Genomic DNA, 64,564 nt, shown 5'->3' on the forward strand with positions numbered 1-64,564 from the left:
CTGGAACTGAGTGTCTGCTGCCACATTGAGTTAAGCGAGGATTCCTGTGCAGAGGCAGAAGCATGACGATAACATTCCTTCAAAGCAGGATGGACAGATCGCTGTCTATTTAACCCATGTCATGAAGGAAACCCTGATTATTTATCATTATTAACAGAACAGCATGGCCATTACTTAGACGGACAGTTCTTTTTTCATACTAGAAAATTGAACTTTTAAAATGGCTTATTAATAAATTTTTAACAAAAAAAAGAAGAAAAAAAAGAAAGAACAGTTATAAAAACAACAGCAGTGGCATAGCTAAGGAGCCCTTCTGACTGCAGCTTGGCGTGATGATAAAACAAGTTAACTGCACTGGCCATGAGTAATGTGGCAGCTTAATACACTTGCTGCCAGCACAGGCCTTGTGCCATACGTAATGACTTGTCACACCGCTGCGATGTAAAACAGTTATGCTACCACTGATAATAGCAATAATAGAAATAATTATAATCACATGTGAAGCACATTTAGTGACACTTCATTAACAAACACAAAATATCACAACTCTAAATTTAACATGTCACAGTGGTATGTTAGTGAGCTTCCCCAAAGGGCCGCAATATGAAGTGAGTTCTCATTTTGTGGAGGGTTTTTCTTTCTGTGTGTTATGTTTTTATTTTGTTTTTTTGGACGATGTGGGAAGTTGGGTGTGAATGAAGGTGAAAATTGGCCTCCTCATCAGGAGGAAACCAGCATGATGCACAGCAAATGTTTGTAATGCACACTTGAATGTGTAAGTGGATCTGTTTTTTCGTACTCTCTCGGGCTTATTTGAATCACTTAAAATGTCGAGGTCAGGCAAAAGCTTGGAATGAAGTGACTGAGCCATTACTGTCAAAAAGGAAAGGCTGCTAATGGTGACAGGGTTTTAGGGGCATGCGCTCATTTCAGAATCAATCACAGGCTGAGTGGTGTACCGAAATGAAAATCATTTTGGAATACAGTTTTGCTGCAGCAATAATGGCAGGCAGAGAGTGGATATTTCCCTCTTTTCTTTCATTAAGTACACGGTCAAATGAAACAGACCTCGCTGCCCACTGCAAACAACATGATTTTCTCCTCTTTTATGTGACTGATGAGTAGCGTGGTCTGGACAGTATAGGGGTCGGGGGTGTGGGGTGTGGGGTGTGGGGGGGGCACCTCCACTCAAGACAAGTAGCGGCATGTGTTAACCATTTTCATGATTAATGACGCATCAGAATGAGAGATGATCGATGCCCTGAAATATAATTACATTCATAACCTAAAGCATGTTTGTTGAAATACCACATGAGCTTATGTTAGTTGTATCGTTTTACATGACACAGATGAGATACCTGTGCCAAGGTTGCAGCATGCCGTACTGTATGCACTACCTTTTTGTATAAGTCCTGCTTGGAAACGCTGAAACATAATTAATGGATGTATCGATATGTGGTTGCGAGGGGGCCTGTGTACGGAGGTGTTACAGACACAGAAATGCTGTAAAACGCCTTGACAAAGGAGCGAGTGAACAACTTTGCAATGGAAAGTCGCAGCTGCCAAGTCTCGGACTCTTATTTGCCAGAGCAGTAATGTTTAGGGTCAAGATTGTGGGGTTTGCTTCCAATTACTGACTACCCCTCCATCTTACCTCTGTTCCAGTCCTATGATGAGCAGACCATAATTGTCCCTCCAAATGATACTTCTCCTTCTCCTTGCCTCGCAAAACTCCCGTGCTCACCCAAGTTATTCACTGCTCAGCCTGTTCTGTGTCAGACACATCGAGCTGTCTGTTAAACTTCAGGTTAATCGAGCGTCTCTCTCTCTCTCTCTCCTGCTCCCTGAAGTGTTTTACTCTCACTTGGGCCGGGCTGTAACAACCCTGGTTAGTCAGTCAGTATTTAAGCTTTCTGCACTCTTGGTTGAACGTGTGACTAGTGCTAGATGAATGGGGGAAAGGAAAAGGCAGACAATCAATCATAGAAATCTGCTGCACAGAAGCCTCACTGTGGTTCCTGTGTCTTCTGACAGGCCTTAATAAGCTTCCAGTTGTGCGGAGCCCAGTGTTTGCAGTAGGAGCCGCTTCAGGCAGCTTCGTGTAACGCTACTCCTGCCATCACGTAATTACTTGAGTTGGGACTGGCTTAACAAAAATAGACATGACTTACCATTCATTTATCAAAAGTTATGTCTGTTATTACAAGATAATTCTACTGTAGTCAACTGCAGATGACACTTCAGTGATGGCATAGGAAAACCATTGTTTTTCTTTATGGTGAATTTCACTGAAGTTAACTTTGGCAGCTTCTCTGTTCATTAGCAGTGTTTTCACTTGCAAGAATAGGCTGTCTGTCGGTGGACCCTGACCAAAACCAAATGACCTTGGCCATCTACAATAGCTTACGGACCATGATGCCAGCAACCGTAACTGTGAATAAAAACAGTCGTAGAACTTAACTGTACATCAGAGGTTTGTTGAGGTTTTTTTCGACCGCGTTATATCCCTTTTAAATGTTTACTATAGTTTACCACTCTATAGCGCTGGCAAACAAGGCAAAATCATGGCAAAAGAGGGAGGGAGAGCTTCCAAACCACAGCAAAGCTTCAGTTGTGCACAAGTACGTACAAGGGACAACTGTGAGCAGTCGTGGGAAAACTGCTCGCACCGCTGGGACACAGTGAGACATCTGTGCCCCTGAGGCTGAGAGCTCCATAACTGCTACCTGTCACTGACGCTGCTGATAGCATTAGTGCTGCGGCTCCAGCTGTGGCAGCGTTGGTCTGTCAGTCTGTTTGTCTGTCTGCAAGTGACATAAACTCTGGCACTGAGTCTGATACAGTATAGACTCTCATGGTTCCCAGGTGATGCATCCTAAAGAGTCTGGGGACTGTGGTTCTCTCTAGTGCCACCACACGGTCTGATTTATAAAATGCATTCAGTACATAAGACAGCTACATCAGCATGTTCAACCTTTTCTTGTTTACTATCATTTGATGTAATAAATTCATTAATGTGAAGTGATTAAAGAGGAACTATGCAAATCCAGTCACTTTTCAGCTGTTTTGCTAACCCTCGTCCTGGCCATGTGCATTGGTTTACAACGAAGCCGTCGAGAAATCAATCAATAGAGTGGAACATAACGTTATATATCATACACAATGTTAGAATGTGCTTATTTGTGGCTCTTTTTAGGCTCTGATCTTACAAGGTTGTTTTTTAGCCAAGAGACACTAGGTGGATGGTAGAGAGCCTCCATTCTCCCTGGAACAAGTTAAGCCATTTATTAAACCATCATAGTTACTTTACTCCAAAGCTGTTTAATTTAGGTTAAAATGTAGCAAAGTTAAGCTACAAATCCTGCATTGTTCCTCTTTAATTATTGTGACTTCTGCTTCTGTTTCTTCTCTCTCCATTCTTGGAAGGTTTCAGAAGTCCAAAGCCCTGGAGACTCTGGTCCGCCTGCTCAACGACCAGCCTGAGGAGGTGCTGGTGAATGTGGTCGGCGCCCTGGGAGAGTTCGCCCAGATACCTGAGGGCAAGTCCATCATCAACAAGTGCGGAGGCATCAAGACGCTGGTTAACCTGCTGGTCGGAACAAACGAGGCATGTTCAACCTCCTCAGCCCTGTCACATTTAAAGGGATAGTTCAATATTTTGGCAAATTCGCCCATTGCCATAATCCCTATAGTCATAGGAGTAGATTCATTGCCTTTTGATTGTTGAAGTATCCCTTTTTTATTTTCATGTCGTTTGCGCAGGCGCTGCTGGTGAATGTAACGAGGGCGGTGGGTGCCTGTGCCACAGACAAGGATAACATGGCGTAAGTTTCTGTCTCTCTCTCTCTCTCCCACTACGTCCAACCAGCCAACACACTTTGGTTTACACAAGGCAAACGGCCCCATGTGAGGTGTCTCTTAAAATGCGATTAGTGGCCTACTCACTGTCATTACTGAATTAGCTCTAAACACATATTCTTGGCCATGTCTTGATGTCATATGTTTTGACAAGGGAATGACACCAACTGCTGTACTATTAACCTGTCATGAGCTGATGCTCGGAGAAATCTATGTTCTTTTAATTTGTAATTACGCAGGTAGGCTCCTCTTTCATCCCCCGGCTTAATGGCAGATTTTAAAGGCTTTGTTTATTGTACCTGCTGTGTTAAATATGGTTGTGGTTTAATTCCCAGTGTTTTACTATAGCTTTGCGGTCACTGTCGAGACTCAGGCTGGTCAGATGAACATACCTAAAGCCCTGCCCTGTCCAAGACTACATGGCTGGGAAAACACAGTGAACCACAGTGCAGAGCAGGCTTTGTTCTGTGTTCGTTTAACCTCACCCTCGACAATACTGCACAACACTGTGCCTTCCATCTGCTTTTACAAGGCTGTTATGGAATACAAGACCATTCTTAATTAGCACTGGACACAAATACAGCTTAATGTCTGAATTCACACTGCTAGTTAGCTGTTAATGCTATCATATGAGCCCTATTACATTTGTTTGTGGGCAAGAAAACAAGGGGTTGAATAAAAAGTGAAGCATGTCAAAATAAAGCCACCAACTGTGGTAAACTTCACACAAGAGGAGAAGTGTTTCAGACTGTTTCAACATGTTCTCTGTGTTTTCTCACGGTATATTATATGTATATATATTTGGACCGGACCTTGTAATCTTTTCTCTCTTTACACTAAAGTTTAGATTTCAATGGCCGCTTGTGGTGATGGCTTATTCTGGGACATGAACAGTGTGTGTACAGAAGTTTGCTGAGCAATGAACACCACTTTCCTTTGATTGTTTCATGCTCCAACCCAATGTGGCCAGAGCTGTTTTTCAGATTCCCAGTGTTTTGACGGTGCTTGGTTAGCTGACAAATATCACGCTGATGAATTCACAATACCAAGCTACAGCTACAGCCTTCCTGTCAGTTAACATGACTTCATTTTTAACCAACAAAAACCTTTTTTTCTTCTTCTTTTTTTTCTCAAATACCACCCTCTGTTGATCAGGGCAATCATTCCCTCATCATCATTCTGATTCAGGTCATCCATAACTACTGAAAGCCCAGAAACAAGCACTGATCACTTTCAAGTTTTCCATGAAATACTCATATGTTTGTTTTTATTCTCAACCAGTAGGCAGTGTGTGGTTAATGACATAGCACTTCCCCCGATGAATCCCCGTGTATCTACAAGAGTGAACACACGTTGTCTAATGCCTCCAGGGTTTGTGGTCTCCTCCTCTAATCCATCACTGTCAGCTGCAACTTCATTGCTAATCTGTTTCATACCTGCTTCATGCTAAGATGGAGCTGTTTTGGCGGATGATATGACGCTTCACTTTTGTTTTTGGTCCGGATTTAAGAGGCCCCGCGCACTGGAATCTGATGTTATGATCCCTCTAGACTGATTTATGTGCAAACGGAAGACAGATGGCGCAGGGGACGTCCCTGATGAGTGTTCGCTCGTTGCCAGTCACGGAGATACTGTGATTAGGGAGTGTTTAAGTAATTATGACAGCATTCAATGTCGGCCTTGTTGGTGGAAGCACACATGGGGAACACGTTACATGTTATTTATACCAGACAACGGGTGCACTGTGGCGTAATTCTTTGGGTTCCCAGACCCTGACTGCAGTTTTGACTACAGTCATGTATACAGCATGAAATACAGCTCATGCTTAAGTAAACTTCACTCAGACTCTATGAAATACAGAGCGACCTGTCTCTGGCTCTGTTTGATTTGGAAAGAGGTCCTCTTTTTGGCTCTGGTTGAAAAACAAGCCACCAACATAAAGTGTAAGTTTGTCTCACTTGCTATTTATAGATCCATGTATGAAGCACTATACGCAGATGTATGCACGTTAACCTCTGGCCCGAGCATCGCCGAGCTCTTTCCCCGTGGAGAGCGATTTGAGCGAGCAGACGGTGGGTGGGTTATAGACCTGGAGAGGAAATGAGCAGGACTGAAGTTGTGATGAAAAGACATTGTTGAAATCGATCGATGCTTTGAACCTGCTTGGCTCTTGTTGTGTTGAGCTGCTGCTGCACAGACGAAGAAGAAAAAATAAATCACGCGTCCTAATCCCTCAATTTTGAAGGCTCTTAATAAAACCTCAACCTAATGTTTTTTTTTGGTTTTGTTTAATCTTTGTTTGATTGTTCCTTTCCCTCCTGTCTCACACCTGTTTTCTGTCTCTCTCCCTCTCTCTCTCTCTGCAGAATCATTGACCAGCTAGATGGCGTCCGTTTGGTTTGGTCCTTATTGAAAAACCCCAGTCCAGAGGTCCAGTCCAGTGCTGCGTGGGCTCTGTGTCCGTGCATTGAGAATGCAAAGGTACCGGTCCAGTTTGGATCATTTCCTCCCCCTATATGAATTAACATAGATGTGTCTTCCTCTTCTTCTTCAGTCCGGTATCTGTGCCAGACCAGCCATTAGCAATTATGTGGGACAGAATTTTCCAAATCGAGCCCCTCGTCCACATCACATCCTCGGTTGTTTGCCGCTGTCAATCTCACCTCGCTGGCTCTCCTGCAGCAGCATGTTGGCCGCTGCCCCGCTCCTCCTCTCCAACATCCCTCTCTTCCTCAGCTGCTCTCCCTTCCCTCCCCTGACCATCTCCTCCCTCTCTGCAGCCGCAGCACAGCTATGGCCTGGAAATATTCAAAACCAATCAGTTGGATAGATAGCACACTGGTTGGACAGTTCAGCTCTCCCCTGTGTTTTCTTAAGTTTCTATGTGCTCTCTTTTGCCAATAGCTCTGGTAGAGATTGTCTTTGTGCTTCTTCAGGACAAGCTCTTCTGAGTCTGAAAATATTTTTCAATATTCATGCGGATTGAGGGAGCAAACACTCAGCTTCTGAGTCAAAATTCATTTTTTTTTCTAAATTAAATGAATGCTATCCACTTGCACAAGCAGTTGATCTTGACCGGCAGCCATTGTAGCTGTCTGCTTCACATTCACTTTTCATATGTTATTATTTATACATGAAAATGCGTATAAATTATATTGTCAGGCATATAAGTCAGTAAGAAAATTCTCATACTTGATCCCACTGAAGGGAAAACCATAGACCTTTGCATGACCTTTGTATTTACTTGGGCAGGGGTCATGTGCACCCCCCGACTCCCCCTGATGGTGGTCCTGGTCTGTGCAAGTGAAACCCACCAAAGGCACACAGACGGTCTGGAAAATCAAAGAGTGGTGCAGAGTTCGTGTTGTTTCAGAATAAAGGGTTATCCCGCTCACAAAACAGAAGCCTTCTTATATCACCATGCTTGTCTCTTAAGCTTTTCCTCCAGCCTGCCGCTGCTGGGAGGTGAGCCGGGGCAGGCCTGTGTTAGAGGAGGCTTACATGAACCTCGGGCTAATATGAAGCAGAGAAGCCTCCTTGGCACACTGGGATCGGCGAATTGGGAAGAACGCAGAGAGAAAGACTGAGTAATATCCTGTGGCATGGCTTTTGATTTCCCAGTTGAAAATCTTCTCTCAACATGCTACTAGTTAGAGAGGCACACAATCCAGGCATGGAGCGCTGGGTAGCCCATGGTTCCTGTGATCCCACCCCTCTAATGAAAACACTGCACAAGTGGCTTCAGAAAGCCACAACATGCCTCTTATATAATTTTAGATACAACTATGCGTAGAATGAAATGGTGTCGGCCCATAAACTTGGCACATGTTTCCATTATATAAAAAAAGAAGAAAAAACTCCACTTGTTTTTGCAAATCATTATACATTGGTCACGGTCACTATTTCTGCATAAGTAAACAGTTACATAAAACTCTTTGTCTCTGCGGAGGGAGCAGTGTGAGGTCTGACGTATGTCCTCAAGCCATGTCACTTGGTGCTGAAGAAACGAGGGGGTTTGGTTTCATTTAGCAACAAGCCTGACATTGTTATAGGTGCAATGCTGAGTTAGTGGAGTCTTGTATTATGAATGTCTTCATGCCATCATCACAGGTCTCCTACTATTACCCTCCAACTCTAATTTCAGTTACACATCAGCAGATCTTTGATCTCCTGGGCGCTTGTATCATTTCCAGCTACAAACGTAATGTTGTTCTATTAGATTATCGCTGTGATTAAGGTAAACAGCTTGTCAGTGGGACAATCTGGTTAAGTTTAAACATATATTGGGTCCAGGCAGGTGTCTTGGGGGCGAGGAGTTTTTTTTTTTTTGTGCTGGCTGGAATTTCTCTGGCCCAGAAGTGTAGCAAAAATGATGCATGGCAACCATATGGAGGGAGAAGGGGGACTGCAGACCCACTAGTGAGCGCTAACAAAGTTTGACAATGTTTGTCTGGACGTCAGTGTGCCAATTTTGTGGGAAATTCATGAACATGCTTTTTGGGTGATTTTTCTGAGACAGGGGCAACGACAAGAGCTAAATAGTGCTCTTTGCCCATCGAGTGGAGGAACCCGATACAGCTGCTTCGGTGCAGTCGTTATTTAGATAAAAACCCCCATGTGGTTCCAGTTAGCAGTTCCATAGTGGATTTATGAAAGAGCTGTGGTATAAATGCATCTGGTGGATGCTCCGTACAGTTGTGCTGCCTCTCCACACAGACAGACGCTCGCAGATCGGCGACTTCGACTCGCTCAGCAGCACCAAACAAGTCGACTTAGCAGTGAATCATTCAATTATCGTTGTTCTCCAATCAAGGAAACACAACCCTCTCAGTCACACGTAATGGGGTGTATCATTAATTTGCCTGGATGCAGAGGCACATTGAGATGCTTGATTTATTTTTCCTTTACATAGTAGCCATGTATGTTATAGAAGCCTGATTGCTCCGGAGAAAAGGGTCAGGGCACGCTTCTGCCATTCAGAGCTTGGCCCTGCTCCCCTCGGCACTGAGATCACGCACACCAGATAATGTGTTTTCTATTTCATTTCATCCTGAGTAAGAGGAGGGGAGAGAGAGAGAGAGGGGATAGCGAGAAAGACCTTTCCGTGTGCAGCCTCATAATGCTGTGGTTTTCGGATCTGGGGGCCCGTCCAGGCCATGAAAGAGATTCTGGCTAGTCTATCGCAGCTGGTGGCTTGAGAGAGCTTCCTCTGTCGCAGGGACTCCCGGCCAGCCGTCATCAGTATTCCTGAGGAAGGGCTTCCTGTGTGTCGGGGGGTCAGCTCCTGGCCCCGGCACACACACACACACACACCCCAGCCCGCGCCCCCCCAAACGCCCAGCCCTGCACTGCCCGCATGGCTCATCCTCTGGCACAGCATCACAGGGCCCATACACCGCAACCCTGACCTGATCTCAGCTGTGAGCTCTCTGTTATAGAGGAGAACACAGCAGTACATCACACTCCCCCAAAGTAGCTGAACACTAAACCTGTAAATCAGATGCTCCTGCTTTTTTTTTTTTTTTTTTCCCATTCAGTGCAGCATTGATGAAATCCCATAATTTGTACATCGAAGAACAACTGTTCAGTGCACATAATAAATTCTGTGATCGCTGCGCCCACTCCACAGTACTGCGGCATTCATCAGCTCTTGACAAGTAGATTGATGTCGAAATGAACTCAAATTAAGCATGCTTTGTGATTTCCATCCAGAGATCCATAATTGTATGCTTTTTTGGGGGGGGTGCAGAATTTCTGTTCTATTTTCAAAGCACTGAACATTACAGGCTCAGCCACCTTCATGTATTCTTCTGCGGCGGCCGATACGGTGAGTTGTGATTTTAAACAGTGGCCTGTTGTGCCAAGCCATGCTAAAGCCGGTGTCTCCGCCAGCTCTTCCGCTGTGGTTCCCTGTGCGCTCCCTAACAGCCTCTCGGTTTTGGTAGGCATTGCCCCATAAGTGGCCCGGAGTCTCTGTGGTACCAGCTGGTGCCATGAATTCAAACCATGAAACGTCGAGTCTACACACTGTGTCAGCCCGGGGCGAAAGGTTTAAATGTCACTGCTAAGCTTTAAATGCTACGTTTCGTCCTCATTATGACATGGTGGGGTGAGAGCAGAGGTTGACGAACATGTCGGATTTATTGCGCGATCACGAAGAATTCAAAACACAGCTGTGAGGGTGTTTTGAGTTTGGAAAAGCTAAACATAGCTCCTCGGCTCGGTTTTCACTAATGAGACAATGATTGTTGCCTGAGCTGATGAGGATAGTTTGTTTGTACTTATTTAGAATCCTTTGTTTTGTCTCCCTCGCTTAAATGCCTCCTCTTTTTCCTCATCACCACCTCATTACACCACCTCCCTCCTCAGCAGCTAATAGGAGTCTCTTTGACTGCAGGATGCAGGGGAAATGGTGCGCTCCCTTGTCGGTGGATTGGGGCTGATTATTGATTTACTGAAGTCAACAAACATCGAGGTCCTGGCGAGCATTTGCGCCGCCATCGCCAAAATAGCCAAAGACAAGGAGAACCTGGCAGTGCTCACTGATTATGGGGTTGTCCCACTCCTGGCCAAGTTGACTAACACAGTAAGTACACCTCATCGCTGGAAACAAACAAGGTTGTACTATTCGGGAACACTGCGGTTATTGTCAATATACAAAGAAACTGTCTTTACAGTGTATTTTTAGTTGGCGTTGTCTAACTCAACGGAGCATAAATGCAACTAATGAGAAGAACGTTGGTAGATTTTGCCAGGAGTCTCTTGCTGAGCCCGTTCTCTGCATAGTAAAGACTGTTCTCCTCTCCACAGACCGATGACCGGCTCCGTCGGCACCTCGCTGAGGCCGTCAGCCAGTGCTGCATGTGGGGCAGCAACAGGGCGGCCTTCGGTGAAGCCGGTGCCGTGGCCCCTCTGGTGCGCTACCTCAGGTCCAAGGACGGCGCCGTCCACCAGAGCACGGCCATGGCCCTGTATCAGCTGTCCAAGGATCCAAACAACTGCATCACCATGCACGCCAGAGGAGTGGTCAAGGTCAGTTTTTAGAGCCTTTGTAGCAGGATATCTGACTCCTCACTCATTTTTCTTTATAGATAATTAACACAGCGGTTATTTATCTAGTTTAGTCGGCGCTTTGGAGACTAAATCCGGCATAATTACATTGAGGAAAATGTGCCTTGGCCTCCCACCACCCTTGTTTTAGCAATGTGCGAAAAACACTAAGTAATAAACTTTGAAAAGCTGTGACTATTTTCAGAGCCTTTGACCGATGGAGCAGAAACAAAGTGGGTTTTATTCGGCGGCGGAAACATGACTCCACTTTCTAGCCGTCATGGGAATTCAGAAAAGCAAACAGCTCAGTGTGTGCGAAGTGCCATTTCTCCAGTAGACCCTAGATGCCATTACAGCACAAGTCAAAGGGCTGTAGCTGGGGGTAACTGTTGCTAAGGGCTGTTCCTGGACATCAGGGCAGAATGCGGCAGCGATATGGTGCAGGCCAAGGAGTTTAGTCAGAGCTGTTCGAGGCAAAAAGAGAACAATGTTTTTTTATAGTCCATTTTTCCCCCCCCTCCTTCTCTGTAAGGCCACATCCGCCAGCGCTCTTCATCATGGCAGTTGTGCGGTGGTGCACTTACAAGAAGAAACAAGCATTGTTTTGCCTTTCCATGCTCAGCTCCAGAGACTGTTTATGTTTGTCTCTGCTGACAGTGACGTAGAGATTTTATGTTAAGATTACCCCGTAACTGATGTCTTGTCACAGATGGTAACCTGCCCATATTTCAGCATTTTTTTGGGAGGGGGTAAACATTGCTATCATGCTGTAATTCAATCAAAGTTTCACATACAAAGACTTTCACATGAGAAATCTTTTTGTGGCCGCAGTGACTTTAAACCCCTTTTTTTCCCCCTAAATAACAACTGCAATATAAATTATGAAGTGGTTATGCTATTGCAGCCAGATATTTTTTTCCCATGTTCATTAAATGGTATACTTTAGCTTGATCTGCTGTTACAGTGTATGTGGTTCAACACTAGCCATAATTGGTAGCTGGACTGAACATTGGGTGTTCCGAAAGAGTTATGTCCAATTTGCAAAAGTCGTTAAGCTGAGTGCTTTTTGTAGTTTGAGCCACGACAAAAACTGGACAAGTCCTCTTTCTTGCTCACAGTTAGTGTGTGTGTGCATATGTGTGTTTCTATATTTGAAATTCTAGTGTGAGTTTGTGTGTGACTTTGGGTGTGTGTGTGTGCGTGTGTGCACAAAACATACCACCCTTTTTAATCTGTCTCTGTGTTTGCCCTTATTAATGTACCAGTTAAGAGTTGCAACACTACTCCATAATGTATTTTTGGACTTTTAAAGAGCTTAATTGCCAAAGGCCACGTAACTGCACCAGCATTGCATTTGTTCCTAATCTCAGACATGGAAACACAACACAGGCAGCCTCATTGTTCAGTCTGGCCTCCGTCTCAGCCAGTCTGGTCGGGGGAGGCTGATACTTACCTGCATGACCCCGGAGGAAACATTTCCAGTGTGGGGAGAGCTTGCTTGTCTATCTCCAGCTCTCTCAGTCTGTGATATACAGCTTGCTGGTGGAGAGAATGTGTTAAAACAATATGTCCATTAGTTTTGAGTGGATCGGAGAGAGAGGGTTTATCGATATAGCACCCTGTGTCTAATTTATGGTCCTGTGTGAGTTTTTGAGCTCCCCTCGTATTATTACAAGCGTATTTTAAAAAGTGTTTCTGTGCCGTAGAGAAGCTCTAAAAACACGCTCACCCACGTGTAGTATACGGTTTCGAAACGAGCAAAGGTCTCTCCGACTCTAAAGCAGCTTTAAAAAACTTACCTTCCTCTCTCTAGCATACATAATGGTGTGTAGACCCCCTCCCCGAGATTCACGGGGGAAATTAAGAATCGAAAAAGAAAGTATTTCACACTGGAAAACACATTAGTGACCTGTATTAGTGTTTTTACTCCGCCTCAACCAAAACATTCAAATTGTGTCCGCTCAGTTATTTAGTTTCAATGCAACGAGCATTTAACATCTTAAAAAAAAACAAAAAAAAAGCTGTTTAAATTCATGTTTGGATAGAAACCTGTGGAATGCATTGGATCGTATCAGGCCTTGTTCAAGAAAAGTGACCCAGGTGCTCGCTCTCACAGGAAACACATACCGGGGAAAAGAGCGTTTTAGTTTTGGAGATGAATTGCTCTGGACATTTGATTTGACATCCCCTCTCGGTATCTCGCAGTTTTATACGGATGCGCTTCATTTTGTGTCATGTACAAAATCAACATTCCTTCCCCCTGCGCTTTACGTTGCTTCCAAAGGACTGGAGATTGTTTGCTGAAACCATAAATCCTTGTAGACAGCTTCAGCCAGCTATTTGTATTAAAGAGGCTCTTTCATAAGAAAAGCTTTGTGAAGTAAATTGATGAAAATTACAAAATGCGGATGGTAATTATTGGTAATTTTCAACCTCGGGTATTCCAGAGCGTGGCTTTTGCCAGGTCCTGGTATGTATTTTGGGCCTTAACTAATCTAAATGAGAAAAACGTTTGCACTTTTGTTGCCATGAGCACACTTCTCCTCCGGCACGGTTACTGTTTGTTTTAATTTTTTTTTTTTTCATTCCCCCCTTTCACTTACATGCTCAGACTGCAGGGGTGAAAGTGTGCAGCTAGGCTGTGGGGGGCAGCAATTACACAAACGTTAAAGGAGGGAGTGAAAACCAAGCAGAGCATCACAGGTTTACTTTTGAAGTTTCCTCTGGGTTTGTGTGAAACATGACTTCAGGTTGTGGGTGTGGTGAGCAGATGATACAGGCGCTGTGTGTTGCCTGCTCTGTTATGACTACCATGTTGTTGAGATCCATGTGAGCGTAATGTTTTAGAGTCTCTGACTTAAGCCTCTCAGCCTCACGCCCACACCAGAAACGCCAAGCCATATCCTTCAGGTTGAACAGGCTCAGGCTCAGGCTTCAGACGTTCAAACTTTCCCCCCACCTCTGAAAGTCACTGATTTGAGAGCTGCCCTCCCTTCTTTTCCTCTTCCTCTTCAGAGACACAGAAAAGCAGCTTAACAGTCTCTGGCTCGCTGGAGGCTGCAGGGAATGTTGTTTACCTTGACTTCCCTCACCAACTTCCCCTCGGCCCAGCTAAACACTGCTGTCTGTTTGTGCAGTTTGCCTCCACGCCGGAGTCTAAAACATGGGAATGCTGGGAAAAAAAGGGGGCAGTGGGCTGATGGAGCCGTAATGGCTGTCAGAAACTGGGCGCAGGGGGAATTTCAGGCCGAGCTCCTGCAGGCTGAAGCGGTCCAACTGAGCGCACTTAACACCATGACACCTCCGCGTGCGATAGGACGTGTGTGTGTACACATGCAACAATATGTGCAGCCCTCCCAGACTGCACGCCTTCTCTCCCCCCCCTCTCTCCTCCCTGAGCTGTGGAGAGGAGGGGATGAGGGGGGCCGGCTTGTTCCCCGGCTCCCTTCTTGGAGGTCAAGACTCACTGGAGCTCTCTGAAGTGCAAAAACCTCAAAAACTCACGATCCAGTTTTCAAACGTGGGGCAAGTGTTCATGTTACCACAGTCAGGGAATATCTAACAAGTGGCGTATTATATTCTCAGAGCTCCCAGCTGGGAGGGAAGGAGCAGGCTAGAGAAAAAAAAAAGGGCAGCAAAGAGAGACACGCTTATCTTAGCCTAGCTGTGCGCTTCGGGAGACCTTATTTGGCGACGTCTGAATAACATGCTATGAGGTTGGCAAAAATGCTGCCTCTGGCACTTCTCAGGCATCCTCTCTTTTCACAAAAGAGACTTGTCTAGTGAGCTGCATGTTTTCTGGAGCCTGTGGATGTGAGTTTGCTTTTGGAGGTGTTTTGGATGCTATTTAAAAACCATATAAAACCTGAGGGCAAATGTTTCGCATAAACTCCTCAACACTGGTGCATTGAGATGAGCTGACATCTTGGACCGCCGTTTGCCTCTCCCCACAAAATGATGTGATTATAATCAGCGGGAAGGATTTATACTGTAGGTCCGCGCTGCTTCTTGTGCCCGAACACAAGCTGGCTCACCTCATCTTTCATCTGCTTTCCTTCCACTGTTTATCTTTGTGCTTGAAAATCCTGGGAATGTCTTCTCGCTGGCTGTTTGGCTGTTTGCTAACCACACAAATGTGCAAGGCGATGTTTTAAGCTCACATGTAACACGGAGAAGGGGTCGGGGTCAACCTCAGCTCCGCTTCGCTTCCGACGTGCGTTATGAGCACGAGCGGTTGGAGGGAAAACACGATCAGCTGGACGGAGATCAGGAAATGTCTGCGCTCGAAAATATTATTGAAAATGATTACTCAAGTTGACAGTGGCATTTCACTTTTGTGAGACAGACAAAGGAATCCCATCACTTCCTATGTTGACATGTGGAACCAACACTGAACAGGATGAGAGTTTTAAATAAGGAGGCGAGACGAGACAGAAATTGAGAAAATGGACTTTAGCCAGAAGTTTCTCTGCTGCCCCAAAACTAAACCTGAATTAATGGAAAGATGTAATTTTTAAAGAGAAAAGACATGTTAGGTATTGGCATCTTGTGTTGCTCATAAAGGTTAACAGGGATGTGACACATTACTGCACCAGGGAAACTGTCCAGATGGTCAAACAGCACTTGTAAACCTCCTCATTGTTTTTTCCAAATCTCCTCTCCTTTAGTTGGCTCAGACGTCTGAGCAGTTACTGTTTCTACCAAGGCTTCATTACGTGTAGGAGCAGAGAGTCCTTGTGTGCTTAGCTGAAGGATGTAATGTTGTTGTTGCTTCATTATGGACGTAAACAAGACTCTCCGAAATAATTGAAAGTGTGGCTTGGGAAACCTCAAGTGGCACACCATTGTGATTTGAGCCCACAGCACACATTGAACAAATTTAGATTCATCCCTTGCACCAGAGTATTTATGCTTACATTTACTTTTATTTTTGATTCAGCCCCAAAACCGCCCACAAACATAATGTAGTGATTTTGCTGCAGATAAAACAGGAAAAAAAAGCTCAGTCCTAAAAAAAACACATGCCACTCAGTGGTATTCCATATAGTGTGTTCCCGTTTGCTCAGTTTTACATAATACACAACTCTTTGAACGTACGCAAATCTTAAAATGTTCAATTTTTATGTAACCAAAAAATAAACTTTCCAAAGCTAGAGATTTTTTGGAAAGCAAAAAACCTTGTTCTGCAATAAGATCTAACGAGATCCATTACACAAGCCACTAATAGTCGGATATAATCTGACCTTTGGAGCGGCGGAAAGGCTGTCGAGTGGTGTGGTTCATGCTCAGGTTTTTAATGTCGAGCCTGCCCCGCACGACTTTCATCTGAACAAACTTACAGAAGCATGTGTGCTCGCAGCTGTAACCCCTTTGCTGAGGCATGGTTTGCAAGTAGGACACACACACAATGAATACACACATGCACACACACAGAGGGACACGTGCCAGTGCAGCTTGAAATTGTCACCGCACAGCCACCGTGTGTCTTTTGCAGCCCTAACCGGTGGTAGGGTGCAGGCAGCAGCCGCCGGTGCTGACATGGCAACATGCACGGCGGCCACTGCTGAGGTGTTGAAGGTGTATCAGAATCATTTATTTTAGGAATCTGTTCCCTGCTGCTGCTGTTGCCGCCACCAATCTGTGACCTTTGTCCTGTCCTCCCACAGCCTCTCATCCTCATGATGGGCTCTGACGATGAGATGCTCCAGGAAGCTGCTGCCGGCTGCGTGCGAAACATCCAACTCCTGGCTCAGGCCAATAGGAACGCCCGATTATTTTACTGAGAATCACTCAAGAGCTTTAGGTTTGTACCACAAGTGTTTGAAATGTGTTTTTATCTATCCATATGTATCAAATTAGCTGAGAGAGTTTTTATAAAAAGGTTTTGTGTTGATTGATGAGTATTTATTTGCCTTCTTGCTTCCGTTTCAGTAGGGAACTTTTATCCGTACATCAATTACCTCATCAGAAGTTCATACAAACATTTTTGGAAGCTGTCCCCCCATCCCACCCTCCTTTCTCTGTCTGTCTCAACTCTGAAATTGTGATGGTAAAAATAAATGTGTCCCTCTCATGTTTGTTCTTTTGCCAAATGCCCCGTACATCGATCGGGGAGTGAGACGCTCTGAGGCCGTGTTCCCCACGCTGACATTCCTCAAGTAATCCACACGAGACCACAATATCTAAACAAGACCCACATCTGTTTGGGTTGCTCAGCTTCCTCTTATACAGCGTGTGTGTGCGCCACACTTATATGAATATCTGTCACACATCCAAAGTGCAGTGATAGAAAAACGAGATAGAAAAACTGTACCAACGTTCAGTATAAATACAACGCAGCATTGTTATCATAAGTGCATAAGAAACGTCTACAACAATTAGCGGTACAACAGTGTGTCCTGTCTCCACCACAGATATTATGTACAAGAATGATTTAAAATCATGATTTTTCCACATTACTCACTGTTTACATACAGTAATTTTAGATTTTGTGAGGGTATTTATTATGAATAATAAAAAAGATATGTTACAAACAAGCTCATTATTTTTGTCAGTAAAACCAAAAATGAGTAGATGTTTGGCCTGTTGGAAATATCCATGTACCGAAGCACTTGTATGGCATTTACTCAACAGCAACTATAAAACAATCTAATGAAGGATTTTTGGGGGGGAAAACGCAGCAAATTGTTCTGTTTTTCCTCAAAAATAGGCGAGTTTTTATTTTTTTGTAGCTGACATATCTTTAAAAATGATATTTCCCTGATAATTATCTTGTCATGTTCCACACTGTACATGTACAGACCACACAGCAGCAGTTATGGTGCAGGCTCATTGTATCTGATCTGGGAATCGTCTGATCCTTTTGTCTTCTGTTCTTGTTTATTATAAACAGGCCGTGTCGGGGCTCGACGGCCCCTCTTTTGCGCAGCAGATTTCAGTGAAACGACGTGAGCCTCCACCACCGCCCTTCATGTCTGTCAGCCTCTCCGTCTCTCTGATCCCTCCGTCCTGGTCCCAGTTAGCTCAGATGCTCGGCACTAACCACAGACGCTGCCACAAACTCCCATGGGACTTTCATCATTAATATCGGCCACGTGCTAAAATAGAAAATTAGCAAACATTGAAAATATGTGGTCGAAAATCTTCATCACTCTTTGAAGTTTTAAACGCTACCAGCTGCGTGTGAGGGTCACTGGAGGAGCACAGATGGAGGAGAGAGAGTGAAGAAGCTACTTCCTCCAAAAACACAAAACTAGGAGCTGAAGGGAAGCCACTGTCTCCAAAGTATTCAGAGCAAATAAATTCCCAATGATTAATGGCTCTTTAATTCTGAGCAGCGAGCTTTACGGCCTCTGCAGCATGCCTAATGTCAGAACTGATTCAGAGGAAATGTTACAAGGAAAAACATTTTAACATTTGAACAAACAACGAAGGAAACGTGTTGTTTTTTTCATGTGTGTGTCTGCTTCCTTTTTCTCTCGCCAAGTTTCTTCATACTTTTTAATTTCTGGTAATTTCAGCTCCTTTTCCTTTTAGTTCTTCTCTCAGAATTTAAAAGGACGAGTCCAGCATCTCGGGGAATATCTTATTTGCTTTCTTTCCAACATTGAGATACAAAGATCGGTATCAACCTCATATCTGTGTGTTAAGCACAGAGCTGGACTCAGGATGTGGTTAAGCTAGCTGGGGATGAAGACTGAAAACAGGGGGAAACAGCTCGCTGTCTGGCTCCCCGGTTTCCTCATGAAGTATTTGCAAAAGCCATTTTTTAATATACTTCACGTCCTGCAATGTTAACATGCATGTCTCCTTCCTAACAGTGTTCTTCTTGCTTTTAGTGGCGCGTCGCCACATAACCTACTGCCTCAAACTGTCAATCTGTGGAGAAGCTGAAACTAAGAAACTACATTTTATAGGCGCTATTTCCTGTTGCTCCCACCTAGCTTTAGCATCAGCTGTTGTTTACTCACCTGTCTTGAAGAAACATTGTGAGTTTAAACTTTATTCCTTTATTCAACACCAGCTCTTGTCTCTATTACGTCTTTTCTTCTGCTGAAGTTAGCATACTAGCCAGCTAGCCCCAGTTAGCCCATCTCGTCACTTTGCAATAGTGACTCATTTTAGCCTCCAAGCTTCCCTGAAGTCGGAAGGAGAATTACAGCCTCTTGTATTATAAAGTCAACGATGACTGAAGCTCTTAATCACCACCACCTGCTCAGACATCAGGATCACATAAAGCTTGATTTTTTTGGTGAAGAACAACTCAACACAACAATATTTCTGCTGAGCCAGGTTTCTAATTGACAGCAGCACCTACTCTCTGTATGCACCGCCCCATCGTGTCTTCAGACCTTGATGAAGATCCTTAAACACTTGTGCAGAGACTGTGCTTCACTCTCAATCATCTTTGAACCTGATGTTGAGTTGAACCTTGAAAAACACAGAGCAGAGGCTGACTGGAAGCAGCGAGGTGGTTTCAGGAGCCTAGCCCTCAGGCTCATTGGTCATGAAGCCACAGTTGAGTGTATTAGTTGAGCCACAAACCCTCTGAGAAAAGAAACTGCCACTTTCTTTGGCTTGCTGTCCAACACAGGGACATTATTCACAGGAAATTAGAGGTTCTGCCTCCACGCCTCGGCAGAAGCAGCAATTAGGTCCGGCTTTGGCCTTCCTGCTCATCATTCACGATCCCGGGCTTCTCATCACTTAACGGAAAGGATCGAAATAGTGGAGGGATATCCCTGATGTTGTTGCTCCTGTTTTGAGGGAACATGTGGGCCCGTGGCATCCACCACACCCCTGTATCTCCACTGGTGTGTCTCACCATTGGCCTGACCTTCACCCCGTCCAGACAGACGTTTCCCATAGGTCACAGTGATGGATGCAACCACACTCGCGGACTTTATTACAATGTGTGTGGAAATACCCTTTCTACAGTCGTGAGATTTGTCTGTCCACCCAAAAGTTTGGGTGGACAGACAATGTATCGCTTATTTTCACAGTCAGGCAGTGATACAAGCTAATTGTTTTAAAATGGAACTAACCTTTTGATGTTTTTGTTTAAAGATGCCACATCTCCCCAGGCGTTCTTCAGCAATATTTCATAAAAAGGAACTAATGAACAGTAAAAGTTCTTTCCAAATATTAGAAGTGGCTTTTTGTACCCTTCAGTGTCTAAAGGCCATTTTAATATAAAATTACAAACTGTTGCACAGCAGTGGAAGCAGCTTGGTTTCCTTGTGATGCTGCCATTAAAAACATGCGTGTGTACAACGGCCTCTCAGAGCTCCGTCCAAACACAGAAAGCCGCCGCTGCCCCCGGGGCCGCTGCCGAGGACCAGGGCGAGAACACGGCTTCTGTTCTCAATCTGTAAATTAACTTTTATATCATTACGGCGCGCTCACACCACCGGCTCTGTGTTGGTGTGAGTCTCATTCGCGTGTTTCCGCGCTCACACGCTGTTTGCTCAGCTTCACACTGCATCCGCCTCCTCACGTCGGCTCTCTGGACTCCTCAGAAGGTTTTTTACCGTGCTGTCCTGTGATCCACTCGCAGTTCTCTCAGTGGTTTTTGAGAACACTTTTAAAAGAGCTTTCACAGCACTAATGAATCCTGACATTCCCTTCCATAAAGTGTAAATAACAAGCTGGCATGACAATAAATAAACAGAGAAATGAGTGGGCAAATACCACAGCGTCTGGGTCGGATTTCAAGGCTGCAAGAGTAATGTCTCCATAAAGGTCTCAGAAATATTAATAATACCTTCATTGGTCATGACAGCTGTGGCTTACGGTCATATATGTTAATTACAAGTGTTTGGCCTTTTTTTTTTTTGCAGAAGAAGCTTTAAGTCCCAGTTTGCTTATGAAGTGCCTCCCAAACACCTATAAATGCTAAACTTTCTACATCTGCTCTAAACAGCATTATATTAGTGTCTCAGCTCTGATTATGTAACACAAACACCAGGGAAGGTTTTTTCGCAGGCTCATAAATTACGTTCTGCACAGACATTATTAGCAGTCAAAGCCTAATTTCATTCGCACAAACAGAAAAAAAAACCCCGTCTGTGCTCAATAAATGTGTTTGGATGTTTGCAGAACACAATAATAACCACACTCAATCACTGTGAACGAGTCAAGTGTTGAGAGCAGTTTGAAGGAATGTGAAAGAGTTCATTACTCTCTGCTTTTGCGGATTACAGCAAATGAATTAATTGAGCACAGAGCAGTTTTTTTCTCCTGCTTTAATTAAATTTTTCTATGTGTCATAATGAATTCTCAACAAAATATTTGCCCTAGCTTTTTTGTTTGTGTGTGTGTGTGTGTGTGTGTGTGTAGCAGCCATGCTTGGCAGAGCAGCCGGGGTGAGGTGATGAATCATGCTAACACATGCACACATTTGGTTCAATCTCACCTTGAAGGTATTTTTGGAGTTTCCCCTCAGTAGATGCTGTATGTGGAGAATGTAGAGACCTTTTTTACACATCATCAGCATAATTTCGGTGTCAGGGAAGTGATTCTTTTTGGAGAAATGATAAAAGTTGAATTATTGCACAGGATTCAAATGCTTTAATGAACACGTTTTTACAGTATCTTGGTGGCATTTACCTGTTTAAAGGCCAAAATGTGGCCTCACCTGTTTGTACCAGTGTTTAAAATGCAAACTAAGTTCATTTCAGTGGAAGCAACTGCTTAGCTTCTTAGCCGTGTTGAGTTTTATTGAATCTTTGGTCAATATTTATCAGGCTGGCTCAGATAACTTCCTCCAGGAGCTCTGTTGAATGCATTTACCAACCACTGACCAGCCCCCCTGTGAGTCGCTGCTGTGTCACCAAGTTCCTAGCAAACACTTGTTTCAGATAGAAAAATTGTGCTGTGAGTGGACAGCTGTGAGTCTTGACAGTGAGTTTTTTTCTTTTTTTTTTTTCTTTTGAAGCAGCAGCAGCAGATTGGAGGGACCTCTCTGTTCAAGATTTATGTTAGATTAGTCATCCTGGCTCATCCTGAACTGTTACGGCTCTCAACATCCAGGCATTTCTAATGAAACAGTCTTTACTCACCGGATCTGTTGTCTGTGTGTCTGTTGTAGTCAGAGTTAAGCTAGAAGAAAGGGAGGGGGTGGGGGCGCTGGGGTTTGGGGGCGCTTAGGACATGCTTGTCAACCGCATTAACAGATCATAGCATTTTTTTCTGTACCTGACCTTGAAATTGAGGAAATTGTGAAATCTTAGACACCACCGCTCTGATTTGATGAAAGTTGGAAGGTATGACTCGAGCTTTAAAACACACACACACACACACACACACACACTGATTGGCTTCAAAAGGTAAATGCATCTTTTTTCCTTTTCTTTTTTTTTCTTTTTACGCTACAACTTTTCTCTGTAATGTTGACATGTGATGTTCGGCACACTTCACAAAGGTTTTTCTTCTGTTTTGTTTTTTTCATTTGACCCGAAGCCCTATTTGAAGTTTTCTCCTTGCACTCACACCAAACTGGAAAGGAGTGGATACTGATAGCCAACAGGCAGTTATATTCATTTGCAGACAAAGGATATTGTCTAGTAAAGATGCTCAAAAATGCCAAGTTCCTCACACAGCAGACAGTGATGAATTGGCACGCACTCGCAGCTGCACAGCTGTGAACCATAAGCCCCGGCCAGGTTTCCCCCCATCGCTGGATCGTGAACCAACCTGAGAGCTCTGTATGGCACCCCACCAAAAATTATATTATCCCAGAGTTTTCATCAGAATCTTTTCATCAAGCTATCACAACTCTGGACCTGAGGGGAAGACATGCAACAGAGGGGGAATAGCACCAAATCAACAAATCATCAGCAAGGCATTATAGAACATCCTATTTAAATCTGTAACTGATTGCACACTTTGAGACATGAGCGCAGAGCACAGAGCTGTAGTGGATGCTGTCGGCTTGAGTTTCTTCACAGATTTAAGAATAATATTTGTAAAAGTGGTCAATTAGGCCGATGTTCAAAAGCACATTTCTCCGCCCTGCTGTGGTCTTGTATCTCTTTTATGCGCGACACTCGACCTCTAAACTCGGACGTGTTTTCTCTTTTTTTCCTCTTTCGTCTTTTCTTTTTAACTTCTTTTAATTCTGACATTAACAAATGTCCTCTCCCTCTGCGCGATGCATAAATAACCTCCCGTTCCAGTCTAGCTCACTGCTGTCTGTCAGTTTGCCCAAGCACTCCCAAATACTTCAGAGCTTTGCAACTGTCTGCTCACTAAGAAAAAATACCTGGAGACTCAACAACCCGAAGATAGTACAACCAGAATTATAGAGGCGATGACACACGAATAACTGAAACAATTCACCAAAGTTTTCACACTGGCATTATAAACGAGCGAGTCAAATATGCCTCTTTGTTATTCCAACATGAGTGAGTAGTTTTGGCAAAGCTTAGGTGCACAAAAAGCACGCTTTGTTTGACTTAATTCAACTTGGATCGGCAACGCAAGAAAATCTGAGGGTCCGGTTCACAATGAAAGCATATTACTTGACAGATGTATCCATCACCTCCTCGCACACTGGATACTGAACTGGCATCTCATCTCACTCCTCTGTGAAGGAGTGTGTGTATGTGTGTGTGTGTGTGTGTGTGTGTGTGTGTGTGTGTCTGTTTACCAGCCGGTTTGTGTATTCTTGGAAGGTCGTATTTAGAAAGACAACAAGAGGATGGGAGGGTTAAAAGAGCGCTGGGTGTTCCAAGTTGCAATTACTTCCCCACTGTAATTTCAAGGAGCAAAATCCCAGTGACATCTAATGGCGCTTGGTTTTGACTCCTGATTGCTTTCAGTAGACATGTACAGAACAGCCGCGCACGTTTCAACCGGCTGATTAGTGTCCCGAATGTTTAAAACCCTCCCCCGAAAACAGTAATTGGGTCATTTTAAACAACCTGCAAATTTTCTCCTCAGTCACATTTTCCACCAAAGCTGGCAAACTATTGAACAAATATGTCTGTGGCTTTACAAGTAGTCTGTGTGCCTCGGTCGGTGCATAGTTCCAACTTGGTTTACATGATGAAATTAAGTCCAAGTCTGCAGTGAAAACATCGTCTTTAAATGAGGGGCAGATTACGGCTGCAGAGACGTGGGTTTTAAAAAATAATTTGGATTGTAATGGTGTCAGGTGTTGACATTGAGCTAACACTGATTTCAAGTAATGGCCACCTTTCATAGCCAGATCCTTTAATACATATTGAATGATGAAGTACCCTCGAGGCAAAAAACAGGGTGTTCCCTGCTGGATCTGTAATGTATGATGAATGTCTGCTTTTCAATTTTATGCCTAAACACACACACACACATACACACACACACACACACACACACACACACACACAAGTCTGACGTTTCATGCTGTATAATGTGGATCTTCGTCCATTGCAACAATATTTAATGTTTTTTAAAAAGCAGAAACATTTAATTGCCTCCGTAAGTGGTGGCTTTTCTTTAAAGGGTTCAGAGTTAAATTGGAAGTTTACGGAGAAAACAAATGTTATGAGTGCAAGGGAATAAAACTTTCACTGCAACCGCCCTCTGGCAGCCCGGACTAAACCCACATACAAATGAACTCCAGTAGACGTGATATAAAACAATACAAGACCTGCGTGACACATGTGTGTACGGAGACTAGATGTAAGAACAGAGCTACATGTTTCCCAGAATCACTCTCTGACATTTAAAATTACATTGTGTTGGATAGAGGAGGAGGCAGCGGGGTGACGTTAAACCCTGGGCTCCTTCCTGGCACCGGTGAGAACGAAGCTCCAGATGTTGGGATGCAGACCATAACGTATCAGACACACTGATACAAATCAGTGTAGCTATAGACATATTTGGAATTTGGGCCTTTAACTGTATGACAAGAGGCGATCCAGTGATTATTACACAGCTTAAATTCAAAAACAAAGCAGCAGCGGCGGAGGCCAAGATGTTACGATTTTATGGCCCAACTTCACTTCACTGAAACAATCAGTGGATTCGAATCGTTCATGGAGGCGGATTAACGTCATCCTTCACGTCTTTGACAGAAAAATTAGCACCATAAGGCTGAAGATACTTTTTTATCATTAGCTATTTATCGTCATACTTTTATTTAACCCTTTCTTTTTTTATATAAGCAGCTGAAAGAGGAATGTTATTGGAAGACTTGTCTTGTCTATTGTCTCACTACTGACCGTTACCTACTCTTGTAGCTTGGAGAACATTTTCCTCCCCTCAGTAACTCTGTGTTGAACTCAATGAAGTGCAATCTTAGGAAACAAATACCAGGGACAAATAAACAGTCTAAAATTGCAAAATAAAATGTGTTAACTCATTATCTGGTTAGCGGCCGAGCTAACGAGCTTAATGAGTGATACAAAGTGCTGAACTGGTTCGTCAGAGTCTGAGGTTCGTATCCAGATCTCTGTCTCTGTTTAGACAACAAAAGCACTTTGGTTCAGGTTAAACTTAAAGTTTTACTGTGTATTTATGGATTGAACTTCTATTTCTAATTCATTATAAACACAAGATAACCTGAACCTGCAAATACTAAAGGTGCAAATTGTTTACAGTCTCTCTTATAGATGAGTTTCAACACCTTCATTCAGCCAATAACAACAGTTTATCTCAGATGGAGCAGATTTAATATGATGACTGACAAAGGAGAAGCAGAAACACACTGCACTTACAGCATTTGTTGAGAGGATGGATGTACAACTGATGAAATATAGATACCGTTAATGTACCTATGTCACATTTCAATGCCCTGATTGGTTGTGAGTCTATGTAACTTTGGTTGGCGACTGTTAAAAACACACTGAGAGGCTCCAGACGAAAGGTTTTCCCATAGAAGGGAAGCAGAGAGTCAGGTGTCGTGTGAAAGTCTCTCTTTTTTTTAACCATTACGAGACAGAGTTTCTGAGCTTCTTGTATCATCTGACCACAAAACTCCGTCAATATTTGCACAACGTCTCGCAAGATCAGAGGACAACGGGAGCAGATGCCGGTGTAACTCATGAACTCCGGCCTGAGAGATGAAACAGAGCAGAGTTGCAGGGTTCGTCTGCAGAGTCGCTGCATGTCACCAACCCCCACGAAGCCGGACATCATGATTAATGTGGTGCTCCTACCTGCTGAATCGTTTGCGTACGCCCCCACTCTGGACAACAGCGTCTGGAGCAGACGTCCTGAGCCAAAGCAGAGGCCTCGGGGAAGGCGGATGAAGAGATGCCCAGTGACAAGCACTCTTACATTTTCCCCATCCCTGGAGAGGAGAGACAGAGTCCTGACCTACTGGCGAAGATATCGCGACAAGGTCACCGAGGGGGAAGCCGGAGTTCACTTCAGGTGAGAAGAAAAACTTACATATTGTGTGTAACATGAGCAAATAAACCCTCCCCGACCCTTAATTAACATGATTACATGACTGGGCCATTCATAGCATGTTTGCACAAACTGTTAGTAAAAGTTAACTTCCCCTGTTAAATGAAAATAAGTACAAATAAACAATAATTACACGGATCCCAAACCCTTCATATGGCTCTTGCTGCTTAGTCACGTCCTGCGAATCACTACCTTGGATAAACCCCAAGGGAACACACAGCTGAGCGCCGCAGAAGCTCTGACTCACCAGCCCATAATGTGACAGGTTTTATAATGGAAGTCAATGAGAGGGTGCATCGGGAGTAATCAACAGTGGCATGGCTATATACAGTAGGAATCCGAGTGTCACCAAAACCCAGCTTGGATTGTGTTTCGCCTTCGTTCTGATGGAATAATTATCGTCGTTGCGAGCGAAAAAAGAAAAAGCTCTGGTTCTGTGTGTTTGATACCGAGTTTGGCTTCAGGCGGCTGGAAGACGAGGACGTGAACCAGAAGTGAACCAGAAAGAAGGAGGATGGACAGAAGATGGGTAGAAGATGGACTCTGGCTTTGTTCAGGTATGGAAGAGACAAAGGTGTTTTGAAACCTACAGTATGTGATAAGAATAATAGACATGATGCAATCCTTAACACAGGTTGACTGTGCTGTAAAACAGAGGTATGACTCCCTCATTCACAGTATAAAGGGGCTGTAAAAAATGTCACCTCCACAAAGAGACTTGGTTTCAGCACTGAGAGATTTCATTCTGACTCATTGAAATTCTGCAGTTGTGGTGAGACGACTCTTGATTTCAGTGGTTTCTTTTTTTCTCTTTTCTCTCGTTTTAGGCATGAGAATAAAATCCTTTGGTTCTGACTGAGGCTGAACTCCCACCAACCAGCTGCACCAGGGGCCGAGACCCTCTGTGGCCCCAGGTGGCTGCAGGGTCACTGTACGTTTAGCACACTCTGGCTGCATCCACACTAATAGATTTAAGTCTTAAAATGTGTCTTTTGATGTGTTTATTCCTCCAGAGATTTGGAGCAACCTAGAGTGGAAACCTGTAGAAACACTGCCCACCTCGTTTTAGTTTGATGACTCTGAGGGCGTGTTGTCGTCTAGACAGGTGAAAACCGAGACCTTTGGAGATGATGACGTGGACACAGAGGATTGGATCTTATCAGCTCCAATTACCAGAGGTCAAAGCAACATGGATATTAAAATAAAAGAGTTACTAACGTTGTTCTTTTCATGCCGCTGTTGAGAAGTTAAATCCTGCATTTTAACATCCCAGCTTTTTTTTTTAATATGCAAACTAAGAAACTTCAGGTTGATTATCTACTTCCTGTTTACGTTTGCTCGCACACATCTGCTCAGGTAGGCCTACCTCTGTGTTTTTAGGTGTTAGTCTGGACCGAGATCCTTCAACCCTGGCTATCTGGAAAAAATTCTAATACAGTGCTGTTTATAAATTGTAATTATTGTCTTTTGTATTATTTGCACTTCAAAGAAGTCCCTTTATAAGCTGTTTCTATTAAAAACTTTTGGGTTGCCAGGTTGGGAAACAGGCAACAGGTAGTCTGTCTGATCCTACACATCATATTTATTCAGATTAAACATGCAAAATATAATGGTGATGGTTGTGTATCGATCTGCACAGTCACTTTAATAGGGTGCATGTGGCACAAGTTGATATTTTGGACTGCAGCACAGAGAAAACTAACCTTGATTCAGTCAGCCTACTTTTTGCAGCGTGAAGCCTGACCCCCCCTCTCCCCCTCTCTCTCCCTCTCTCTCTCTCTCTCTCTCTCTCTCTCTCTCCCCCCTCCCTCCTTCCCTCCCTCCCTCCCTGCGCTGGCCGCGGCCCCAGAACCGGCGTAAACCATCGACAGTATGTTCGCAGGCTCGGGCTGTGAGCTAGGAAACATGAGCAGGGTGAGATATTCAGAGTCCCGGGCGGTGCAGCGCAGGCCGCTGGATAAAGCGGAGGAGGAGACGGCGGTCCGTGTGGTTTGAGCTCAGGATCTCAGGACAGGAACATGTGAGCAGGGAATGGGCGACTGGAAACAGGATTATTGTTACACACAACAGAGAGGAGACGCAGCAGGGGCCCGGGACAGGTAACTCACCGACACACACTCACTCACACTGGGCTATTGTTTTATTTTAGGAGCGGACCGATATGTGCAGGTTATTAAAAGTTTGGAGCAGGGATGTAAAGTGCTCCACTGCCTGTTTACTGCACTTTGAATGAACAGGACTCAGACTGTGTATCATCCTGCTCTGTGGCTGCTTCACATATACACCCATTTAAATGATATATAATATACATATAGATTAAAAATCCATACATTTCAGTTTATTCCATCTCTGATAACATGGTGCTTTACATATTTGGCACCAAGCTGCTGCTGCTGAGGATGGTAAAGCGCATCAGGATGAGCGACAGACACAGAGGGAGAGAGAGAGGATCTGATTTTTTTTTTTTTTTTTTAATTGAAGAGGAGAAAAACAGAAAGTGACATTTGTGAGTCTGCAGGGTTTGTTTGCTTTGCATTAAAACCGGGAGAGCACCAACCAAAATAAACCGTCCAGGATTTATAGCGACGAAGCGGACCGCAGCGCAGCTCTGGAGGAAGGGCAGAAATATTCACGCTTCACTTTTTACATTTTCTTTTTTCTTTTTCTTCTTTTTCACCCAGAATCAAGTGTTTACGGTCCAAAACCCGAGCTGCAGACTGACTGAACAGTAGTAAACCCTCTGTTCTCACAGGCGTTTATAGAAACCACATTAAATAAAGTTCAAAAGAAGAAAAATCAGATTTGAAGTTGAATGAAAGGTTTTGTCCCAGCTGAAAAGAAAAATACCTGCACCATGAAATAAACACTTATTAAACTTATTGCTCTGTGAGGTCTCGTATAGATAATTTAGTGAAATTCAGCCTCAGATGTAAATGTTTTGCACAGAGTGAGTTCATAATGACACATCAACAGCAGCGCAGTTACGCATGGACCGTTTTAGCTGAGGATGGTCTGCAGCCTCTGTTTGTATGAGCAGGCTAATCACACACACACACACATACACACATATACACAACACACTGAAGCCATCACATTATAATTCACACCAGAAGTGTGTGTTGTTTTTTTTTCTGATATTAGATTCTTGTCCGGACTTGATTTTTCTCTCCACTGCACCTTTTTTGGTAAAATATCCTATTCGCACTTGTTCCACAGGAGCGACGCGGGGACACTGTGACCAAATCCGAGGAGATTTTCTTTTTCTTTTTTTCTTTTTTTACTTTTTCTTTATTTTTTATTATTATAATTATTTAAAAGAAAGAAAGAAGAAAAAAACCTCATCGCAGCATCAGATACCATACTGGAAGGACTACTGTGTGTGTGGCCAAAGATGAACACCATAGTGTTTAACAAGCTGAGCAGCCAGGTCCTGTTCGAGGAGAAGGCGAAGGAGGTGGAGATGAGCAGCAGAAACTACCTAGAAGTCATCGACGGGCAACATCCAGACCTCCTCTCCAGCAACCAGGCCATCAGAGACAACCAGGCCATCAGGCACAGGCGCAGCGGGTATGTGGAGCTCCCTCTCTCCTTCTCCCCCTTTCTATCTCTTTCCCTCTCTCTGTCTCGAGCCGCCGAGTTTAACGCAGCATGTGTGGCTTGTATTAACATGTGGATACTAACTGGAGTCCCGGGGAAGCTCCCCTGGGGGTTTTACTGGTTGTTCTTCTGTGGTTATCTCTCCTCAGCTCTTTACGCGTAATTAAGGCAGATTATGGAATATAAAGCTCTAAATGGGCCGCAACAATCCGTAGATACTGGTTAATGATGTGTTATTGGTGGTGATGGATGATCCTCGTTGGGTTAGTGTTGTTAATTCTGTAGCTGTGCAGCTCAAGTGGCAATTTACGCACCAAAATCATAAATTTACGCGCGGATGAAAGATCCAGATGGAGTGACGTTTACATGTGGAAAACTACTTGCACTTTACACCTCAAGGCTGAAACACACAATTCACTGTTCCAGTTTTTCATGTGGCTTTTTCTTTTTCTTTTTCTTTTTTTAAAATTATTATTTAGTGCAATAAGATCTGATGGATCAGGGAATTAATATTTTTAAACCCAGTCTGGTCTTCACTGAGGTGTTGATGTTAACACCTAATCTTAAAATTAATAAGTAGGTCAACCGTGTTCAGTAGCGTGTCTACTTAGAGGTCTCCATCTGTTTCCAATATAGAAATTCGTCCTTCAACTCTCTGTGTGGTCGAGTCGATCACATTTAGGATCCAGTGCAATGTGGAGGTTTTTTTATTTAGTTTTTCCTGTGACAGGGAGCAGGTGTAAGAAAAGTCCTGTCTGATGCTGAGTGTTTATGCCTCACTGGGGCACAGGAAGGTTCAAGAACATCATGAATTATTGAACTTTTGTGACTGTAAAGTGTCTCTTCTAAGGAAACATCAGGGCTAATGAGGAACATTAGATTATTAAAAAGGTGTGTGGGTGGGTGCACTTGTGTGTGTGTCTGTGAGTGTTTAAGAAATCCAAAGTTCAGAACACGGAGTAAAAAATGTCCTTAAGGATGTTCATACCGATCTAGATTACAAGGAAAATATTTGTAGAACATGGACCTCAGGCAGACTTGAGGTTAGACTAAAATATGTTACATCTGCAGTCAATGGAGCTTTTTGGTGAGATAAAGGGAGAAGCAGCAGCAGCAGCAGCAGCAGCAGCAGCAGCACAGCAGCAGCACCACACTGACATCTACAGGTTCAGAAAACCTGGATGGAGCCACAGGTGAGAGCAGGTCCTGCACCGCTCAGGAGAACAAACGCACCTCAGCTGAGAGATGAAGTTGAATCCTCCTTTAGTTCATCCGTGTTTCTCATTCATGAATTTCATGCTTTTATTATGTGTTGCACCACTGACATCAGAGCTGCAGAGCTGGTTTCTCTTTCTCTCTGACTCTTTTTCTTGGATATTTACACCCGCCGTCTCCACCCGTGATGTTTTTTTATAGCCTCCTCCTCCTCTGGACAATGTGTCACAGCTTTCTCTCCGTCAGGGTCAAAACCAGGAGTAGCTATAATTTAATTTTCTTTGCCAGTCCCTTGTGTTGAAGGCTGCTTTGACCCCGGTTTACATTGTTCTCCCAGTCCAGTCCCATCCCAAACTCCTCCTGGGTGTCAAAAACGTTTCAAATCTCGCACCCCGAGCAAAAAATTGTTTTTGTTTGTTTCATTGCAACGTGTTGGTGGTTTTTGTGGAGGGGGGAACACAATGAAAAATGAACCACGAGCCTCCATTTCTCTCTCCCTTACTCTCTCTCTCTCTCTGCCGTCTGCCCTCGGCCTCTCTCTCTGCTTTAATCTGACGTGTCCCGGTCTAATTGCAGTGCTTTGGGTGTGAAAATTGCACGGTGTGTTGAATGTTCGCTCCATGTGTCATGACTTGCTAATTCAGACAACACGCCGGTCGCCTCTCACAGCTGTGCAACAGTGTTGGTTCACTTCAATAAACAACATGATCCTGGAGCTGCTGGGTTTTCTTTTTTGTATAAAACCAGATTTGAACTCAGTTTAGAGAAAGAAAAAGTAGAAACTGGATTGAATTCTTGTGATATATTATCTTATATCCTGCATGTGTATTTATTTTATATCTCTTCTTCTATAAATCGCCTCCAATCTGTGTATTTACGTCTTTATAATCTACATCCTGCACTAAAAGCTTCCTGTGGTGTTTTTTTTTTGTTTTTTTTTAACCATCTGGCTGAACATGACTCTACCTGCTTCTCCACAGGGGTCGTCCCAGCGGCGGCAAAGTGCGACACAAGCGTCAGGCTCTGCAGGACATGGCGCGGCCCCTCAAACAGTGGCTCTACAAGCACCGAGACAACCCCTACCCCACCAAGACAGAGAAAATCCTGCTGGCCCTCGGCTCACAGATGACCCTGGTCCAGGTGAGTTCACTTCACACCGCCGCCGGCTTATGATAATACTTTTTTTTTTTTTAAAGGAGAAGAAGGAGAAAAGAAGGAGCGATGGTGAATATGTGAAAAGCAGGGAGGGGCTTTATTGAGTGTTCATGATGGGTGAGGGGAAAAGTCAGATTTGATTTCTGTGGTTTTGTGTCTCTGTAATCAGCTCTGAAAAGCTGGATTTTAACTTGCATTTGCAATTAGGAGAAAGTGTTTTTACATCTTGAACTGTTTATTTTACAACACTCATGCAGTGGTGAACTGTTAATTCTACTTTTCTTCCAAATGCTGCAGTTGGCAGTTACATCCCCCCTCCTCCTCCTCCTCCTCCTTCGTCTCCTTTCCTTTTTTTTTTGTTTTATTCTATTTCACAGCAACATGAAACTTGAAGTCATAAATTAAATTTGCAGTCCTGTCTCTCCCTGTGACTGTGACTCTTTGAGTTATGACTCCTTAAAAAGTAATTACCACCTGTCAGCTCTTGTCATATTTCATCTGCAACACAAAAGTTATTCTCTTTTCCTATTTGAACAAAGTGTAGAAGAGAAACACAAGTCCTCCTATTTCTTCTTCCTCTTCCTCCTCTTCTTGGAAATCACCTGTGATGTTCCACTGGACCCCCTTGTTTTTTTAAATTTTATTCTTAATTCATTTTTGGCTTCATAATTATGTGAAAACTTGACATGAATAGAGGCAGGGCAGGAGAAAACACATGTCTACACAGCAGGGCTGGTTGGTTTCTTATATTATTTTACTGGTTTACTCAAATCATTCAGAATTTCACGAGGAAATAAAATAATAAATGAGTGAACCACTGATCGACAGCAGCTGTAGTTGCACTAAACCCGGTGTTTAAGTTCTCTTGCACCCTCTGCTGATAACACCGGAGCAGAGTGGACGGCTCGACCAAGTGACCACTTCGAGGAAAACCCTGCGGTGAATGCGAGTGTGTTTCGTGTCTGGCGCGTTCAGCTGTGTGTATGTACAGTATCATCTGGCTGACAAGGTCACTGATACGGCCTCAGAAAGTCTGCGGCAGCTTTTTTTTTTTTTTTTTTTTTTCTCGGGCCGCCGGCCACGACGCTTAATCTGGTTCTCATTTCGGGGGCCTGATGGAGCTGTTTGTTTTGGTGAGCGCGAGCAAGAGTGCAGAGGAATGCTTTGTGTTGGACAGTGGGATGCCGAGCTGCGAACACACACACATGCACACACACACACACACACACACACATAGGAACAAGCACACATTCAAATAGCAGCAGCAGCAGCAGCAGTGTCAAAGGTCAGTGGAAGATTTCTTGAAATTGAGTGAGAGCGATGACGAGCAGGTAAATTGTTTTCATCACATTTTCCAACGTGAAAAATCTTCTTGGGGAATCTGCAGGGTTTTTTTTAGTTTTTTTTTTAAACTCATCCATTGATTTTCTGCTTAAAAGTTTGTCTTGCTGAGGAGATCAGATGATAAACCAAAGAGCTGAGCAACAGAAAAGGACAAAAATGTTCAAAATATTCTGGTGTTACTTCCTCATGCAGCTTTTTCCACTATTTTTTTAGATTTGTAAATGTGATATTTCTTGGTTTTTCACTTTGCTGCAGCAATAGGTGGCACTCTTTTCTTTCCCCTCCGTCCTGTTTAAGGGGAGGGTTAAAGAAACTACCCAGTTCTTCCACTGTTTGGTCCAAACAAACCACTGATGCTGCCGCTGCTGCCAGAAATGTAGCACGCATCACGTCCTGTGCAGTTTTCCCCTGCAAACACCCACCTGGCACCAGGTGTTCGAAGCAACTAAATCTGTCATGTTTTAGCAAAGCGTCTCCGTTTTTCCGTGTAAATATTGTGGACTGTTTCTTTAATGAGTCGCTGCCATCTCTCCATCGCCACTGAAATCCCTCGCCGTGCCTGCATGCCGTCTCCTCTACGGTACACACAGTGCAGACAGGCCACGGGTGAAGGAGCTGGTTTGGCTTCTTCCTCCTCCTCCTCCTCTCTGTTGGTGTCACTGGAGCAGACGTGCCATCCTCCACCTCCTCCTTCTCCTCCTCCTCTTTCTTCTTCCTCCCTCCTCTCTGTTTCCTCTCACCCCATTGACAGCCATCTTTCCTCCAGTCCTCATTAGCGAGCCGTCCCATGCGTCGCCTCGTCTCACCTCGCCTCGCCTCCCCTCCGGCCAAAGCCACATGTACGAGATGCCGCCTTCCCCTGGAGTGCCACAGCGCTGGGCTCAAGACAAAGGGATGTGGGATGGTCTTAGTTAACGAGAAACACGATACTGAAAGAGAGGATCAGAAAAATAAGTACTCTAGCATAAGGCCCCGGTCCCAGCCCCTCCATAAGCCGCTTGAAATCTATTGAGCATGAAAAGTTATTCTAGTATAACATCTAATGGTCTCCCTTCCCAGTGAAAGGAGGAGCGCCAGCTCAAGTGTCTTTTTTATTGCATCTTGAAGACAGTGTTGGAAAAAATGTATTATTCAAGGGCGTCTGTGCGAGTCCAGAATAAGCACGGGGGGGACGTACATCTCGGTCGGAACATTAGTTAATGAAACGTTGCGTTCGCTGGCCGTCCGGCATGTGGAGGGTGTTAAATGTGTCTGTGTGGGGTTGATACAGAAAAGATGCATGCCGGCGTGTCTCTCCGGAGCGTCTGGGATGTTTCTTAAAGCTCGGTTTCAGTCGGAGCAGCTCTGCAACCTGACTCTGTTTCTGTCTCCTGCCTCGGCCCTCGCTGGCTTTTCTGAATGAGAGTGACGGCGGGCGGAGAGCAGACGTTTTCATAAAGGATAGTCTTTGTTTTGCTATGGATGTGGAGATGTTTGGATTCAAAACAATAACATATGTTTCTATTTGCTGTGCGCTCCCACTTCCTTCTATTCCTCTCTCTCTCTTTCTGTCTTTCTCTCTCTCTCTCAGGTCTCCAACTGGTTTGCGAATGCCAGGAGGCGACTGAAGAACACAGTGAGGCAGCCGGACCTGAGCTGGGCGCTCCGGATCAAACTCTACAACAAATACGTTCAGGGCAACGCAGAGAGACTCAGTGTGAGCAGCGACGACAGCTGCTCAGAAGGTACGACCGATACGCACCAACACCAACTCACCAACACCTCATCACGTCCGTCTGCTCTGCTTCGTACTGTGGAGGATTTAAAATTAGAGTCGGAGCTCAAAGAAAGTCTCAGACATTTAGTTGTTTAATTAACTCACTCACACCCACTGTTTGGACGGTGACGTCAGTGACGGTCCACTAGTCAAACAGGAATCAGTGTTTCCAAAGGGCAACGTAAACAAAGGAACTGTCTGATCACAACATCAGGAGGTTATAGAGTTGCATTGTGGGAATTTTAGGTTAGAGACGAGTCTGACCTCTCACTTTTTCATCGGTGTCCTGTCTCTTTAAAGTCCCCCAACTTCATAAGAGTGAGATACTGAATTGTGACATTACGTAACTCTCTCTCTTTCTCTTTCTCTTTCTCTCTCTCAGACACAAGCTGTCTGTGTCTCTCTCTTTCTCTCTTTCTCTTTATCGTCTGAAATTCCTGTTGTTCTCATTGCGAAGCTTTTTATGTTTTTATTGGTGACACACAAATAACCTCCGGCTCCCTGCTGCTGCTGCTGTCCTCGCTGCAGTTCACCAAGGACACCATCACTTACTGTAGACCTGCAGACTGTCACCTGCCTCATACGTGTCCAGCCACTTTGTAATGTTAAATAAATAAACACTGCTGCTCTGTATTGGCCAATTGCATGGTATAAATCACAGTTAGGGTTTAAACTATTTGACATGAGACAAACCTGAGTCACATCAGGCTGAAAGGTGCAGGATTATCCAGTATGCAGCAGGATTACCAGGCCGATTCAAGTTCGTTTTTGTTTTACAGCTCAATAGAAGTTAATGCAGCAGAAGAACAAACAGTGTAGAGTTAGTTGTCTGGATTTTGTCTGTGACCCTTGCCCTCCATCGTTGTAATGGTAACCGAGCACGTCTGGAGTTCCTCTGGATAAAAGCAAAAAAAAAAAAAAGCTGCAGCAATATCCTTGAATCTATATGTCGAATTTTTTGAAAGTCATTCAATTTGTTTGATTGGCGAGATTTAACATAGGTGCAGCACGGTGCGTTAAAGCACCGGAGGGGGAAACTTTTCCATTTGTGCGGCTGCTCCATGCATCAAGCCTGATGGATGATCTTTTCAGAGATATCACGTCTTAATGTCTCCATTACTTCCATTATAAACCGGTCCCATACTCTCCACCAGTAAAGGGAAAGTCCTGACATCATCCTCCTGCAGCATTATGGGCCGTCCTGGTCCTGCAGCAGCACCTAAAGCGGGCTGATGCTATGCAGAGTCATGTTCTGGGTCTACACAGTATATAATTGGCGAGTGTGCGACCCAGCCGGGAGACACGGAGGCAGGCGGGCCGCGGCACGCTGTCATTAAGACACCCCGCTGAGCCAACCTCTCTCCTCCAGCCTACAATCTGAAATGAGTAGCTCTATGTCAGCCTGTGTATTTACTGCAAACACACGCTGATTTCCAATGGAGGGGGATGATGGCCTCCTCCTCCTCCTCCTTCTTCCACTTCTTCTTTTTCTCACTGACGGCGCAGAAAACATGGTCAGGAAACATAAAAACAAAACAAAATAAATAAAACACACATAGTCACGCAGTGCGAGGATGAACAGAGAGGAGGAACGCTGCGGTGTCGCTGATCTCTAATTAAATTTTTGAGGAGGAGAAGCCGAGCGTGCGGCCGACACAGGAATGTGCGCATGGTGTTTGCATTGTGTCCGCCACAGGCCACTGTACCACCGGAGGCTCTGTATATCTCCCTGACTCTTCCCCCTGTCACATAATGGTTATGAAGCTGTCCGCAGCCTGCTCCCGCGCCTGACCCACGCGCTGAAAGGCCCTCCATTATGTTTTTATGCCTGTGCTTTTGTTCCTATTTATGGGGCCAGACCTGACCCAGCTAACCCGGTGTGCTGTCCTGAAATGGTCCAGCTTGTTTGCAAAAAGTCCAAGAGAGAATGTGTTGTTTTCTGTAAAAAAAAAAAGAAAAAAGGGCGTTCTTGTGTTGAAGTGTGAAGAGCTGCACAGTTTGATGTAAAATGACTCTGTCAGGGGATTATAATGACAATCTGATCGTGTGGTTTCAGAGGAGATGCTGAGGGTTTGTTCATTTCTGACTCAGACAGCACAGGAGGAGGAGGAGGAGGAGGAGGAGGAGGAGGAGGAGGAGGAGGGCAAGTTCTTTACCTCCATGTGTTTCTGATATGTGGGAGCTATAATTTTAATTTGGCCCAGACTGAATCAAATGTCCAACCTGCCCAAATTACAAAATTACAGTCTTGGCAGGGACAGTATCTGCAGCGAACTTCTCCCTGATTTCCCTCCTCGCCAGAGGATATCTGGTTTTTCAGTCCGGTGTTTTATCTTTCTCCCCCCTCCACCCCCACCTCCCCCCTTCCACCTCTTTCATCAGGTAGGGACCCGTGCTTTATTTCAATCTCCTCAGCTGCAGAGCACCCTGGAAATTATTTATTTCTGCAGGGGGAATAGAGCTGGGGCAACGAGCTTAAGATGGAGCGGAAATCGACTGCCATCCGTTACGGTTTGGTAATGTGTCTTTAAGGGCTTGGCCCCGGCTCGCGGCTCTTGAGGCGATGCCAACACGAGGGCAGGAGTGCCAGGTGGAAATCTCCCCTGCCCTGGTATTTAGATCGAAGATTAGCTACGAGTCACCTCGCGCTGACTCAGAGCGGGGACGGAGGAGAAAGCAGCGCAGAGAAGAGAAGTGGACGGTCGTTAAAAGCTAGAGACGAACATTAACGCTGACTGGAAGGAGTATTTTTTTACATTTGAATGGAAATAACATCCAGGAACAACGTTTATTGAATTATATAGATGATAATAACCGTACATGTCGTTATCAGGTTATCGCTCAGTGAGCAACAGTTTGTACTTGTGCATTAAGTATATCAGTTATCAAGAAGCACCCACATGCACAGATGTGACACACCAGGTGCAGAATGTTTTTGTAGCACTCAAATCAAAAGTTTAAAAAGTGAAACAACTCATAAAATATGCATATTTAAAAAACACAGAAGTGTTGAAGGTTAAAAACAGGATAACATGATCTTGGCTCTGGAAGATTAGTTTAGTTTAATTTATTTATTTAACAAGGACAATGTACATTAATAACATCAGCTCTTTTCTCTTTTTAAGGAAAAGAGAAAGGAAAAAGCCCAACGTAAATGTACCGGAGTTGGCAAATAGCTCATTTTCACCCACTGTCCTCTGGCAGTTTACATACTGTAGAAAAGATTTCATTACAATTAGACAAGACACACGTAAACAAGACAGACATAGAATAAGACACAATATGGACAGATGAAGTAAAACAGACACAGCACAAGCACAGGGAACAAAAACAGGCAACAAAACAAAAACCTGACATACAAAACAGAGCACAGAGACAAAGAGGTAGAATGAAGTGCTATAGTGGCAATGCTTTACACTGTAAAGTACGTTAAGTGCAGTAAATCAGTTAAAATTAGAAGTGAGTGCAATTTTGACTGCTTTTCAGCCAGCTTTTAAAACACTAAACCTCTGAATCTTTGTGACGTTTGTACTGGCAGATGGTGACAACCCTCAGAGGACACAGAGCGGCCCCGAGGACCTCACCAAGCCCATGTACCAGAGCGTCATCAAGAAGGAGGGCTCGTCCATGGTGGGCATGTCCATGGTGGGCATGGGCATGGGCATGGGCATGGGGATGAGCATGGGCATGGGCATGGGCATGGGCGCGGGGCTGCGCTCGGCCGCCGAAGCCGCCTCGTTGGCCGAGGACTACGTGTCTCCGCCCAAGTACAAGAGCAGCCTGCTGCACCGCTACCTGAACGACTCGCTGCGCCACGTCATGGTGGCCAACGCCGTCATGGACGCTCGCAAGAGGAACCACTCCGGCTCCTTCAGCTCCAACGAGTACGACGACGAGCTGCTGTCGCCGTCCTCCTCCGAGGCCGAGGCGAACTTTGTTTATCGGGCTGGTAAGGAGCCACATTTCTTGCATTCTTTCCCCTCGCACACACGACATCCTTCACTTTTGTTCTTTTTTCGTCCCCCTCCATCTGCACATTTTGTTTTAATTCCTGCAGCTGGTGGTGTTATTTCCAACTGTCTGCCGCTCTGCCTGTCTCCCTCCCTCCCTCCCTCCCTCCCTCTGCCATACTACACTGTTTTCTCCCACCTCCCCACCACTCTCTCTTAATATGGGGTTTGTGTTGCTAAATGTGGTTCCTCCGACTCCTGAAATGGAGATGCAGTTACGAGGGCCCCGGCCTTAAATCTATTAGATTTAAGCGAGACTGTAAGCGTGTCTTATAAACCCACACACACACACTCCTGTATTGTCACTTCACACACTCGCGTAAACACTCGGGCCCCTCCAGCTGAGCAGAGGAGGAATTCCCCCTCAGCCAGCTCCTCTGACCGGGCCGGGGCCAGACACAACAAGGCCATGTGGAACATGCTCACTTTCATGCTACTGTTTGGCAGCTCTTTGATCTGCCATGAGGTCCTGCTGCGCGAGCCGGACCGTGTTTGTGTGTCAGCAGACATCAGAGTGTGCGTCAAACAGAGAAGCTTGCGTTCCTTTTTCAAGTTCAAGCTTCAAGTCTTTCACGTACAAAAACCACTGAGCGTCGCCTGGTTCGCTGTCGCCTCCACGTCAGTGCAGAGTTGAAGGTGTAACGTCCTCGTTGTCCTCCAAAAAAAAAAAAAAACAACAACTCATGATTAAACTGTTTCTCTGCCTGTTTTCACATTGGTGAGCACAATATGTTCCACTCTGGGAACATATTGAGTTTTTGGCACAAATGGGCAGAAACGAAAGTCTCTGAAAGGAAATAATCCTTTAAAAAATGTCGCCCAACAGACTTTGGTGCTCTCACGTGTTTTTATTTAGGGCGTCTTTACTGGAAGGGGCTTCATCTCTGACAAGATTTAACACTGGAAAGTGAATAAAAAACAAACTAAACATAATAAAATGTATTAAATGTGGCTTTTAAGTTGCAAAAATGATTCTGCAGTTACTGCAAAACACCAGAATCAGCTTATTATTCATTATTGATTTATTATAAACACACGTTTTATTAACTTGACATCAGTTCCAACTTTATATTTGTATTTTAAGTCATATACTGTAGAAACATGCAGTTAGTATAGTACAGAGTTCCCAGGATGCATTAGAAACCTGTTGCACCGACTCTGCAGTGTGAGTTCAGTGTGAATCACAGTTTGCTATAACAGTGTCTCGCTTCACAACTCGTCTGAGCTGTGAACAATCAGCGTCGGCTCGGTCTTCTTCAGCTGAGAACACTGGCCCTTTGTTCACTTCATAGGCGATAGTGATGTTTTCACTTTTCTGCCGAGCGTGGACGGCGTCCCCGGAGGGGCCGGATCTGAAGGTGAAGGTGACGGAGTGATGGAGGAAGAGGAAAGGAGGAGGAGGGAGGAGGAGGGGAGGGCTGGCTTTGTGTGGGGGAGGAGCAGCTTTTATTGTTTCATTCAGAGCTCTTCGTATGGACAAATGTGTTTCATATTATCTCGAGCGTGATGGAGGGTGGAGTGTGTGTCTGTTCGTCTGCATGTGTGTGTGTGTGTGTGCTGGGTTTGTATAAAATGCATCAGCGACCGCGACGTTACAGTCGTCCTGATCAAAACACTCGAAACCCTGTGACCTGAACGAACGTCAGGTTTTTTCACAGCGAAGCACCTGCTGGGTCTCACAGATGGAGAAGGAAAGAAAGAGATGGATGGACCAAGAGAGACTTATAACTCCCCCTCTACCAGATTTTAATAAGAGAAATCCCAGAAAAAAGATTAATTCACCTGGCCGGCGTGCTGTTTTTAATAGAGAGTAACTATTTTATCTCTATGGTTAATATAATTTCTTGGCACCGGCGTCTCCCTCTCGGATTTCTCGGGGCTCTGGCACCTTTACAGAAGTGTTACTCTGTTACATGCAAGAGAAGCTTTCTGAGTCCACACATGGAAACTTCTCTGAAGCCGTGTTGACTCATGGGATCGAACACCTGCTGGGGCCCTGCGCTCCGATCGCCCGCTCGAAAAAGAAACGCAACAAAGAAAAGTCGAGAAAATGAAATTTTAATTCCACACCTGATCTCGCCGCCGACGCCGAAGCCGCCCGACGCAGACGTGGGGAGCAGAATGAAAGAGGGAGACGGAGAGAGGGATGGCTTTAAGCTTCGGGTTTGCATCATTTCCTCGGCTGCACAGTCCAGATACTTTCGTAGTGAACACATTCCTCTGCACAAATAGTTTTATTGTGTTTTTATAATATGAGAAAAATGTTTCCCAGAGTAGTAGATTTCACATAAATCTGTACTTATATCAGGTACACAGAGAAAAACAGACAGAATAAATCAGACTTAAGCTCTCTGAACGTTCCCCCTAGTTTTTCCCTGACAGTGACAAACGTCTGACATTTTCAGGCAGAAAGGAGGAAAAGAATTTGAACTCGACAGAAAGAGCACAAACGATGTCTCTTGGCTCGTTCCTTTTGCCGAATTCCTGCCCGTGAAGCAACAGTCGTGATTGGTCAAAGCAGCCAGTGGCGTGCCTGGCAACCATGATGCGATTGGCCAAAAGTCCATTAATGGGCCAGTTGGCCGTTGTGCAGCGCGGCCTGAGCCCACAGTGTTATCTGTGACTACAGAGGGCAGTCAGACGTGGCAGGAGATGGAGAGTGTAGATTTACCCCAGTGGAAAACTAAACTTCTGCCGGCTTGAAAGGACACACACACACACACACACACACACACACATACACACTCATGTACCATTCACAGGCTTCATACAAGCACACACACACATCCAGTACAAACAGCCACATGCACACACACCTACAGGCCAAAGCCTGTGGGGAATTTCATTGAACACAAGGAGCAGGAGAATTCCATCACACATGCCAGGGGTTTCATGCCAAATTACCCTTTAATGGGATATTAAATGGCAGGAATCTGGCTGAATGTTTTTCTTCTTGCTCAGTACCAGATTTCGCCCCGTCTGATATCATATAGATCATTATACGCCAAATAACTCCCAACGTTTCTGCGGACGGAGACTAAGAGATCTCGGTCAGACGTTTTACGCGAGCTTGACAGGGCTACGTTTTCTCAGGTTCTCTCCTTTATGGACTCTGGTTACAGCTGAGCACAGTAGCCTGATGGTGAATGCAGCGCTCCTGCCAAAGTCTCTTATTGATGTGGAAAAGTACAGATAGCTGAAAGCAAGTCAGCTGCCACCAGCGAGTTTCCAATCATTTGATTTTTATAATGCACCTCCTTCAAAAAAAAAAAGGAAAAAAAAAAAAGCGCATCTATTAAATTAAGACAGCAGAGTTGGATCTGCAGCCATCTTGGCTAAATGCTAACACTTGGATGTTAGCATGCTAAAGCTGAAGATTTTCAACTGTTGCATTGCATTATGATGTTAGAGGCTCATTAAAGTTATTAGATTGAATAAATTAACTCGTTCATTCATGGAAATCCACCCGGACCTCGTTCAAACATCTGAGTCAAAGCCTCAAATCTCACTTTAATTGTGGCGTTTGATGTAAAAATAAGCTGAGAACACTTGGATAAAACTCGCTGACAGTTCATCAAACATTTATTGTTATATTTTAAATCTACTTCTAGCTCGTGACTAAAAATAATTTCAGAAGCCAACTTTATTGTTTTTCCGTGCAGACTCCATTGTTTCCGAGCCGCACGTTAACTCCCACTGCAGTTTTAACAAGAGCAGCCGGGCTAGCGGCTCTGTTTCAGTAACATCCTGCAGTATAAACATGGCTAGTGGTGCTCACACATTTAATAAGAAATGCAAAGGCCAGTTGAGGCCGATGGGAAGATCATTAGTTTTGCAGGTATTTGGGTTTAAACCCAACGCGCTGAACAAAGTGAAGGGATCACCAACGTCATTACCGTTCATCCTGCAGAGAGCATAAGAGTGTCTGGCGAGGCTGCGCTCACGATTTATGTGCTCAACCCTGACGAAACCAAACGGTCTAATTATTTACTTTTTTGTCTGCTGCTATTAGTGTTTATGGCGTTTTTCATCAACACATAAGGAAGCCAGGGTCTTTTTTGGACATACAGCGCAGCAGTAAAGCAGCTTATGTCTGAGTCAGGTGCAGTGTAACACATAGTTTCTCAGAAATGTGTTCAATGAAAACAGCAGCGTCTGACAGCAGCAGCTGAGATCCTAAGGGCCTTTCAAATTAGGTTGCAGCGGGCGCCAGACAGTTATTGAATCCTGGAGAGTTTAGTGGCACTTAAGGAGCCGTGGAGTCGTCCAGGTGAATGGAAGAAAAGTTGTCTTAATGTGGAAAAGAAGAAGAATGTTTGGATTTCTCTTCTGGAGGTATAAAGATAGAAAGACGTGAGGGTTGTTCATGATAAAATAGAGATTTCTATCTTGGCTGTTTTTATATTTTGACTAACAAGATATAGTGGATTTGCTTTAACGCTATTGCCTCTTTTGTTTCCTCCTCAACTGCGATGATTTATGGAGCGGCGCTGGTGCAGCATCGTGGCTGATTTAAGGCTCTGATGTCACGTTTGCTGACTGATGACACGTGGGGTAATTTACCGTAGATAATGCTCAACACGGGGGCCGCTCTGCGACCATGAACCGCTCCAAGGCGCTGAAGGCTGAGGCTATGAGGACTCCACTTCTCTGGAATCCAGAGATGTGGATTAACTGGCTGCAATCTGGTCTTTCCACCGATTCATAGGAAAGGAGAGAGGGAAGACAGAGGAGAGGAGGATGTTGGGGATGTTGTTCCAAGTCGGCGGCTTCTGCCAAGACTCACTGGATTCAGGTTGAGCTTCAGGAATCAGTGTGGAGGGGATGCAGAGAGGAGGAGGAGGAGGAGGAGGAGGAGAGGGGAGGCACTTGCTCCATCCAGGTCTAGAGTTGAGTTTCTCCAGCAGTGGCCTGTTGGGAGAAGAAAGACAACATGGTGGCAGTGACTAAGAGACACAGAGAGTGTGGTTGGAAGAAATGAGTGTGTGCATAAGTGTGCGTAACTTCTTGAATTTCTTCTCATAAAGATAGGAAGGCCTGCCAGCTCGAGGGCAGCTGGTCTGGCCTCACGCTAAGTGGCTGTTTTCAGACGTCGGACTTGGACTCGGGGATCGAGTGGGACAAACAATTAAACCACCGTGAAGGCAAAGTTCACCCAAATTACAAAAAAATATAGCTTTTTTTGCACTTACTCATGGTGTCGTCTGGCCGTGGAGATCGTTTTCTTTTCTTCTGCCTCCTTGCCAGAGCGATGGAGATGATGAGGATTTTATTTCTGCTCCTCAGAGTATTGAAAAATTTCCTTTGAAAAGCTTCAACAGCAGAGAGAGAGAAGAGAGAGAGAGGGAGAGAAATAGTCGTCTCTCCAAATTCACTGTCCTAATCCAGAGACATCACTACCAGCTGCAGACCAGTGGCTCCCAAACTTTCCAGACCTTTATTTTGAAAACTGACAAAACCAACTGTTATGTAAAAAATGTGATATTTATAAAATAGCAGCAATAATGCAACATGAACTGACATTATATTGGCTCCTTCGCAGTGACTATGGAAAAAAAAAGACGTCATCAGGCTTTTACTGTGCAATCCACAGATAAATATTGAAGTTATAATAAGCAGTGATTAAGAATCGAGTTTGTTTTTGTATCTTAGTTCAAACAACAACAGGGTCCCACATTTAGCTCTTAATAAGGTTTTTAATAACAATTTCAAAACCAGTTCTTTTATTTTCATAAATGTATAAATGTCGTTTACATCAATATTGCCTCTTTAATGTGGTGAAACGTCATTAAAAATGCATTGAAATGAATAAAAAAAAAGGACAATTACAGTCTAATATTTCACTGCTGAAGGGCACAAATGAAACTGCAGTCACTTCCCTTGTGTTTCGATTTATGTTCACAGGAGAGAGTTGAAAAGTTGAGGTGAAGTGATGCACAGATGTTGACTGAGGATTATATTATTCTTCATGTATAAAGAGAAGATGGTCTGTTGAGGTTTTAGTACAAACATCGTTCAAAACAAATTATCTCAGTGATCTGCACGTGCACACAGCTCATGCACATGCAACGTTACCTGCAGCTACAGAAACTGACAGGTTTAATTGTTTCCCTCTTTGTTTCTGGACGGATGGTTATAAACAAAGGGACCGTTTCTGTGCAGCTTGGAGCATTTGAGAGATTTTTTTAAAAAGTTATTCTTGCAGTAATGTTTCAGTGTCGGATAACGGCGGCGACACAGATGATACGACACATAGAGGCTCTGTGCAGTCTCCGAGTGATGGAGCTGGGAAGTGTCCTCCAAGGGTGTGGCCGCTCGCTTGCTCGCTCGCAACGGTGGGAACGAGCGGGAGTTGGCAGAGGTGGAGTATAATCCTGGCATCGAGCTGTGGTGCAGCTTCATGCAGATGGAAAGGTGGATAAAAAAGACACAGAGAGAGAAAGAGAGAGGGTGAAAAAGAAGCAGAAAAAACCCTGATGGTGAACCTCTGTCAGTGGAAGATGAGATATTGGCTTCCGACCACTAAACAGAGGCTGGGTGTGAGGCGAGCGGAGAAGCAGCAGCAGCAGGAGGATGATGATGATGATGATGATGATGATGATGGAGATGATGATGATGGAGCATCATCCTGCGGAGAAGTGTCAACGCACAAACATGGACGCAGACACTTGTTTATACACAGCTCCCTAACATAGAAGTGCAGAATAATGACTGAGCCCTCTCAACCTGATCGTTTTTAAATCATCAGCATGCCAAAAGCTTTTTAGGATGCACACACACACACACACACATACACACACACACACACACACACACACACACAATCGGGTCATCAGATTCAGAAAGCACAGCTGCCTGCCTAGTCGGGGGAAACCGAGCCGCGCTGCCCTGGTCTGTATAAAACACAAATTGTTTCCATTTTTAAAAAGACAGAGCCGTGTCTAGAACAATGGGCCTCCATTGTGTTCCCACGGGACGGAGAGAAAGGGAGAGAAAGGGAGAGAGAGAGGGAGCGATGGGTGAGGTTTAATGAGAGAGCAGAGGTGTGACCCAGCGAGGACACACATGGAACACACACACACTCAGAAAATCCCCCAGGAGTGTGAGAGGGCAATTCAACAACCCACCACTGAGAAGAATTGCAACATAATGATGCAGTGCAGCGCAGCGCAAACATATCATTTGGCCTCCAGCTCCCGAAAAAAAGGATATTTTTGGGCACATGAAAACACTTAAAAATCCAAATAATGTTTACTCGTGGTTTTTTTTGCCTCTTTTTTCCTTTTTTTTTCTCGTGCACCGCTACTAACAACAGCCATTCACTCCCCCCCTCCCCTCTCCCCTGTGGAAGATGCTGCTGCTGCTGTGATGAGATGAGATGAGAGGAGATGAGATGGGTGTGGCCTGTTATGTCTAACCCTGGTACCTGTTGTGATAACGGGCTCATCTGTTCATCATCAGCGAGCGACGTGTCCCCGCTGTCATGAAGTCAGCGTTTGAAGTTATGAGCCGTCTGATCCTCAGATGTTATCGCCCCGTCTCCTTCTCAATCTTCATTTTCATGCGATCATCTGTTGTCACGCCAGATCCTCAACCCCTGATCTCCGCTCATCACGAGCCTCGGTTGTCTCTTCCTCCTTATTTTTTATGTCTTTTTGTGTTCTTGTTGTTTTTGCATGACACACACACACACATATATGTATATATAGAGAAGACACACTTGCCATGACAACGTATTTACTTCCCTGTCGAGACGCTCATCTCATTTTGGCTGATTTACTGGGGCCCTGATTACACTCTGTTTACTGGCACTCGTAAACACAATGACAACCTGGCAGCGTTTAAACATCTGAAACACTGTTATTATTTCTCCATCTAGCAAGACGACACAAGGCAATCCTCATCGCTGGCTCTTGGTTATCTGCCCCGACCGCAGCCACACCAGTGTGTCATCTGCCGGGCAGACACGGAAAAAAAAAAAAAAAGTCACACAGAAAAAGAAAAGCAGCAGCAGCGGATGGGAAGAGTCATTTCTCTGGGCAGAGGCTCAGTATCTGTCTGGCCGTGTCGCTGCTGTGCATGTGTTCTCTTTAGCAGCATAAGAGCTAATTATTCAGTGTTGTTTTTTTTTAAAGTGATGAAAGCGTTGTCAAGGCAAACGGAGAAGGCATTAAATTCACGCCGTGTATGATGTCTTTGGCGAAGTGAGTGGAATTGACAGTTTGGTTCTTTGGAGTCTCAGACTCAGACTTTTCACCACCCGTAGAGACACAGAAGGAGAGAGAAAGAGGGAGAGAGAGGGAGAGAGGAATGGATGGGAGAGGAGGGGAGGGGTAATATAGACGCAGCCGTTGGCAGAGGAGGAGGCAGCAGGGTGCCAAGGCATCTCTAACTTCATTTACAGACCCTTCCTGACATTATAAAAAGCACAGATCATTTAGGAAGTGTATTAACGATAGGTCTGGGGAGCCTTTTGTCGCACCTCGCGCTCATTGCTGTGGCTTGGGTCGGTGTCAGAGCGAAGATAGCATCAGTAGACGTCAGTGTGAATGGCCTGAAGCGTTGGTCATTTCCTGTTTTGTACAGAAACCAAAAAGGTTTTGGCTCCGAGACGCCGTCACATGTCTGAACAGTCACTGACCCCGAGTTGTCACAACGCAGGCGGCTGCAGGGCGCTGCTGGAGGTGCAGTTAGTATTTGGCTGCAGGATCGTGCACCTCAGCGTTATGACTCACCTGTGTTGACAGTTAAAGTCCTGACTCATCCCCTCGGCGGCTGCGTCAGAAAACAACGAGGCGGCGGAACGACTCTGATCCGCTCTCATCTCGACCTGAGCTGCGGTTGCACAGGTCAGCGGCGAGCAGATTGTCGAGGCTGCAACACCACTCTGGTTCTCATCAGGTGCTTAAAGGGAAATCAGCTTAGATCATTTCCTCGGTTTTAGTCTGTGTGTGTGTGTGTGTGTGTGTGTGTGTGTGTGTGTGTGTGTGTGTGTGTGTGTGTGTGTCCAACTCAGACTTTTTCTCCAGTGCTAGGATAATCGTCTCATTCCCGTCAAACTAAACTCTGTCTGATCTTTTGCCCAGCAGCAACTTTTAGAGACATTTTGATTAACTAAACATAAAACTAATGACTCTATCAATTCTTATCTAATAGATAAATAAGCCAATCAATACTTTTGAGATTTCTTAGAACTGTTTTTTGTGTTTTTTATTACCACATAATTCTCTCAAAAACTCTCAGACTGGTGTTTGTCAATGAATTTGGTCTTTTTAGCTGTTTATTGCCTTTTCCACCCTCAGACCAAGTGGATTTCTTCAACGGCATCATACATAACAACTACAGCTTCAATTAACAAAGTTTTGTTGATCTGAGCTGAGCTGAAAATGTGTTTTTCTTACATATTATTTACACATGTACCAGTGAGTACAGATCCAATGGTGACGTAACATCTCTGAACTTTATAGTAACTGAACTATCAATGACTGGACTCACTGGATCTGATCTATCAGGTATTAGTAACTGTTTTATTATTAATTAAGTGACAAATTATAAACCTTTAAGTATGAAACATCGGTCACATGACAGGAAGACACAAGATGCTCTCAGGATTTTCACACCAACATTCGTAAAGGAATGATTTGACATTTCGGGAAATATTCTCATTGCCTTTCTTAGTTTGTAAAGAGTAAAGATGAGATTGAAAACATGAATCAATCAATCAATCAATCAATCTTATCTTAGCTTAGCATAGCAAATTCAACAATCTGCTAAACGAACCTCTAAAGCTTGAACGTGTGAAAAGTTTCACGACACAACTCCATGAAAACTTCACCCAGAGGTTGTAGAGGTGTTGCTCGGAGACAGAGCCAGGCTAGCTGTTTCCCTCTGCTTCCAGTCTTTATGCTAAGCTAAGCTAATAAACTCGTTTCATACTGTATCTAATGCACAAACACAACCATGAACTTTACTTTAAAAAGAAATAAAAAAGAAGAAGTTCAGACGGTTCCTCTTCCCAGCCGTCCCTCCTCCTCCTACCTGCGCCGCCGTCTGACCAACACTTTCCTCTGTTTCCCTTTATGGTCGTGGGAACGTCGTTAAGCTGCTGACGACTAATTCATGACCTCAGAACTGACACTTACTCTCCGACTCTGTGGATTCGACCACCATCTAAAAGCCTGAAATGTAAAACTTGTATAAAACGTGTGTGTGTGTGTGTGTGTTTCTGTGTATGTATGTGTGTGTGTGTGTTTATTTGTCTGCCTAATTCAGCCCAGCCCTCGGTTTGTGCAACAGAGCCTGCCTTGTTTATTGTTGCATGTTGCTAACAACAGCACCAGATGGTAATGATGATAGTCAACCGCTCTCCTCCGCAGTCGTCTTAACAGGTGTAACCTCATTCCCTCTGTAATTTGTCAGCCCCTGCTTGTTTTCCCTCATTTTCACCAAGTTTTGTTAAAGCTTGTCAGGGTGTTTTTTTTTTTTTTGCCCTCTCTTTGCTCTCCCTCCATTACCCCGCGGTGATGCTAAGTGAGCTAGTATTTTTGGACCTCCAGCACGACGCCAGAAACCATCAGACTTCTTAGCTTTCCCCTTTGGCGGTCCGTGAAACCCCACTGTCGGCGAAGCCCAAAGGCAACAGCGGAGTGGACTGAGTGTTCGGTAGCAAAAAGTAGAGACGTAAAAAAAAAAAAAAAAAAATAGCAAAGAAAAAAAAAACCGGGGGGAAAAAAGACAGAGAAAATAATAAAAGCTCCTCAGTGATTTATTGGTGATTTATTGAGTCTTTGGCACCACTCTTGTTTTAAAAAATCTGAGTTTTAGATGTTTTAGGCACAGGGCTTTGGAAATAAGAGTTTTTGTATGCAGTGGTGCATTCCCAAAATCCTGGGGTCCGGGGTCCCCATGGGCACCGCCTGGTGGAGGTGGAGTGAGGACGGCTCGGGTCAAGTCTGCATCCAAAAACACTGTTTTGTCTGCGCTGAATGCAACATCTGGACAGTGGCGAGCGCGCACACACACACACACACACACACACACACACACACCGACACTGGAAACACTTAAAGCTGTGGATGGACAGACACACAAATCGAGACACTCTCTTTCTTTCTTCCGCCTGTTGTTGGTCTTTGATGTCGCCGCGTTCGACCTCTTTGCTGCTGTCACCAAACAGATCTACACACTGGGCACCGCAGCCGTAAACACTGAGCTAATACGTCTTGAGGGAACATAAACAACAGATGAAAACAGTGTAATTGTCCCGTAATTACACAGCACTGCTGTGAGTATGGAGAACGCTGCACATTTTTTAATCAGGACCAAATCCGTCGTCGTCGTGCAGCGCTGGCAACAATCAGAGGAGAGAGCGGACGGAGACGAGGAGGACGATGCCTTCAGTGTGTCTCTACAGTATATACCTGACAGACATAAGCACATGAAAAGAGACGGATAACATCAGGAGGGGCTTTGAAAAGTCAGCACTCTGAACATAACACAGTCACTTTTTATTAAAAACACAGAGGGGAAATATTGCATTTGTTTTGGCTGCGCTGCTTGGGAATGGTCAGTGTCGAGTACCTGGATCAGAGCGCATTAGAGGGAATCACAGCGGCGAGAGGTGAAGGAGTGGAGGGATATCAATGAAGGAGAAAAGGCCCCGCTGATAAAGCAAGATAAAGGCGGATTGAGGGAGGGAGGGAGGGAGGGAGAGATAGCGGCGGCCCGGTGGAGTTGTGACAGGGGGAGAATGCGAGGATTTAGCTGGAACGCTTTGACGCACTAAAACCTAAAATCTCAGTCTGTGGTTTTGTACTTGTGGGTTATCGTGTCCTCATCTCCCTCACACACGTGCGCGCACATTCCTCTCTCCCTTTCCCTCTTTCTCTCTCCTCCTGTCGAGGAACGATCAGCCGAGAGGAAAACTGAGGGGAGTGAAGTCTATCTCTCTCCGAGGAATACACCTATTACAGAACAAACGGGGAAAACTACAGGAAATTTCATAATCAGGCCCACATTAGCCCCGGGGCCTTCACAGTCCCGGTACCGTCGGAGAGGGAGAGAGAGAGAGAGAGAGAGAGGGTCACGCTACATGGGAACATTTTTTAGAAAACAAGGGAGGAACAGAGGAAGGCATTGGGAATAATTAGGCACTTATGGCAGCTTGCAAAAAAAAAAAAATCCTGGACACTGAATCCAGATCTTTGGAAAGCCGACAGAGGGATTTTGGCGAGGTTAGAGGTGACAAAGCAGAACGGTAAAACTCTTGTGTTCGTTTTTTTTTTTTTTTTTTTTTTCTCCCAGACGCCAGAGGAGTTTGGAGCTCTTGGCTTCTTCCGTCTCTGCGGCCCGTCTGTGTGACAACGCGAGCTCGGTGTCCTCGCGCAACCTCCTCGTGTCCCTCAAAACGACCATGGGAATGAAGCTACGGCGCAAAATGAAGATTTCTCGTTAGCTCAGGAACGCGCTGGTGTAGACGCTGTCGAGTAAAGGACGAACTCTTCGCTACCTTTGCGCTAAATGGACATTTTAACCCTCCTGTCGTCCTTATGGGTCAATCTGTTCCCTTCCTCCATCCTTCCTTTCTCCCTTCCTTATTTCCACAATCCTTATTCCCTTCCTTCCTTCCTTCGTCCTTACTTCTTTCCTCTTTTGATCCAATTGAGCTGATCTGTTCCCTCCCTCCCTCCATCTTTCTTTCCTTCCCTTTCCCCTTCCTTCTTTCCACAATCCTTATCCCCTTCCTTCATTCCTTCCTTCCTTCCCTTTGTCCTTACTTTCTTCCTCTTCTGATCCAATTCACCTGATCTATTCCCTCCCTTCTTTCCCTTCTTCCTTCCTTCTTCTTCCTTCCTTGAATGAATCTGTTCCCTCCCTCCCCTGTTTTTCTTTCCTTCCTTTTTCCCTTCCTTCTTTCCACAATCCTTTTTCCCTCACTTCCTTCTTTCCTTCCTTCCTTCTTTCCCTTTGTCCTTACTTCTTCCTTCCTTTTTGACCCAATTAACCCAATCTGTTCCATCCCAACTTTCCCTTTGTCCTTCCTTCCATCCTTCCTTGATTCCTTCCTTGACCCAGGAAGATGAAAGTCGGCGAGTCGGCTCTACCTCGTCAGGACGGACCGTCTGCAAAGATCCCGGGCTCTTAACTCTTAGTGTGTTTGCGTAACTTTTAAGAAAGCGTCTGTAAATCCCGACAGCTCTCTGGTCTGGTCTCTTTTAACGCCTCATGAGAAACGCCGAGGTCTATTGTGTCATTGTGTTTGAACGGCGGGCAGAGCGGACAGGTTCAGCACAAACACACAAACACCCAAACGAACGAGCGAGCGAGCGCATGGTCTTTCTCTGAAGTAAACACCCTCGGCTGCCCCGAAGTAAAAGTTTGGTTTCATTGTTTAATGACTTTGCTATTCCCTGCTAATGTTTCACATATGAGATAAAGATTGCTCCCATTTGAAGAGAGAGAGAGAGAGAGGGAGAAGGAGAAGGAGAAGGAGAAGGAGAGAAAAAAAAGCGAGCAGCCATCCATCTTTCTCTCACTGACTCACTTTGCTGCCTTTTCATTCCCACTCAAGTCTTTTATACGCTCAGTCATTTTCAATCTGATTTCCTCAGACAACTCAATTACGTTGGCCGGGGCCCATTTGTTTTTGAACAAAATATTAGAGAATGGAGTTTATGAGTCATAAGAAACATCTTTCAACTTGATCCTATTAGTCACCTTGTTTCTGACGGCTTCTTGCAAAACGTCCTCTTTTGTCCAGCATCTGAGCAAAGAGAGAAAACAGAGCAACACATGTTTGCAGAGAGGACGTGGAGTACACACACATACACACGTACACATATACACACACACACACCTCGAGATTTCAATAAATCCTCATTGACCCTGAAGAACTCTGTGAAATTAACCTTTTTTTTTCTTCTTTTTCTTGTGTTTTCAGAAACCACAGACCATGGATCAAGTAAATGTGACAGGTGAGTGGACGTTCAGATCAAACTCTTTCTTTTTTTGTTGTTGCCTTCGTTACAACTTGACCTCTAATGACCTCGTCCTCCTTCTCTCCCTCCCTCCCTCCTCCATGCTGTGTTTTCTTCTTCCCTCTGCATGTTTTGCCGATCAACAGCGGCGGCAGCGGCCTCGTAGCAGCTGCGCAGAAGGAGAAGGTGAAGGGCAAAGACGAGACGTACTGGAAGGAGATCAACGCCGCCATGGCCTTGACCAACTTGGCGCAGGGGAAGGACGGCGTCTCGGGGACCACCACCAGCTGCATCATCCAGAAGTCGTCCCATATAGCAGAGATCAAGACTGTTAAAGTGCCGCTGATGCAGAAATATTAACCCCTGACGTCACCGAACACCTCCACAACCTCCCGTCTCTCTATGCAAACCAGCAAACATTCCTGTTTCAGCAAGCTCGCCGGACTCCTTTTGGTTGTTATTGGTGTCTTTGAGGAAAAAAAAAAGAAAAAGAAAAGTGCAACAGAGGCCTTGACCATCCGTTTCTCTGCTGGGTTAAAGTGCAACAGACAGACAATAATAGTTCCACTGCAGTATTTCCTTAAAAAAACAAGACACTTTTGTAATGTTAACTTATTTTTGGACGAGTTTGATTTTTTTTTTTTTTTTTTTATGCTACGAAATGTGTATTTTTGCCAAAGTGCCTTTTTTTGTTATTTAGACAAAAACAAAGACAAAAAAAATGCAGAGTTACACAAACTGAGATACTGAGTTGTTGCCTCTTTGGAATTTGTGAAGGAAGATTTTTTTTTTTTTACAAAGTTTAGAGTCACACAGTCGTGATTCGTGATTTGTTTTTGTGAATGGAAACGCACCATAACAGCCCTGTGCCTTAAGAACTGAATGAGCTCACCATCTGAGGCACTGATGAACTCAAATAACACACACACACTTAAGAGAAAGAGAAGGAGAGAGAGAAAGACACACACATACACACACACCCTGCAGAAAATGCCCAGCATTAATTCTCTGTTCTTGTTTTGACTGGAGTCTTCATTTTGACTGTAAACCGAACACTGTTTTGTCTCGGTCGGCCTCTTGTTTCTGGCAGCCCAACGCGAAACTGTTGGATACGGAGATAAGTTGCACTAACGTGAGCAAGCAAGTGAGCGAGCGAGCGGCAGATCGATAAGCGAAGCCAACGTTTTCTTTCCTCCACATCTCATCATCATCATCATCATCATCATCATCATCACAGCCTTGGATTTCACTTCTACCAGCGGCGGCGGCGAAGGAGAAGGATTCCTTTCTTATCGCGGCTCTTTAAGTTTGCTGAAACGTGCACAAATAACCCAGCTGGACCCAGAATGAAGTCACATGCTCCCACGCAGCAGCAGCAGCAGCAGCGGCGGCGACGACGCTCCTACGTAGATCCACCAGGGTTCACTACACTATTTGTTCTAATGGAAGAATGCCATGACCTAAAAGGGATATTTTTGCTTTGCAGTATCAGTGTTTTTTTGTTTTTTTTTCCTTGTGTGTGTGTGTGTGTGTTGCCTTTTTCACTTTTTTTTTTTGTTCTGACAAAAAAAAAGAAAAGAAAAGAAAAGAAAGAAAGAAAGCAAGCCAGCAGCACCAGCTCCCCCAGCCTTTTGATCCTCAGCCCTCTCAGCTGTTTAGCATTACATTCAAATTACAGTTTACAAGAAGCCAGAGGAGAGGATAGACTTAAAAGTTTCACTTCCTCCCCCTCTGCTTTTTTTTTTTTGTGTGTGTGTGTGTTGTTTGTCTTCAAAAATACACTTCAGTATTATCTCTTTGTCGCCCGAGCAAGTGTTCATTCAAAGTATTTGTTATTGTGAGTGTGTATATGTGTGGTCGACGGTTTTTTTTTGTTTTCGCTCAGAACTTTGTAACTTTTGGTTTTACGTAACCATACCGCATTAAGAGCTTCTTTTGTCATCCAATGGAAAGAATATTTTTTTTTTTTTTTTTATGTACGGTGCATATGGTATAAACGTTTGCGGCGAGGGATGCCAAGTTCACAAACTGGTGGACTTATGGGGGAAACCGAAGTTGGCTCTCTGTGCCGACTTTTTAATTTTATGTATATCTTCAAGGTACTGTGTTTATGTGTGTCAAAATGTACACTCCTTCATGAATTGTGCAGTTTTTTTTTGTGTTTTTTTTTTTGTGTTTGTTTTTTCAGACAACCCAGACTGTGCTTATTGGTCAAGGACTTTTCGGGGAGAGTGAAGCTGCACAAAGTGACTTTTTGACCTTTTTATGTGTCTTGAATGTGCAAACTGTTATAAGAAGAAGATGAAGAAGGAGAAGAAAAAAAAAAACGCTGCACTTACAGTTCTTGGTTTTCAATCAGAAAACTCACAGCTTCCATTGAGTGCTTTTTACATGAAGGTGATAAGAAGTTAAAAAAAAAAAAGAAAAAAGCAAAGAAATGAAGGACAACCGTGTTATTATTATTATTCCTGTTAGCGTGCCTATGGAGGTATAATGAAATGAATCGCACTAGCCAATCCCCAGGCGTTGTTTGCTTATGCAGTGGGGGTTGTGGGCTCCCACATGTGTTTTTTATACACCTGATCCAGGCGGGGTAGCTGCGGGGTAGTGCTCCTTGTGTTTCTAATCGCACCTCTGAACCTCTGGACCACTCGCGACCCTCACACCTCACACGATACATACTATACACCCCGCTCGCTGCGAAGAGACGAGAGGAGCGAGAGGAGGAGGAGGAGGAGGAGGAGGAGGAGGAGGAGGAGGAGGAGGAGGAGGAGGAGGAGGAGAGAGACAACAGAGCGGCCTTTGTTGTTGTTCCTTATACCTGCAGCCGCTCCCCGACACAGACACTACGAGTCGAGTACTAACTAACAAAGGGGTTTCTACAGCCGAGACTTTTGGTGCTGTACACACATTTCTCCAGCTCAAACCCTGCTTTCACACCCACGCCGACGAATGGAAAGCAATGGTGTGTAGTAAAGCCTATAAATTATTATTACAGACTTTGTAAAAAGACAAAGAAAAGTGGTGACCATAGTTTGTTTTTTTTATTGTTAAGTTATATAAATTCAGATTCTTTTTTGTTTTGTTTCTTTTGTTCGTTGTTCGTTTTTGATAGAGACTGGATTTTCAATCCAATGACCAAATGCATATCTCCTTGTATTGTCCAATTTGCTCTCATGTAAAGTTTCTTTTATAAAAACAGTTGTTACTTGGTCAAAGCAATGAATAAATCTCTGAATGAAATGAAAGGCATCTTATCTTTGTTCATGTTTATCTTCACATGCTGAGTTTTTTTGCCACTTTAAAGACACTATAATCATTTTATGAAGATATAATGTGTTAAACATTCACTAGCTATGAACATTAGTATGTATGTGTTGTGTTTTTGCGCTACTCTGTTCACTAGAGCTGGAGTTGGCAAACCGTTCTTTTTTTATTCACTACATGTGGACATTAGCACATGTTTTTGCCTCCAAATGCTGCACTTTGCTCACTTATCTAACTGAAATCAACAGATATTTTTTCTTTATTTTTTTGCCACTTGGGCTCAGAGAAGCATGATGTAACCACTTTGCAAATGGCAAATGTGTTAACTAAGAGTATTGAATATTCTCTAGATATAAACATTGGCATTCGCGTGTTGTTTTTTGCCTCTTGGGCTCAAACCAAGGCAAATGAGTTATCTAATAGTTTTAAATATTCACTTGCCATGAACATTTTTGTCTCTAAAGGTCACACATTCACTAGTGGAGCTAGTATTGCATCAAAACAAGGGTAACACTTTATAATAAGTAGGCTACACACTATTAAGCATTAGTTAAGCATTAATAAATACTGAATTCTTCATTTATAACCCATGAATACTCATAAGTATGAGTTTCTAAACACATGTGAACATTTTAACTGTTTATAAACTACATACTAATGAGTATCCATGTGTTATAAATGATGAATTCAGTATTTCATGCTTAAAGGGATAGTAGCATTTTTTTTAAAAGTGGGGTTGTATGATCTACAAATAGCCCCTAAGTACTTTAATTACAGTAGAAGACTCTCTGCACTCCTCCCGTTAGCAACGCCAGCCCATAGCCCTGCCCAGAGATTTACAACATACATTGTTGTGAATGGACCCAAAGAAACTGACTATTTTCACGACCTAAGAGAGGTTTTACGTGAAAAAAAATACACAGTTCCATTGTATGTTGTAAATCTCTGGGCAGGGCTATTATGGGCTGGCGTTGCTAACGGGAGGAGTGCAGAGAGTCTTCTACTGTAATTAAAGTACTTAGGGGCTATTTGTAGATCATACAACCCCACTTTTAAAAAAAATGCTACTATCCCTTTAACTAATGCTTAATAGTGTGTAGTTATTATAAAGTGTTATCAAAACAAGTAGCTACAAGATAAGATATTCCTATTGGTGACTTATGAGATTCATTCTATAGGCTATATATATATATATACAATCATCACAGTGCAGCTTTGAAGACAAAATTAAACACTCGGGTTAATTATACTCTGAATCGGGCCTCTGTGTGTTTATCATCTGTGAGGAAAGGACAAATCACAAACACAAATCCGTGCCTGTAGACGGCTATTTTCAGGCGATGTCAGTTTTCCTTTGTTGATGTCACCAGAGCTAAAGTCTTAATTCTAACCGTGGGCCACCGCTCGACACTGATCGCAGCGTTGGAGATGTTTGTTTACGACACACAAGTCTGGGCGGTTTTCAAGAGCTAAACAAACTAATCATGACAAACCATTGAAAGAGCTGAATGTATACAGCAGCGAGCTGCGTCAACCACACACCACACATTAGTGGTTTGGGCCCCAGCGTTTTCTATCTCCTGTGTATTTTTGCTACCTTTGGAAGGATGTTGGGCATTTCTCCTTTATTTGTTTGACCCGAGATCGAGATCAGATCGAAATCTGTGTCTCAGAAGGAGTTCAAGAGGGCAGCGACACAAAGAGATAAATGGACTTAAATAAGATTTCATAAAGTCTGGGCTCTCTATATCCGCTGCCGTGATGTGTCTGTACATATAATTTGAACGCTTGTGGTTTTGTGGAGTGTATATGACAGCGTCAAAAGACAACAGAGTCGTTGTCCAGCATCTGGCATCTCAGAGAGGCCGCACGGGAAGACTGAATCCATGTCTTACACTTCCTAGGTGTGTCTTTTTCAGTCTTTCAGCTTCTCTTTCCTGTCTATTAATGTCTCTACCATGCCACCGCCTGAACCTGAGCAAGCGGAGCCACAATGCACGATCCTGAGGCCAAGACCAAGAGACCAAGAACCAAGACCATGCAGCCTCGACTCTCTGGAAGGACAGAACGAGACAGGAGGAGGATAAAGATTTAAGAGGCAGGGAAATAAAGATATTGACAGCAGCTGCTCCCAGGCTGGTTAGCAGCAACGATGCCACAAACTGTAAATGCTGCCCAGAGCTGGAAGGACCTTTATCCTGCGGTTTCATTGTCAGTCAAAGCCAATCAGGACGCAGCCAGCGGAGCAGCCAAACAACCAACCAACAACAACTGGTTTTTCCTGCACATCAGCTAGCTGCCTGCCTGTGGCCCTTCAGCTATAGCGTGGCCCCCGTGAGACAGCTCACCCTGAAACTTCCTCAAATAATCCTATCAGGGTTTTTTTTTTTGACCTCTCATCCCTCGGTGCTCTGAGCCGGCCAAACCCCGCCTTCCCCCTGTGAGCCACATTTTCCATTGAAAAACTAAGTGATATTCCATGCTGCCTATAGCTTCTCCCTTCATTTCTGTTTTTTTTTCTCTCGTCCATGCCTCTTCTCTGTGTCTGTGCTGCAGAAAGATTTGAAAGCAGTCGTTCGTGGTGGTGGTGGTGGTGGAGAGCTGCAACGGTTATCTCGGCTGCACTGCAGGAAGAGAAGACAGACAAGTGGAGATTCTCGCTTGGCTCGCCCCGTGACTTTTAGTTGACAGACTCCAGACTTTCACCTTGGCCGTTTTCTCTGAGTCGGGCCAGAAACTCAAGTTCACCGACAGGCAGCGGCGGGGCGAATAAACCACACACGGAATGAAATCCAAGAACGCAGCTAGACGTTCTGAAAATCATTTCCCATTTGATGAGGAAATATGACTCCCCGTGGCATGCTGAAGTAATTAGTTACCTTGCTGTGAAGTGAAGGATGCTCCAAGGAGCCCCCGTTCATTAGAGCCAGGGCTTTGTCTTTTGCTTACTCCCTTCCCTGGACCTTGGACACAAATATGAGAAAAATTGCTGGGCTCTAATTGTTAGATTCCTGAACTGAACTGACTGATTAAAACTTGGTCCAGCCTTGCAATCATTTTCAGGACTGGGGCTGTTTTGGATCAGTTTTGAACTTCATGGGTGTTTTGAGGAGGTGAAGCATGCAGGCCACTGCTCAGATCATGGACACCGTGTGAATCACAGATAATCACACGGGAGACAAAGCGTTAGCGATTTTGCAAATTGCACCCTCAAATTAGCATATTTCCCCCAACGGGGCTGTCGGAGAGAGAGTGCAGCGTGAGTTTATACATGATACTGGGAACTTCCACTGGAAACATTAGCTAACACCGAGGAGGAATTACGCTGCTGAAAGCTTACATAGATTACTGACTAAATTAATTAATGAGGTCGGTATGCACTGAGAATGATGTGTTATTTCAGTATTATTTAAGATTTTTGGATGACCTGCAATTGCAAACACATTTTTTTGATACATGTGTTCAGAATGAAGAAAACCTTTTGATCCAAGCAGTTCACACCCAAGTCAGAATTAGATCCATACTCCTTTTTTTTTCTTTCCCTGGGTCACAATTTTTAGTATTAGACGAGACGTTTCGTTTACATATATCCCTTGAGTTTGTCTTCTTGATTCCATTATTGTATTAAAGCCACATTTCTCAGCTCTTCCTCTGGATTCGCTCTGTTTGCGAGGCGGTTTCTGAGTCTCCTCCTCGCTCAGCTAACCTAAGGCAGTTGAAAAATATTTCCTGTCTTCATTTCTCATAATAAACGTCTTCAGAAACCACCACCAGAAACAAGAGGGGAGAGAGAAAGAGAGGAGAGAGAAAGAGCTGTGCTTACACACGGAACCGCAAGCAAACGCTGTGTTTTGGCCAAATGAGGACATGCCGGGTGTTATTCCAGGTGGACATCATCTCCATTTTGTTTTGGGAGGGGGGGGTCTGGGTCTGAAACAGGGGAAAAAATGTGACACATGCCAGTTTTAAACAAAAAGGGTCAATTGCGTTTGTAAGAACAGACTGTGGAGGCATGCACATTGTTCTGACCCGAGAGCATTGGGAAACGGATAAATGTAGGTGGTGCAGTTGCCAGAGTAAACTGCTCTCACAGAAAGGGAGGCACTCTCTTCATGAAGTGGAACAGGAATGGGTCTTTGGGGGCGAGGGAAGGCAGGAAATCTCTTGCTTTGATACCTGGTGTCAAGTTTTCATTCACATGATTTCACTGACCGCAGTAGCTCGTACAGTACAAGCTCCGTGCTGTGTGTGTTTTGCCGGCGAGACGACGACAACGCTTACACAAACTCCAACCACGCAAAACATTTCTTCCTCCTTTGCTGTAAACTCACATAATCCCGGTTGCAGCCTCACCGCAGAAAGCCCTGCAACTGCAACACACACACACACACAACAGCTCTCATGTTCAGAGGTTATACTGTAGTCTGATCCATTTTCCATTATCCTCCAGCTTCTGAACAGGCCCGACCGACATGCACACAGACACATGCAGCATGCAGCTCTCCTTGTTTGTTTACTGAGGGATAATATCTGTGAATTTCCTCCCAGGATCCCACGTCTCGGTCCATCCAAGAGTCACTCACACACACACACACAGACAGACGATAACAGTAACAAGGCAGGACAAGCAGGCGGTTTAGCTGCCTGCACCTCAGCTGTTTCCTAACAGTCTAAATCCCGGGTAATTGGCCGACTCCCGGGCTCCTGAGACAGGCCCAGTAAACAGCTGCTGCAAACAATGAGAGAGACCCCTTCCAGAGGCCGGCGCACATCTGCCAGCGTGGGATCATCAAGGCAGCGATGGAGGCAGAGGAACCTGCCGAGTGACAGGCAGACGTGTTGTTTCACCTCAAACAAATGTTAACGTGACCAATCTGTTTTCATATACACACATGACGACCAGCGATATTATAGTTTCAATCTTTTTTCTATTCGAGCACTTGAAATGACCCCTGGCTTGGAAAAACACGCTCATTCACACACAGGCAGCCCGTTGTTTGGATTTCACAAAACACACTGCAGACGTTGTGTTTGTAGGTGTTGGGGACTGAACATGTTGAATAAAACAATTTGTTTCTCCAGTGGAAGCTGCTATAAACGGAGTTAGCATGATGGCTGTGTGTGTGGAGACGTCTCTGTTTGGTCCTGGAGGTTTTTTGACGCTACATTAGCTGCAACTTGTGTAACACAACTAAACAACCAAGTGTTGTTGTAGTCTGTTAGTGGTCAAGTTGCATCATGGGTTATGAAGAATGTGTGAAAAAAAGACATTATCTTCTTTTTTTTTATCATTTGGGTGCAAACAAAGCTAAATTATAGTAGCAGAATTAGCAATGCTCTCACGGATTGCCTGCTAACAAAGGATTAGTGGATTCAAAGGACAAAAACATAACAAATCCAGTTAGTTTAGCTCATTTTAGCATAATTAACAAGAAGCTTCACTTGTTTCGAAGCTAATTCTGCCTACTAGCATCTCCCAAACCGAACCAACCAATCATATCTCATGTGTTTCATCTATGTTTTTGTTTGAAATCGCAATTTTTTATCTGGGACCTGCAGTTTATAACAAATCAAATCTGAACTCATTAACTTTTCTTCTTCAGTTTACAGTTTTCAAGGCCTTTTGGTCACGTGACAACACAGGACAAGACAGGCATTGTGCACAGCAACTCTCTCTTCCTATATTTCCCGACCACTTGCTGAAAATTAATCTTTTTCAAAAATACTCTGTTTAGTCTATTCACTTTTATGACTCGTCACTTGTGAAGAAACTGGATTCATAATCTCTTCTGGGCTTTTAACAGTTTCTGGAGCTCTACAAGGAAAAATCACTCTTTTGGTTAAAATGTGTATAACTCATGTCCACACTCGCACACTGTATGCTGGGAATGAGGAATCACATGTAGACATTGCTTCATTTTCGAGGTGTCACAAGCCAAAAAGCTTGGGAACGGCCGCCCCGGACCGTGGCACAGCTGAAGTGACGATGGGAAACTGAGGATCTGCTCTTCTCGAGGACTCGATGTACAGACAAAGGTCATAGTCGTCGTGATCTTTCAGATATTTTTGCGTTTGGAAGAAAACCACTCATTGCCGTCTTATTTCAGCTTCCCGTGAATGAACTTTGGGTGTTGTCAGTTGCTGAGGCAGCATAATTCAAAAATAACAGTCATGGCAGCACCGTATGCCATGATTGCATGATTGCTGTTTTCGCATTCTGTGGTGTCACCAGCAGAGCCACTTTACTCTCCAGAGTTCATCCTCCAGAAGCCGATAGCACTGCCCGTTCCATGTGGGGTTTGCCCTCGGCCAGGCTCTGAAATGTTGGTTTTAGCCTGATGGATTGGGCTGTTAAGGAAAAGTGGAATCTTGCAGGGTTTGCAATTTGCACAGACAGTGCCTCATTGAGGTGGGGTGCATCATCCTTCCACGTTTACGGGCACAGTTTTAAAAAAGAAACGCTCAGACACTTCCACCTCAGAAAGCAGCAGAAGCAGAAGCAGCAGCACTGTAACCTCGCTGTGTGAGGCTTTTATAAGTGTTGTGTAAACAGCCAGTAATTACTTCATAACGTTAGTGACATACCTGAGCATGGAAACTCATTCTTCATCTTGGAAACTAGTGTGTGAGAGAAAAAAAATCGACTTAACTTAAGATCCACTTATTAGATTTCAACAGCATCTCATAGTTTTCATCATTAATTACACACACAGGGAGAGATTTACTCTAAATTGTTCCACTTATGTTCAATCTCTGTGTAATTGATGTAATATCACAGCGTCATACTCCATTATTATGTCATTTTAAGAACTTGAGATAGTAGACATTCATAAATTAAGCATTTAAAGCTGTACAGAAAAGAAAATTGAATTTGAGCCCACTGTGGGTCTTAACATTAGTGTAATAACTCATCTATCAGACGATGTAGGCCAAACTTTGTGCAAAATTCTATTTTTGATTAAATCCGGGATGAAAGTGTGCTATTTTTTTTTTCCGCATTGGATAATGCAGGCGCACGGATTATACATCAGCCAGCTCACGATTCATTAGCCACTGATATTGGATCCATCATCCATCAATCAAACGATCAAATTCGTTTTCCTTACTCGGGTAAACTCGTGACAACTTGGCGCGACAAACAGGACAAACGGCCATTTCTGTACACCTTTAAGTAAGAGATAGTATAAAAACATTCATAAAATGAAGCATTAAAATGTTAATAATAATAAGATAAAATACTACTAATTTGAAAACTTTGATTAAACCTGCATTAAAGGATTATTTTTGGCCAGTTGGGGGCAGCACAACAAGCAGCTAATCACTATAGATCAGTTATAATAGCAAATGCAAACAGCTGCTTATTTAATTGCACACCAAGCAACGTTACTTTACCATCCATTTGCTAATTGTGCTCTCTGCTTGGTGCAGGTGGTTGTATGAAATCCAAAACAAAGAGCTGAAAGGAGCTAAAACACTGTGAGTTGAGCTACAAGCTATAGAATTAGAGACTTGTGCATCTTTACCTCATGTTTCTGCTACTCCATCTTTCTGTTTTGTTTCTATTATCACTATTATTTCGTATTTATTTATCTTTTTTTCCCCCTACAGATACTGTTTATCCACCCATCAATGCTCACACTAGAGATTCAAGCATGCACTTGCACTCGCCTCTATGATTTATCAACTTACAACACACTGGACACAAACTCAAATCAGCATCATGATGTTGTGTGTGAGTGAGCAGTGAGCAGCGAGCGCGGCTGCCTGCGAGGGTTAGAGAGCATTTCCACCACCCGCTGTGACTGGTCAGAGTGCAGAGTAAAACAGAAGCCACAACCACTCAAAACATAATGACAGCCGGGGGATCACAAATAAGACGTAGAGGAGAGCAGGGCCTGGTGTCTCTGTGTAATATTTCATCACAGAAAAGCTAAATAAAT

The 64,564-nt window shown here is 44.2% G+C and overlaps 2 protein-coding genes across 3 annotated transcripts in view; both read left to right on the forward strand.

The window, feature by feature from the left end:
* Positions 1–16,801, forward strand: part of odad2 (outer dynein arm docking complex subunit 2) — a 35,709-nt gene extending 18,908 nt beyond the window's left edge. The window contains exons 16-21 of the mRNA XM_085764046.1: positions 3,427–3,607; positions 3,763–3,824; positions 6,225–6,339; positions 10,256–10,444; positions 10,669–10,890; positions 16,575–16,801. Coding sequence (XP_085620172.1) covers positions 3,427–3,607; positions 3,763–3,824; positions 6,225–6,339; positions 10,256–10,444; positions 10,669–10,890; positions 16,575–16,691 — 886 coding nt within the window. The 3' untranslated portion in view covers positions 16,692–16,801. The remainder of the gene's footprint in view (positions 1–3,426; positions 3,608–3,762; positions 3,825–6,224; positions 6,340–10,255; positions 10,445–10,668; positions 10,891–16,574) is intronic.
* Positions 16,802–28,119: 11,318 nt separating this feature from the next.
* On the forward strand, positions 28,120–55,656 carry mkxa (mohawk homeobox a). Of its 2 annotated transcripts, none has more exons than XM_085763420.1 (7): positions 28,120–28,403; positions 29,521–29,871; positions 32,097–32,256; positions 35,186–35,339; positions 38,910–39,320; positions 53,321–53,354; positions 53,504–55,656. In XM_085763420.1, the coding sequence occupies exons 2-7, from the start codon at positions 29,696–29,698 to the stop codon at positions 53,715–53,717; spliced, it is 1,149 nt and encodes a 382-aa protein (XP_085619546.1). In that variant the 5' UTR covers positions 28,120–28,403; positions 29,521–29,695; the 3' UTR covers positions 53,718–55,656. The 2 variants fall into 2 exon arrangements, with proteins under 2 accessions (XP_085619546.1, XP_085619547.1); XM_085763421.1 differs by having other exon boundaries at positions 29,524–29,871.
* The last annotated feature ends 8,908 nt before the right edge of the window (positions 55,657–64,564 follow it).

This window comes from Trachurus japonicus, chromosome 20 (genome assembly GCF_045865225.1).
Source record: "Trachurus japonicus isolate A0001 chromosome 20, Traja_1.0".
Taxonomy (NCBI): Eukaryota; Metazoa; Chordata; class Actinopteri; order Carangiformes; family Carangidae; genus Trachurus; species Trachurus japonicus.

What these genes read in the sequence shown, in the direction of transcription:
- mkxa (XM_085763420.1), top strand. Translation starts at nt 29,696, where the DNA reads ATGAACACCATAGTGTTTAACAAGCTGAGCAGCCAGGTCCTGTTCGAG. An exon ending in CACAGATGACCCTGGTCCAG is followed by an intron (nt 32,257 to 35,185) that starts GTGAGTTCACTT and finishes TCTCTCTCTCAG; the next exon opens with GTCTCCAACTGGTTTGCGAA. An exon ending in GGATCAAGTAAATGTGACAG is followed by an intron (nt 53,355 to 53,503) that starts GTGAGTGGACGT and finishes GCCGATCAACAG; the next exon opens with CGGCGGCAGCGGCCTCGTAG.